General features: G+C 37.6%; 3 protein-coding genes and 1 pseudogene across 4 annotated transcripts in view; 2 read left to right on the top strand and 2 right to left on the bottom strand.

Moving 5' to 3' along the window:
- LOC306650460 (vomeronasal type-1 receptor 90-like) overlaps positions 1–2,009 on the bottom strand; it is a gene marked incomplete at both ends in the record, with an annotated part of 18,464 nt that extends 16,455 nt beyond the window's left edge. Inside the window, one exon of the mRNA XM_079122476.1 lies at positions 1,996–2,009. Within this exon, the coding sequence (XP_078978602.1) occupies positions 1,996–2,009 (14 nt within the window). The remainder of the gene's footprint in view (positions 1–1,995) is intronic.
- A 16,730-nt stretch (positions 2,010–18,739) lies between these two features.
- LOC306650415 (putative zinc finger protein 56) lies at positions 18,740–62,560 on the top strand. The gene is made up of 4 exons (XM_079122462.1): positions 18,740–18,772; positions 31,731–31,857; positions 45,389–45,465; positions 62,506–62,560. The coding sequence occupies exons 1-4, from the start codon at positions 18,770–18,772 to the stop codon at positions 62,533–62,535; spliced, it is 237 nt and encodes a 78-aa protein (XP_078978588.1). The 5' UTR covers positions 18,740–18,769; the 3' UTR covers positions 62,536–62,560.
- Positions 36,917–40,586, bottom strand: LOC306650459 (ankyrin repeat domain-containing protein 46-like; annotated as a pseudogene). Its single transcript has 2 exons — positions 40,579–40,586; positions 36,917–38,059 (listed from the first exon to the last, which is right to left on the bottom strand). The product of its transcript is annotated as an ankyrin repeat domain-containing protein 46-like (transcript).
- LOC306650409 (uncharacterized protein) lies at positions 39,862–45,332 on the top strand. Its single transcript, XM_079122449.1, has 2 exons — positions 39,862–40,057; positions 40,764–45,332. The coding sequence occupies exon 2, from the start codon at positions 40,957–40,959 to the stop codon at positions 42,199–42,201; it is 1,245 nt and encodes a 414-aa protein (XP_078978575.1). The 5' UTR covers positions 39,862–40,057; positions 40,764–40,956; the 3' UTR covers positions 42,202–45,332.
- Positions 62,561–72,089: the final 9,529 nt, after the last annotated feature.

Genomic DNA, 72,089 nt, shown 5'->3' with positions numbered 1-72,089 from the left:
TGAGATGAGTCTCTTGAAGGCAGCAAATTGTTGGATCTTTCTTTTTAATCCAATCTGCCCAGTCTATGTCTTTTGATAGATGAGTTCAGGCCATTAACATTCAGGGTTATTATTGAGATATGATTTGTATTTCTTGTCATCAGGCTCATTTTTTTATTTTGACATGACTTGGTTTCTCCTTCATTTGGTTGTTACTTTATGGGAGTTCCTCACTTTGCTGATTTACATCATTGTTTTTCATCTCTTCCTCATGGAATATTTTGCTGAGAATGTTCTGTAATGCCGGCTTTCTTTCTTTTTTTTTTTGTTTTAATTTTTTATTTATTTTTTTTATTTTTATTTTTTTTTATTGTAAACAAATGGGATACATGTTGTTTCTCTGTTTGTACATGGCATAAAGGCATATCATTTGTGTAATCATAAATTTACATAGAGTAATGTTGTTTGATTCATTCTGTTATTTTTTCCCTTCCCCCGGCTTTCTTTTTGTAAATTATTTTATCTTTTGTTTATCATGGAAGGATTTTATTTCATCATCAAATCTGAAGGTAAGTTTTGCTAGGTATAAGATTCTTGGTTGGCATCCATTTTTTTTTTTTCCAGGGCTTGAAAAATGTTTTTTCAGGCCCTTCTAGTTTTTAGGGTCTGGATTGAAAAATCTGCTGATATTCATATTGGTTTCCCCCTGAATGTAATTCAATTCTTTTTTCTCACAGCCTTTAAAATTCTGTCTTTATTTTGTGTGTTAGGTATTTTCATTATAATGTGCCTTTGTGTGGGTCTGTTGTAATTTTGTATATTTTGAGTCATACAAGCCTCTTGTACTTGATTTTCCATTTCATTCTTCAGATTTGGGAAATTTTCTGATATTATTTTATTGAATACATTGTTCATTTCTTTGGTTTGTTTCTCTAAGCCTTCCTCAATCCCAATAATTCTTAAATTTGGCTTTTTCATGATAACACATAGTTCTTGTAGATTCTGTTCATGATTTCTTACCATTTTCTTGGTTTGGTCAACTTTGTTTTCAAGATTATATATTTTGTCTTTGATATCTGAGGTTCTGTCTTCCAGGTGTTCTATCCTATTGGAAATGCTTTCTATGGAGTTTTTTATTTGGTTTATTGTTTTCTTCATTTTAAGGATTTCTATTTGTTTTTTTTCCAATATCTCTTACTCTTTAATGAAATGATCTTTTGCTTCCTGTATTTGCTCTTTTAACTGTTGATTGTTGTGATCATTCAGTGCCTGCATTTGCCCTTTGATCTCATCCTTTAATATCTGCATTTGCTCTCTCATCTCCTCATTTGCTTCCCTGATTGTTTTGATTATGTACATTCTAAACGCCCTTTTTGACATTTCTTCTGCCACGGTGTCATTGGATTTTATTGCCACACCATCTAGGTTTTCTTGAGACATTTTCTTCCCTTGTTTTCTCATATCATTTAGGTATCTACCTTCTAGTAAAAAAACTGTGTAATATTGAAGATTTCCTCTGTTGACTAATATTGTCTCTGTAGATTTCCAGCAACTCACTCTTAGCCTTCAGTAGCCTGAAGTCTTGGAGGAACTTGAAAATGTAGTGCCCCACTAGGAATCTGCCCTTCTAGGGGTGGTGGCCATCAGGTGGGGTGTATTCCCTGGTGGCTCTTAGTTGGTCCTGAGTCTCTCAATACCTCTTCTTCTTGGCTCCTGGGTCTTGTCAAAGGTACTCTAGCCTCCTGTAGGTGTCTCAGGAAGGGAGTTGCCCTTCGAATGATGATTGCCACACCCTCAAGAGTAATTAAAAAATTTCTGCACCAGCCTATAAAGGTGCCTCTGGCTAACTCTGTGATGGCGACAAACCTTGGCATGGTGGTCGGGTGGCATTGTTCAGTGATGGCATCTGTCTTTGGCCTGGTGGTTGGGTGGGTTGGCTACCTGCCACCCAGCTACGCAAGGCAGGCAGGTTGGGTGCCCCCCCTGCTACCTCCTCCATCAAACGGCCTGACTCACCTGTCAGCTCTCATCTGCGACTGTGATCAACCGGTGATGGAACCTGTTTTCATTCTTATAGAGGATCAAATGATCTTGAAACTGATCATTTGACTTTTTCCCTTTCTGTTGGTATCTCTTTTATTTTCTCCTCTTGCCTATACATTGTGACTAAAATTTCCTGTGCTTTATCAAATAGGAATGGAGGAAGTAGGCATTCTCTTTTTTTTTTTCCTTTATCTTTAACCAAATTTCTTTTTTATTATTTATTTATTTTTTTATTTTTTATTGTAAAAAAAGGGATACATGTTGTTTCTCTGTTTGTACATGGCACAAAGGCATTCCCATTTGTGTAATCATAAATTTACATAGAGTAATGTTGTTTGATTCATTCTGTTATTTTTTCCCTTCCCCCACCCCTCCCACCCCTCTTTACCCTCTATACAGTACTTCCTTCCTCCATATGTGCCCCCCTCCCTAACCCTAACTCTAACCCTAACACTAACCCTTTCCTCCCCCCCATTATGTGTCATCCTCCACTTATTAGCGATATCATTCGTCCTTTGGTTTTTTGAGATTGGCTTATCTCACTTAGCATGATATTCTCCAATTTCATCCATTTACCTGCAAATGCCATAATTTTATCATTCTTTATGGCTGAGTAATATTCCATTGTATATATATACCACAGTTTCTTTATCCACTCATCAATTGAAGGGCATCTAGGTTGGTTCCACAGTCTGGCTATTGTGAATTGAGCAGCTATGAACATTGATGTGGCTGTATCTCTGTAGTATGCTGATTTTAAGTCCTTTGGGTATAGGCCAAGGAGTGGAATACCTGGGTCAAATGGAGGGTCCATTCCAAGTTTTCTAAGGAATCTCCACACTGCTTTCCAGAGTGGCTGCACTAATTTGCAGCCCCACCAGCAATGTATGAGTGTACCTTTCTCCCCACATCCTCGCCAACACCTATTGTTGCTCATATTCTTGATAATCGCCATTCTAATTGGGGTGAGATGGAATCTTAGGGTGGTTTTGATTTGCATTTCTCTTATTACTAGAGATGTTGAACATTTTTCCATATGTTTGTTGATTGCTTGTAGATCTTCTTCTGTGAAGTATCTATTCATTTCCTTAGCCCTTTTGTCCACTGTATTATTTGAATTCTTGGAGTAGAGTTTTTTAAGTTCTTTATAGATTCTGGAGATTAGTGCTCTATCTGAAGTATGATTGGCAAAGATATTCTCCCACTCTGTAGGCTCTTTCTTCGCATTGCTGATAGTTTCCTTTGCTGAGAGAAAGCTTTTTAGTTTGAATCTATCCCAGTGGTTGATTCTAGCTTTTATTTCTTGTGCTATGGGAGTCCTGTTAAGGAAGTCTGATCTTAGACCAACAAGGTGAAGATTTGGACCTACTTTTTCTTCTATAATCTTCAGGGTTTCTGTTCTGATTCCAAGGTCCTTAATCCATTTTGAGTTTAGTTTCATGCATGGTGAGAGATATGGGTTTAGTTTCATTCTGTTGCATATGGATTTCCAATTCTCGCAGCACCATTTCTTGAAGAGGCTATCTTTTCTCCATTGCATATTTTTGGACCCTTTGTCTAGTATGAGAAAATTGTATTTATTTGGGTTTGTGTCCGTGTCCTCTATTCTATACCATTGATCTACCTTTCTATTTTGGTACCAATACCATGCCGTTTTGGTTAATATTGCTTTGTAGTAGAGTTGAAGATCTGGTATTGCAATACCCCCGGTTTCACTCTTCCTGCTAAGGATGGCTTTAGCTATTCTGGTTTTCTTATTCTTCTAGATGAATTTCATAATTGCTTGCTCTTTTTCTGTAAGGTACATCATTGGGATTTTAATTGGAATTGCATTGAATTTGTATAGCACTTTAGGTAGTATGGCCATTTTGACAATATTAATTCTTCCTATCCAAGAACATGGAAAATCTTTCCGTCTTCTAAGTTGTTCTTTAATTTCTTTCTTTAGTGTTGTATAGTTCTCATTGTAGAGGTCTTTCACCTCTTTTGTGAGATTGATTCCCAAGTATTTTATTTTTTTCGAGACTATTGTGAATGGGGTAGTTTTCCTAATTATTCTTTCCAACGATTCCTCACATATGTATAAAAATGCGTAGGATTTATGGGCATTGATCTTGTAACCTGCTACTTTATTGAATTCACTTATGAGTTCTAAGAGTTTTCTGGTGGAATTTCCAGGTTCCTCTAAATATATCAACATGTCATCAGCGAACAGGGATAGTTTGAGTTCTTCTTTTCCAATTTGTATCCCTTTAATTTCTTTGCTTTGTCTAATTGCTCTGGCTAGAGTCTCAAGAATGATGTTGAATAGAAGTGGTGAAAGAGGGCATCCCTGCCTTGTTCCAGTTTTTAGGGGGAATGCTTTCAGTTTTTCACCATTTAGAATGATATTAGCCATGGGCTTAGCATAAATGGCCTTTACAATGTTAAGGAATGTTCCCACTATCCCTATTTTTTCTAGTGTTTGAGCATGAAGGGGTGCTGTATTTTATCAAATGCTTTTTCTGCATCTATTGAAATAATTATGTGATTCTTGACTTTAAGTCTATTAATATGGTGAATTACGTTATTGATTTCCTGATGTTGAACCAACCTTGCATACCTGGGATGAAGCCAACTTGATCATGGTGCACTATCTTTTAATATGTTTTTGTATGCAATTTGCTAAAATTTTGTTGAGAATTTTTGCATCGATGTTCATTAAGGATATTGGTCTGAAATTTCTTTCCTGATGAGTCTCTGTCTGGTTTAGGTATCAGTGTGATATTGGCTTCATAGAATGAGTTTGGGAGGGTTCCCTCCTCTTCTATTTTATGGAATACTTTGAGAAGTATTGGAATGAGCTCTTCTTTAAAGGTTTTGTGGAACTCGGCTGAGAACCAATCTGGTCCCGGACTTTCTTTGTTGGTAGGCTTTTGATGACTTCTTCCATTTCAGTACTTGAAATTGGTCTATTTAAATTGTTTATGTCCCCCTCGTTCAGTTTAGGCAATTCATATGTCCCTAGAAAACTGTTGATGTCTTCGAAATTTTCTATTTTGTTGGAATATAGATTTTTAAAATAGCTTCTAATTATGTTTTGTATTTCAATCGTGTCTGTTGTGATATTTCCTTGTTCATTCCGAATTTTAGTGATTTGGGTTTTATCTTGTCTTCTCTTTGTTAGTGTGGCTAAGGTTTATCAATTTGTTAATTTTCTCGAGGAACCAACTATTTATTTTGTCAATTTTTTGTATTGTTTCTTTTGTTTCAATTTCGTTGATTTCAGCTCTGAGTTTAACTATTTCCTGTCTTCTACTACTTTTGGTGCTGTTCAGTTCTTCTTTTTCTAGGGCTTTGAGCTGTAGTGTTAGGTCATTTATTTGTTGAGTTTTACTTCTTTTATTAAATGTGCTCCATGAAATAAATTTCCCTCTAAGTACTGCTTTCATTGGGTCCCAGAGATTTTGATATGATGTTTCTTTGTTCTCATTTACCTCTAAGAATTTTTAAATTTCCTTCCTAATACCTTCTGTTATCCATTCATCATATAATAGCATATTGTTTAATCTCCAGATGTTGGAATAGTTTCTGTGTTTTACTCTTTCGTTTATTTCTAACTTCCATCCATTATGATCTGATAGAATACATGGTAGTGTCTCTATCTACTTGTATTTGCTAACATTAGCTTTGTGGCATAATATATGGTCAATTTTAGAGAAGGATCCATGTGCTGCTGAGAAGAAAGTGTATTCTCCCTTGGTTGGATGGTATATTCTATAAATGTAGGTTAAGTCTAAATTATTGATTGTGTTATTAAGATCTATGCTTTCTTTGTTCAATTTTTTTCTGGAAGATCTGTCCAGTGGTGAGAGAGGCGTGTTAAAATCACCTAGTATTGTTGTGTTATTGTCTATTTGGTTTCTGAAATTGAGAAGGATTTGTTTGACATACATGGATGAGCCACTGTTTGGGGCATAGATGTTTATGATTGTTATATCTTGCTGATTTATGCTTCCCTTAAGCAGTATGAAATGACCTTCTTTATCCCTTCGGACTAACTTTGGCTTGAAGTCCACATTATCTGAAATGAGGATGGATACTCCAGCTTTTTTGCTGAGTCCATGTGCATGGTATGTTTTTCCTCATCCTTTCACCTTTAGTCTATGGGTATCTTTTTCTATGAGGTGAGTCTCTTGCAGGCAACATATTGTTAGATCTTTCTTTTTAATCCAATCTGCCAGTCTATGTCTTTTGATTGATGAATTCAGGCCATTAACATTCAGGGTTATTACAGAGATATGATTTGGTTTCCCGGTCATTTGGTTCATTTTTTATATTTTATTTATTTATTTGTTTGACACAACTTGTTTCCTCCTTTATTTGACAATTCCTTTAGGGTAATTCCTCTCTTTGCTGATTTGCTTCTTTGTTTTTCATCTCTTCCTCATGGAATATTTTGCTGAGAATATTCTGTAATGCTGGCTTTCTTTTTGTAAATTCTTTTAGCTTTTGTTTATCATGGAAGGATTTATTTCATCGTCAAATTTGAAGGTAAGTTTTCCTGGGTATAGGATTCTTGGTTGGCATCCATTTTCTTTCAGAGCTTGAAAAATGTTGTTCCAGGCCCTTCTAGCTTTCAGTGCCTGGATTGAAAAGTCTGCTGATATCTGTATTGGTTTCCCCCTGAATGTAATTTCGTTCTTTTCTCTCACAGCCTTTAAAATTCTGTCTTTATTTTATATGTTAGGTATTTTCATTATAATGTGCCTTGGTGAGGGTCTGTTGTAATTTTGTGTATTTGGATTCCTATAAGCCTCTTGAACATGATTTTCTATTTCATTCGTCAGATTTGGAAAATTTTCTGATATTATTTCATTGAATAAATTGTTCATTCCTTTGGCTTGTTTCTCTAGGCCTTCCTCAATCCCAATAATTCTTAAATTTGGCCTTTTCATGATATCCCATAGTTCTTGTAGATTCTGTTCATGATTTCTTACCATCTTCTCTGTTTGTTCCACTTTGTTTTCAAGGTTAAATATTTTGTCTTCAATGTCTGAGATTCTGTCTTCCAGGTGTTCTATCCTATTGGATATGCTTTCTATGAGTTCTTATTTGGTTTATTGTTTCCTTCATGTCAAGGACTTCTATTTGATTTTTTTTCAATATCTCTAACTCTTTATTGAAATGATCTTTTGCTTCCTGTATTTGCTCTTTTAAACTGTCGATTGGTGCGGATCATTCAATGCTTGCATTTGCTCTTTCATCTCATCGTTTGCTTCTGTGATCATTTAACTATGTACATTCTGAACTCCTTTTCTGTCATTTCTTCTGCCATGCTGTCATTGGGTTTTATTGATGTAACATCTAGATTTGTTTGCAGTATTTTCTTTCCTTGTTTTCTCATATTGTTCAGGTATCAGTGGACCGCTGAGATATTGCAGATTTCCTCTATTGACTTACAATGTCCCTGAAGATTTCTATATATATCCCCCTTAGCCTTCAGTAGGCTGAAGTCTTGGAGGAAGTTGATAATGCGGTACTCCACTAGGAAGCTGCCTCTCTAGGAGTGGTGGCCTTCAGGTGGGGTATGATCCCTGCTAGTGGGCAGAGGTGCCTCCACTTGTTCACCAATGGTCATCCAAAGGTTACCTAGGCTGCGGGCTGAGGCAACGCCTGTTTGGGTCTGAGTCTCTAGTTTTACCGTCCTTGTGTGGAAACCTCACCCGGCAGGGAAGACTCACCCGGTGGGGAGGTCTCGCTGGTCAGTTCCCTCCTAGAGGTTCCCCTCAATTTACAGCTACCGCCTGGGCTGGGCTGCCTTCCTCTACAAAGTTCCCAGGGGCCCAGCCCTACCTCCTGGGCCTGGGAGCCTTACCCTTCACAGATGAATCTCCTTAGGCTGCCCTCCTCAGAGAATCTGCCCGCCGGCCCGGAAACTTCGCTCCGCCCTAAGCCTGTCTCTGTGTGGCATCTTTCCACCCCAGATGCCTCCTAGATCCTGGGACCTTCTCTGCACCTAATCACCTGGCTATGCGGCCCCTCCTCTGAGCAGCCACCTGGGGCCCCGTACACTCGCTCTGGAGACCCGAGACCCACCACACGCCTCTTCCTCCAGACAGCCGCCCATTATTCCGGTGCGGTCACTAGGAGTCCAAAAACTCACTGCGTGCCTCCACCTCCCAGCAACCACCACGTGCCCTGGCAATCAATCACTCTGAGTTGAAGTGACCCTCCCTGTTCTCACTCCTTCTCCAGAAACCCCCCAGGTGTTCAGGAGTGGTCGCTCTGAGTGGCTCTGAGTGGCTCGTGACCCGCTGCACAGGTCCTCTAGGCAACCGCCCAGGAGCTCTGGTGCAGCCACTCAAGACCAAGCGACCCACCCCGCTTCTCCTCCAGGCAGCCCCCCTGTGTTCAGAGCGCTGTCACTTTAAGTCCAAACAACTCACCTCTAGCCTTCTCCTCTGAGCAGCCGCCTGGTGCGCTAATGCAGTCACTGCGAGTCCAAACGACCGGCCGCGCTCCTCCTCCTCCTCCTCCTCCTCCTCCTCCTCCTCCTCCTCCTCCAGGCAGGCCCTGGTGTTCAGAAGTGGTCTGAGTCCAAACAGCTCGCCATGCAGCCCCTCCTCTGGAAACCGCCTGCAGCTCTGGTGTAGTCCCTCTGAATCCAAGCGGCCACGCTCCTCTTCCTCCTCCTCATCCTCAGGGCAGGCCCCGGGGTTCAGAAGCGTCGTTCTGAGTCCAAACAGCTCGCCGAGCAGCTTCTCCTCTGGGTACCGCCTGTAGCTCCGTTGCAGTCACTCCAAATCCAAGTGGCCACGCTCCTCCTCCTCCTCCCCAGGGCAGGCCCCGGTGTCCTGAGTCCACACAGCTCTCCTCCCCACTCCTCCTCTGGGCAGCCGCCGGAGCCCCAGTGGTTGCTCCGAGTCCCAGCGCTGTGCCGAGCGGCCTCCTTTACGGTGCTCCCAGTTGTCCCAGTTTCTTCTCTTGATCCTAATTTAGAAGAAATGCTTTCAGTTTTCTCCTGCTTGGTGTGATGTTGTCTTTTAGTTTGTCATATATAGTCTTCATCATGCTGAGGTAAGTTGCTATTGAGGCCTAATATCTTCAGGGTTTTTATTATGAAATGGACACTAAACTTTTGCAAGGTTTGTTCTGCATCTATTGAGATGATTATGTAATCTTTTTCTTAATTCTACTTATTCAGTGAATTATGTTTATTTATTTGCATATATTGAACCACCCTGGCATCCTGGTATGAAAACAAAATGGATCATGATGTACAATCTTCTTAACATGTTTGTTAATAAGATTAGCTAATATTTTATGAGGTATTTTTGCACTATATTCTCAGACAAATCGCCCTACAGTTTTCTTTGTGTGGTTTGTCCTTATGTGGTTTGAAATAGATGTTACACAAGCACCATTAATGAATTTCAAAGCATTTTCCCTTCACTTTCTGTTTCATGGAGCAATTGGAGAAGCAATAAAATTAGTTATTTTATAAATGTATGGTAGAATTCAGCTGAGGCTACATAAGGTCCTCTGCTTTTCATTTCAGATGATTTCAAAATACGTATTTTTTAGTTTAGTCCAGTGGTGCACACCTGTAATCCCAGGAGCTTTGGAAACTGAAGCAGGAGGATGGCGGGTTCAAAGCCATTCTTAAGAACTCAAAGAGGTCCTGTATCAAATAAAACATTTTTAAAAAGAGCTGGGAATGTAGTTCAATGTTTAAGAGCCCTTCAGTTCAATACCCAGTACAAAAAAAATTATTAGTGATTTATAATTATCTGCAGTGTGTTCATTATGACATATCCATGTATGTGCAAAACATCATTTGATGAGTCTCATTCCTCAGTGCCTCAGTTTTCCCTCTCATGCCCCCTCCCTGCAAGCCTCTATTGTGCTCTTCTTCTTTTTGTTTTTGTAATATCCACTCTCTTTCTTCATTCCAATTTTTGTTTCTACATTACACATAGGAGAGAAAAACACTTTGATCCTTGATTTTCTGAAGTTTGGCTTATTTTGCTTACCATGATATCCTCCAGTTCATTCATTTCCCACAATTGACATAATTCCGTTCTTCTTTATGGCTGAGTAGAATGAGTACACCTGTGAAAGATGTGTAGATGCCATTTCCTGGAAATATCACCTATCAGCACTCAGGACCTCCCATGTTCATTCCCAGGTGATGTCATGTGATCCAGAAAACAGAGACCCAGGGAAGAGAAAGACACATATCTGAAGCATATAATGGCCTCCTGTCTGTGGTTTTGACTGCTTGTATATCTATTGAGCAGCCTGGGCACATCCAGAGTGTCCTTCATTGTCTGCATTGACAACTAGTCTATGTCTGTGGCCCATGTTTCCATGATAGTTTTGTTCCTGAGAGGAAGGAGTTAGCCTGAAGTTGAAAACTCACCATCCTGTAGGTGTTCCCATGACCAGATTAAAGCAGTACACCATCTCTCTGCATCCTAAAATGGTAAGATGAGGATTCTCTTTGAGTTTTTTTTTTTTCTTCTTCTTTTTTTTCCTGGTCCTCAGAGCAGTTTATTAATAATACACAGTGGTCACACCAAGAGGCACCAGTCACTGCACCACGTGAACAGTAGAAAACTCTATTAGTAGTGCAAGAAATTCAAGGAAGCAGCTGGAAAATGGGGCAGATAGGCTAAAAACTAGAATGTTGAATCCAAGATTCTTTTCATAAATCTTTTTACTTTATGAAGTAAATACACTGTGAATCAGTGAAAATATATTTACAGTCATTTCACGTGGACACTACCAACACATTTAATTAAAAAAATGGTTTTTTGCCTGCATCTTTCAAAGAAAAACTTAAATTTTAGTTTTTAAAAAATACAAAAAATAAATAATTACATTTTTAGTAGGAAAACATCTTACAACTTATAGCCAGGGTCAATCAATTCTGAATATCTAGAATATAAAAATTAAAGTCAAAATGTAAAGTAAGTATTTCCTTTCTCATTAGTAAATCAGGTAGAAAGATGATCTTTTCAAGCAACTTTGGTTCCTGCAGATGACAGGGCAGCAGGGCCTGGGTCCCTGTGCTGGGTAGCCAGTGCCCTGGTGTCTGAGGTGCCCTTGTCAGCCACAGTCCAGCAGGGGCTGCTCACAGTGGTCCCTGGGCCTCCAGCGGTGCTTTTTTCTTCCTTCCAGCTTCACAGCATGAACTCAGCCAATGGGTCGATGAGAAGACAGTAAGAGCAGGACCAAATTGAGTTGTCTCTTTAAAACCAAGTCATGAGCTAAAAGTGTTGTACCCCATAAGCATCATTTTAGAAAAAGGAAAAACAAGTGGAGGAAGGTGGTAATTCATCCTCTCAAAGCTGCATGAACGTGTGAACTTCAGGGCATCCTGCCTGTGGTGGTTTTGGCAAAAGCTTGCTTGACATCTGTGTGACCAGCAAGACTACCTGGCTCTAGTGGGGGACCCTGGAGCATGCAAGAGGCAGATATTGGTGGCAGAGGAGGTCACTCCTCTCTCTGGAGGCGAGGCTGCTGGCCTGTTGCTTCTTCCCACCCTCAGGATATGCTGCTGGGGTGGGTGCAGAGCTGTGGGAGCCTCCTGTTCCCTAAAGGGGCTTCAGAGTTGTCCTCTGCAAAGGAGCTGTACTGGCAGGGCCTCTCAGGCCCCAGGGGACCACACTTGGGAACCTGTGCACCAGGTAACACCAGGTGGCACCAGGCAGCACCTCTGAAGCCCTCTGGTGCCCAAGGCTGGCACACGGGCTTTTGGTGTGATCACCAACCCACAGATCTGGCTATTTAAACAGCCAAAGAAATCTGGGGACAAGCAAACAAGTGGATACAGGGCTGGGCAACACCTAGGTACACACAGGAGGAATAGGACAAAGACATATGTGACTGGTGAACATCACTACAAGTAAAGAAAGGTTTCCTGAAGGTTCCATGCCTGCAGGACCACACTTACCTGGACTCACATCTGGGCCAGCCTGGCCAACCAGACCAATGGCCCACATGCCTGGCCAGCATGCTGCTTCTGTGTGAAAGGCCAGGAAGGGAACAAGACATCATTCAAACCTAACAGTGGGGTGCTGACTGGTGACATAATGCCAAGTTGTGGCCCAAGAAGAACTCCAGGAATGACAAGTGACCTCAGAATGAGGCCTGAACCCACAGAGGTGCTGCTGTGCCTCTGTTCTAGCCACCACTCCATGCTGACCGACCTCCTGCAATCTCATTGTGAACACAGCCACCTTCTGAACTGATAGCTGGCCATTGGAAGAGCCCTGACTTCCTCAGAGACTGCCCGGCCTTCTCCCACTGGGCATGAGGACAGAGACTATGGAGTTCTTGGGTGTTCCAGAGGCTGGCTGGCCTTGGCAGACATCTGGAAATATGAGGTAAAGTGACCAGTCACCTCTGACAGGATCCTGGAGTCACCAATGTGCCAGATATGTTACAACTCTATTCACTGAATATATATAAATAACTTATTTTGAAGCAAATACTTTAAACTAACTTTCTCATCACCTAGAAACATCATGAGGCACACAGGAAACTGCAGAGTCTCAGGCCAGAGCCCTGCCTTCCACAGGACCGATTTTAATGGCTCTGCAGGACTGACACAGTAGATTTTGGTTTGCATACTCCTCAGAAGACTCATAGCTGTGACAGAGGACTACAAATATAGGGTTTGAAACCTGAAATGCTCACTGGAGCCTGCAGACCCAGCTACAAACCCTGGCTCCAAAGAGCTGTGTCTGCAGATGAGACTCCTGAGGCCTCGGGTTTCCACCTGAGTCACAAAACTTGTCATGGTAGTGCCCAAGGCCACCTCCCATTCACACTGCTGATGTTCCACCCACCAGGTCATAGCTGTCCCCCATCTTAGCCAAGACCAGGACCTCAGTGGCCACAATCACAACTTGGCACAGTGCTTGTGGCAAAGGTGGTCCCAATCAGAAGGGCCTGGAGTTGAGAAAGTCCATCTGACCTGAAGGCAGCAGAAATGTATGGCAGGTCACACTTCTTCCCTTTATGGAAAATTAGTGTCACAGGATACAAAGAGGTCCCAGCTTCCTGTGATGAAAGGGAAACTCTCCCAAGAGCAAAGGGGCACCCCCATGACAGTCAGCTGCTGCCCCTCCCAGGTTTCCCTCTGTGGGTTCCAGCCTGAGCCCCTGTGGTTGATGCTGGTGTATGCTGTAGAGTTGGAATGTCATGCAGCTCATGAACCAGAGACACTCCTGGCAGATGGCTTCCCAACAAATTCATGTTTCAAGTGGACGTGAGTCAAGCCACTTCTAGTTCCTGCTACAAAGCTCTTACTCATTGGAGACTGCCTTCCAGCTGCACAGCAAGTGAATACAGCCCTGCAGGGCCAGAGGTAGTGGTAGCAAAGTTGATCCTACTGTGAAGGTCTGAGGATGCTGATGCTGGCTGGACCAGGATAGGGGAGAGTGTGGGGACACTGCTTCTGGCCACCTCTTCCTCTGGCTGACAAGAGTATGCTGGCTATGAGGAGGAAAATGTGTGCTGGTTTTGAGGACAGATCTTGTGTTGTTTACTATGCCTCCTAGAAATCCATGTGGACAGGTGTGCAGGCGAGAGCAGAGGGCTGGGAAGAAGATGGGCACTTGGGAGGCAGGGGAGGTGGAGAATGCTTCCTGCCATGAGACCGAGGTGACCTAGTGTGAGGTGAAGATGGAGAAGCACAGGAACCTCGCTCTGAGCTGGGCACATGCCTATATTTAGCAAAGTAGAAGACCATGGAGGAGACAGAGAGCAGGGGCCTCCAGTTAGGGGGATGAAAACCAGGGTAATGGAACAATATGGATTTCTGGGAAGAGAAAATTGTAAAAACTAAGGCAGGGCTCTTGTACTGAAGACCACTCAAAAGTGAACTAGAGAGCAACCAAGGAGGGACCATTAGATTTGGTGCCATAGATGTTTCTGATGCTCTCAGTGGCACCACTGTCCACAGGTGGAGGGAACTAAAGCCCCTGGATGACTTATGAAAGAATAGAAGGTGGCAAAGTGAAGGCACAGCTGGGTATCAAATAAGAGGTTTAACAGAGAAAGCCTATCTCCATGTGGTCATGTGATCCAGATAGAAGTTCTGCCAGGCCATACAGTACCACGTGTGCACTGGGTCATGTGAAGGGAACTTAGTCATCACAGCATAATTACACATTTCTGTCCTCCCCAACACAGATTTCAAAAGTTAGTGGTATGTTTTTCAGTACTGATAAAGACCAAAAGCTGATGGTGGCAAAGCCATTGGCCACAAACATCTAGGTACAATGATTAATTGACTCACTTTTCCAAATAATATGTACAAAATAATGCAGTCCACCAGGTGCCTGACAAACAATGAAACACATTAACAGCATGATGGTCCTGGGGCCCTCTCTTCTGGGGATGCTTTGGAGACAGGCTGGTGCTGTGACAGCTGCTGGTACTGCCTCTTATGCCTACACAGATTGGCCACCATGTACCCACTAGAGATAGCAGGACCCTATGAATGGGACACATTCTGGATTCAAACTCCATTCAAGAAAAATTCAAACCACACTTTGAGCAAAGAACTTTATCTTTTATGAGTAAGGTATTCTCAAAAACACAGTAGGAAATGCAAAAGACTTCAGGTGAAGTTGATCAAAGAAAATATAATTAAAGGGAAGTCAGCCAATGTCTCTATCCTGAGAAATTCATGAAGTAAGATGGTGGATGAAGTCAGCCAAGAGACTTACATCCCAGACCCAGGACACACTTATCAAAGAGAAAATAAAGTGTTGACACAACAGCTTGGAAAATCCCTAGAAAATCACACTAAAAATCCAAAAGCTGGCACACAGCTGAGTCCATTAAGGAACACTGGTGATCATGTCAGTTGCACCCAGGAAGAACAGCTCCAGCCTTCAGAGGTTAAGGATATGACAGGCCTGGGAGGGGCAGAGGTGACAGAGTGAGACAGGAGGGCCCTCAGCACTGGAGGCCTTCTGCATCCTGACTGTGCTGCTGTCATCACCCGATGAGGCCACAACACAGGTTTTCAAGACAAGGACACTCGGGAAGATTGGATACAGGGCACTGGGTCTCACTTCACCATGTCTGACTCAGGTCCATCTCAGTTACCTCAATACAAAACATTTAATTCTTTCATGTGCATCAGTCTCCGGGACAAAGTGAGATAACCCCACTCACTGGGTGATGATTCTTGAATGATGAAGATCTGAATGGTCCAAGCACAGAGCCAGGCACAGAGGTGAACTCCCACTTGTGCTCAGAGATGAGCAGTGCTCAGTCAGAAGGTGGTTGGTGAGAAGTAGAGCCAGGGCAGGCAGGGCTGGTGAGGGTCAGGTGGTGGTGAGCAATGGCCACACTCAGTCTCAAATGCATATTCAAGGCATTTATGTCTGGTGAGGGTCAGACATGGGATAGTGGGTGACAGGGGCACACAGATGATTCCCACATTTCTCCCAGGACCACTGGATTGCTGGTGCCACCAGTTTCTGAGCAGTTGTGGGGTGAAGGGCAGATGGATGGAGAAGGGGCTAGTTGTGGATGTGGTGAGTTCGTGTGAACTGGGAGACACTACAGGTGTCATCTCTCAGCCCTATGCACAGGGCTGGTTCATTACTCACCCCTGGGATAGAAATTTAATGGATGAAGCCTCTTGGTTGGGGAAGGCATAAGTCTCACCCGGACACTCAGAGGAGAAAAAACAGCAAGCATTTTGACTTTCCCAAGTCAAGAAAAGGCATTTTAAGGAAGAACATGTGGCCAACAGTGATCTCACAGCAGATAGACATCAACACCAATTAATCCAATCACTTAATTGGTGAGCTGGGTGTCACTGGTGACATGGGGAACACAACTCTGGTCAGAGAACAAACTAAGTTTCAGCCAGAGTCTGAGAAGACAGTGAACAGGACTCATGTGGATTCTGGAAGCAGAGAAGAAACAGAAGAACAGGAGGGGCTAAGGCTTAGCAGGACTGTGAAGATGAACAGGATCAGCAGGGAGGAGAGAGCACAAGATTCCTGGCCAGAGAGACAAGCAGGGTTAAGGACAGTGTGTTCCAACTACTAGGACCTATGTACAGTGAACAGCAACAGCTCCATAGCAAGCTGGCATCCGCCCACTCTGAGGGAGATGGGAAGAAGCCACAGGGATGTCTTTGAATTTGGAACTGCAGTGTGATGCATAAATCTGGCTGTTGTTTTGGGGTAGAACAGAATGGAAATGAGCAGTTTAAGAGTTGACAGGTTGTGTTTTGCAGCCTGACACAGGAGTGCTTCTTATGGCTATTGAGCATAGAGGCTTGCAGTGGATGCAGGTACATGTAGGAAGTGAATTACAGTAGAAGAAAGGAGCTAAATAGAAGGGACAGAGCCATCCCTCTTAGGCTCAGTGCAGTAAAAGTCCTGCTGTATATGAACTGAATTTTTAGTGTCACAACACTCTTCTGCCTGATAAGGAATATAAATTGTACCCTCCAACTGAACAGCACCATGTCCCTTGCCTTGGTGTGCCCCAAAATTGCTTATTTAACACTAAAAACCCTGCTGTGTATGGGGCTCATGCTGTGGGAATTACCTCTCTGAGCCCTGGCACCTAATAAACTTGCTTCCATCTTGGTGTTCTGACCTCATTTCTCATGGCATTTTCATACTTCAGTCTTCATTGTGAATGGGGAGGCAAAATGTCCTGCACAGGAAGCAGAGCAGGGTCCACTGGGACTAATTTCCCCTATACCACCACCTAACCACATGCCTGGGACACAGATAGCAAGTACATTCATTTGACTTTAGGGGTTACTGTGCCCTTAATGCAGTCATTCATTACAACCAACCAGCAACTTCTTATGTTAATTACCAGGGAATATACGACCTGTCCTACTCCCCAGAATTCCCTATGTCTTGTAGGTCTCTCTTTAGAGAGCAAGGTTTAAGACTCAATGTTAGTATTCTAGTCAATAAAATAAAATATGTAATTGAGTATTGTGATATCTAATGATTTTGTATTTATTGAATAGCCTTCAAAATGATATGCAGATAAATTCATTTTCACCTTTTCCATTACATCTGAAGTCCATACCTGTGAGTTAACCACCCTTATTCATCCAGTTAATATGCTTCAGATATTTTCCTCCATTTATATACATATATGTATTTCAGACTGCATCATGCATGAGGAAAGTCACATTTGAGGAAAGTTTTGAACACAGAATCTAAAATGTTACACGCAGTACTTGACTGAATAAAAACATCTGAAAGAGCTTCATTGTGACATAATTCAATTATTCTAAAACTCAGCAGGTAAAGTTGTACAGTTCAACTTGTATATTCACAGATTTTTGAAACCATCACATATCAATTTATTAATTAATTCTATTTCAAAAAACATGTCTTTGTTCATGTTTCTCTAACAGTATGCACCGTGGAAATCATTGCTCTCAGTTTCTATAGATTTTCCTGTTCTGGCATTACATATAATAAATTATGGGGTCAAATGTTCTCAGCAGCACTATCCCAATGTGTGAGAGATTTGAAGATGCAAGGGAGTCAGGGTCCTACTTCTCATACGGGGACACAAGGGAGCAAAAAAGTTCAATGGAAATTTAAAGTAATTTCAGAAAATTTTATTCATGAATACACACAATAAATTAATATGGCCTTATAATCAAAATTAAATGCAATTACCATCCTGGGTAGTCTAAATCCTACTACTGCAAGGAAACCCAACATTAAAATAGCTGCAGTCTGAAGCTCTGGGTTCAATTCTTAGCAACTCAAAAGTGAAACACACAAAAATAATAGCCAGGTGTGGTGGGGTGTGCCTGCTCTCTCAGTGACTGGAAAGATTGAGACAGGAGACTGCTCTGGTGATGCACTCCTGTAATTCCAGTCACTTGGTTACTGAGGTAGGAGAATTGCAAGTTCAAAGTCAGTCTCAGCAACTGAGCAAGGTCCTAGGCAACTTAGCTGACAGCTTGTCTCTAAATAAAATATAAAAAGAATTGGGGATGTGGCTTAGTGGTTTAGCATCCCTGACCACTCCCTGGGTGCCACACCGGCCCCCAAATAAACAACCGCAGCATTCCCATAAGACCAGATCAGAGACATTATTTGGAATTTAAACTAATTTCCATTATATCATTTCCATTCATGAAACACATGTACATATATAATTCATAATCATTATGACCATATACAATGATAAATACAAATTTCCACTACTGCAAGAAAACCCTGCCTTAAAGTCGCTGAAGCTGAAGCTCTGGGTTCAATCACAGCAAGTGAAACACAAAAATAAAGCCAGGTGGTGGTGTGTGCCTCTGATCTGAGCCAGCCAAGCAAATTCATGAGACCCTGTCTAAAACATTAGAAAGGAGTGGGAATTTGCTTCAGTTAAAGTGCTTGGGTTGAGTCCTAGTATTGCAAAACCAAAAGCAACAGCCCAAAGTCTGTGATCTGTTCTCATTAATTCTGGATTGGCCACATTGGACTATCCTCAGAGGTGGTTCAGCTAGGCTCAGAGTCAGGGGCAGGGCCTGAAACCTGTCCAATCAGAGGCTCCGGGGTGAGAACTGCCAATCCGCATGCAGCGAGGAGGAGGGCGGGCTTCTGAAACCTAGCGCTGGCCTTTGTCTCAGCCGCCATTCTCCGATCCACTTCTGGCTTTCCTCCTGTCAGGAGCCCCAGGTTTCTGTGCGACACAGGGAAGGAGAGACCCGAGGGAGAACACGGGGCAGAGTGAAGACCAGGAAATGGTGAGTGGCTTCAGGCAGCTGGAGACAGGGCGAAGCCCAAGCCCTTGGGACAGGTGGTGGCGGAGTGGAAATGGCGGCAGGGCTGCTCCTGGTCCTCTCAGTCTGCCGCCATCGTCTTCCTCTGTGGGGCTCAGCGCTCAGTCCCCATCTACATCTACTGCATATGGTAGCCGGACCCTGTGCATCTTGTCACATGAGTGCACGGTGTTCTCAGCCTCTGCCTGAGGCCCCATGAGGACATCAGGGTGCTGGCAGCCAGAGTTCCTGGGATTGAGCAGAACTTGTGGAGTATTATTGGAGGAGGACGAGGGTGTCCCTGTGCTGGCAGCCCAGCATCTTCACAGGCTGTGTGCTAAACTGAGAGGATGGTGAAAGGAGGACCCCGACTCCATGGGGTTCCTGCATGAAAGGAGCTGTGGTCTCTAGAGGCCTGTTCATCCTTCCTGCTGAGCTAGCTGAATATTCAGGAAGCAGCATCTCAATCCAGAACCATGGGCTCCATCCCTGCTAGTCCTTGGTCTATGCATGAATTACTAAATTTTCTTTTTGATTGGTTCTTTTCAGTTGCACATGACAATTCATTTTGGTTGATTATTGAAGCATGGAATATATCTCTAATGAGGTTCCATTTCTTGTAGATGTTCATGATTGTGAAAACTATGGTGTATTTGTGGTATATACAGGAAAATTTTCAGCTACAGTTACATTCCCAATGCCAATTTTCCCTCAACATTATCAATTTGTTTCCCAGGCTATATTTCAATTTGACAAATATATTGTTACTTCTTCAAATACTGAATGGCACATGTTGAAATTTTTGTTTCATGTTTGTGAACAATTTATGTGAGAAGGAAACAGGGAAGTATCACTTGAGCATTTGGACAAACTGTGTGTGCCCTCGTCCCTCTGTCTTCCAAGGCACAGACACTTATCACAATATTTGTGTTAAGATTCACCAGTGAAGAATTGACTGTGTGATCCTTGTTATCTCAACCTGTCAAGTCTTCCTAGTCCTGTCCTTCAGAAATGACTGATATAAGATGCCCACATCTGCTGGTCCATAACTCCATGGGGATGTAGTGAATCAGCCTCTGAGTCTTGTCCTCTTGGAGAGCAGTTTGAATTGTTGGGTGGAGTCTCTCAAGAGAGTAGCTGGATGCCCTAGAGCCTGGAGGAATCTCTTGACATTAAGTGACTCTAAATATTATTCCATTGTGGCCCAGGAGGCGAGGCAGGAGGAGGATACAATTTTAAAGCCAGCTGCAGCAACTTAACCAGGCACTGAGCAACTCAGCAAGACCCTGTCTCCAAATGAAACAGAAAAATGTGCTGGAGATGTGGCTCAGTGGTTAAATGTCCTTGGGGTTATTCCTCTGTATCAAGGAAAAAAATTTTCTAAAAGACTTTTTTTTTTTATTTTTGCTACCATGAATAGTGATGCAAATGAAAATGGAGTTCAGCTATTTCGTTGACAGAATGATTCCACAACTCTTTTAGATGTATACTCAGAATTATAACTGAATCACATATTCTGATTCAATTGTTTTTTAAAATGATTTTGTAAAACTATTTTTGAAAAAAAGTAACCAGATTTTATACTCTCATCACAGCTGTACCAAAGGTTTTATTTTGTCCATTTCCTTATAATCTAGAGCTTGTTTTATTTTTCATGTGTTTTTGTAATATCTATTCCTACAGCTCTGTTCAAGCTTGCAGGAAATCTGCTTCCCTGTTATCTTTATATCCCTGATGCAAGTTGTTAGATCCAGGCTTCCAAGATGCCACTGTTATGCTGTAAATAACAGAAATCTGTGATATTCAACCTTTTTTTTCTGTAACTGATGTTGGGGATTTCATCCACTTATGTGCTTGCAAGGCAAAGCCATTGATTTGATTGTAATCTCTGGAGATTTGAACATGTTCAGTCACATTTACTCCAGAGATTGGAGTTTAGGGTTGTATTCTTTTGAAGGAAAAGTATTAGTTAAAAACAGTCAGTTCCTGTAATAATTGCATTTGGCAACAATTCAGAAATCAGGATACATCCAAGTTTCTTTTGAAAATACCCCCAATGACTTAGTTAAAGCAAGGTCGATTTCTTGGTCACACTAATTATATTAAGTGTGTGTTGGGAGGAGGCTCTACTTATTGTGGTCACCCAGGCACCCAATGTGAGAGAACTCCACCTTAGTGTAGCTGTTTTCAACCTGAAGACAGGACATATACTGTATGGAATGATCTAGTCTATCTCGATATTATGGGCAGTGGCATGGAGCATCTGTTCATGGTTTGTTGGTCAAAGTAAGTCACAGATCACTGTCTTAACCTCTTTTATTTTCTATTTTCAAAACCCCTTTTTTGGATCTTTGGAGATTTTGAACATGCTCAGAGACCTTTGACCCAGAGCTTGGGAGTTCAGCATGTAGTCCACAGAATGAAAGATGTTAGAGATGAGCTATCCAGTGAATAGGAAACCCTCTTCCTGGGGGAATTGGCAGGTCTGCAGTTACCGTACATTAGAGCTTGGAGAGGTCAGCTCAGGAAGTGCCACCCACTAAGGCTGAAAGTGAGCCATGTATTTTCCCTTTGAACTCAGTGATGCAGGAGAGCATAGAGAGTGGCCCAATTGTCATCTGATGCCCAATTTGACCCTAGGTTTTCTTCCACATTTGATGGCAGATATTTTCTCTGTGGTCCTATGTACATAAGTCTATTGACTCATTTATTATTTTGCCAAGAGGGACTTGAAACAATATGATTATCCTGGAGGAGGAATGGTCAGCAGCACCATATGGTATTATATTTCCAATGTTATCTTCCTCTACTCTGAGCATAAGCCTTTTATTTTTGTGCTGGAGCTTAAGCCCAGGGCCTTGCACATTCTGTACACACACCTTTCAGTAACTGTGCCCCAAGCCACAAACATCTACCTTTAGATTGGTTGTATTCATGCCTCCACAATTAATGTTAGTCTCAGTGTCATGGGATTTACATAGTCCCTTCCTACTTTCTATTTAAAATACAAATAGTTTTATATACATATGGATTCATTTATGATTTCTTTGTTTTGTGATTGCTTGGTCTATATTATTGCAAATTTATATTTTAATAATACACATTGGTGTCAGGAAAGGATAATGACTTTTTTTTCTTTAGAATTCAAAATTTCTTGGATAAGCTTATTGCAGGCTCTTCCATCTATGGTTGTCATGGTGCCCCAGACCCCTGTGCAGTTTGAGGTTGTAACATATTGTGGTACTACTATGATCTTGTAAGTGTAGATTATGTATCTTCAAGTTTCATGGCTACATCATCACAAAGGGAAGAGAAGCATTATGAACATAAGTCAAGGAGTGCTAGTAGCACCAGAAGGTAGAACGAAGACTCTCTGAAGGCAGTGTGGGTCTGCTAACCCTTTGACACCTTGTCTATCGCACTGAAAACATACATTTGTGTAAAAGAATAAGCTTCTGTTACTTTAAGCTCTGATATTTTGGTGTTTCCTTTCAGCAAAAATAAGAATAAAGGTTTTTTTCTGCACCTTAGACTCTGTGACCAAATTGAATCATGTTAATGTGGTAAATGTCAAAGATAAGCCATAGTTGTCCAGATTGTGTAAACATTTGGTCGTCAAGATGGACAGGTGACTCCTTACTGTCAGAAATAGCAACACCCTGGCCAGGCAAATTCTTCATGTGAACTCTTAATAAATTGTGATCCTAAACTGCATTTTCCTCATAATGTCATCCATCACCGTGCATCTCTGTTTTACCAGATTTTGAGTAGAGTACCTAAAAAGGTCATGAGGCAAGACTCCAGATAGACATATGTGTTTCCTGGTGGGAGGATGTGTTTTCCCATAGGACCTCAGTTCGTTATTTCTCCTCAGGCATCACCTCTTCTGAGTCTTTCACAGTATAAGAAGGGTCTCAATCTAAGATACTCTTTCCCTCATTCTAGCTGCTCATGGGTGTAATAATTCTCACATTTTGAGTTCCCTCACCACATTTCCAATTGTCTGTTTTCCCCTCTCCAGTTAACAGGATTAGCAACTATTTTTCCCATGCAACACTGAATCAGACACAGCATATTCCCATTTATCTCCAAGTAATGAATGGTAGTTTAAAAAATATTAATATTCAAGTGATTAATACTCCACATGGAAGTTTAGCGGATAATAGTTCTGACTCTTCTGGCAAAAGATTTTGTTCCTCTCTGTGTTGGTAACCTAGTCACCAGTGCAGTGAGACTCAGAGATGGGACTTTTAGGCTAATATAGAATCAAAAGGTTATGCGTCTTCAGTGGATGAGTGTGTCAGTGTCTGCCTGTCGTCCTGGGAGCTAGAACCTACTTAGAGGAAATGGTCACTGGGAGGTGCACTGCACAGGTTTATCTTCTTCCAACCTCTTCCTGCCTCTCTCTGCTTCCTAGATTCCATGAGCACAGCAGATTTTCTCCATGTCTTTCTTCCATGATGTTGATGTCTTGGAGACAACCAAGCATGGATTGAATTCTTTGAAATTGCAATTCAAAATGAATAAATTCTCTTTTAAATTATTTTTGTCAGGTATTTTTGGTCACATAGATGACAAGTTAACAAATACTGAAAGGACATAAAGTAGTTTCCTCACCCACTGTCATTCTTTTTTGCAAGCAATATATATCACATCTGCCAGGGCATTAAACTTGATGCCCACAGGGGTGATTTCTCTTGGCTTTTGTAGAGCCTTATTGGTGTCTGGTCCTCTCTTCTTAGATGACAATCAGAGGAATGGGGAGATGATTATCAGGAGATAAACTGGTTGTCTGTGGCTTAGGAGCATTTCCTATTATCCCTTTGATCTACATAGGAAACCTTTTGGTAAATTAATATATAAAGATTTTTTCCACTTCTTCCTTTTTATGGAGATTTTTGGTAGCCTATAAATTGGACACTGGTATTAAAGGGAAAATACAGAATTTATTTTTCCCTCTGATATGTGAAAGAAGGGAAATTAGAAAAAACTCTAAGGAAAACTCATACATGTTCATGTGTTTCCAGAATACACAATGTCCCTCAGTAAGTAAAAATAGGTATTGGAGAATACCACAGGAGACACCATGAGTGGACTTGAAGAGTAGGTCTAACAATTAGTATGTTCATTTCTTGGTTTGTAATTCAAGATTTGTTCACTTATTTCAAGTTCCAATTTTAATAATTGCAAAATAATTTTACTAGTAGAGCTTCAAACACTAGAAAATGTATCCAAATAATAAGAATAGAGTTGGATTTCAGAAAAATTATTGTTCTTACTTTACATTAATCAAAATTTTTCTTCACCATTTTCTTTTCCCTGAATGCTGATAGTAAGTTTATCACATCTTTTCCAGTGTGGGAGGTGATTTTAAATCAAATTCTAGAGCTGAACTTTGTAAAATATATCAGAAAAATAAAAAGAAAGCAAAATTTTCCTCCATTGTGATTGCATAAAAATCAATACATTTCCTCAAGTTTGTGTGTCAGATAAGTTGGTGAATTATGGCTTTACCACATCAGATTTTCTCTCCTAAGGCATTGTGACTGTCAATCATATATCCTATTCTCTGGATATTGCAGTTTAATGCTAAATTTTTGTTATATTTTGTATGTAAGGTGACCCCCAAAAGCCCATTTTTGAGAAAATGCAAGAGGGTTAAGAGAAGAAGTGATTGGGTTGTGAGAGTCCTAACTCCTTCAGGTGTTTAATGCCCTGATTGGAATTAACTGCGGTAACTAAAGGGGTAGGTAGGGTGTGGCTGGAGGATATTGGAATTGGGGCATGACTTTGGGTTATGTATTTTTATCTGGAGAGTGGAGACTCTCTTTTTTTGCTCTCTGATTGCACTATGAGCTGTTTCCCTCTTCCACTGTGATGTTCGGGCTCACCTCAATCCCTGAGGAATGCAGCCAGCCTTGTATGGACTAAGACCTTTCAAACCATCAGCCCTTAAATAAACTGTTCTTCCTCTACAATTTTATGGTCAGCTCTTTAGTTACAGCAGCAAAATAGGTGACTAGAACAATCATATATGTCATAGTGCTTTGCAAATCCTGAACTGCTCACATAAGACTCATTGTCTACTAAGTAGTTATTACTCTGGAGATATGCCAGGCTTCAGCCCTAACCATTGGGGGTCCTAGGTGAATGGGAGGCTTCAGCAAGGTGGAGAAACAGCACACAGAGACACCAGACATTTGGAGGCTGAATCTGTCTTTATTTTTTCTGCCAGCCTTTTTATAGATATTTTTCTTTACTGATGATCATATAATTTTATGGTTAGTTTAAAATAAGAAAAACCTTCAAATGTACAATGTACACTTCTCAAAGTACACATTCTCTCTGTATGACAGCCTAGACCAAAATAACCTCATCTCCAAGCTATATTCAAACAACCTCGTCTCCCTGATAAACTGAGGGCACCATGATCTGCCAGCCTTCAAACTTCAGAACAAACACATCTCTAGATTTTCTAAGAAACTACCCCCATCATGAACTCCAGTGTTTAACAGTGAAAAACTTTTACTATTATTAAAGGTCAAAGAAATCAACGTATAGTTAATATTTAGCCTATTCTAATTTCATATAGTAGAAGACTACAATCTTATTCTGATTCTTAAAGAAGTACACTAAACACAGGAAAAGCACAAATTATATTTATGACTAACTTAAATGTTTTTATTATGTAAAGTATCTCTAGAATCAAGTATTGAAACTAAGAAAGCAACAAAGGCTAAACACCACATCCAAGCTCAGAGGAATTCCTCTTTATCCATCTATTATTATACTAAAGCAATCACAGCTTCCTTTTAACTTGAGCACAGCTACAATTGTTTATTTTCCTATATTTTATCTATGTACTACTGCCAATTTTTATTGTGCACTATTTGTGTCCAATACAGTAAAACCTTCCCAATGTTTTCCCAATATGTTTCTAAATAATATATTGAATATTAATATTAAAAAGCAAGTACACATGGAGACATGCCACACCTATGGTGTCCAAGAGGGAGGATGATAAACAGAACGGTGTCAAGTGTTGAGTCCTTTATTCCAACAGACCATGTCAAGTGTCAGAGTGGCAGGAAATAGACGCAGCCTATATGTAAGAAAGTTACATATATATTTTCTGAAAAATGTTGATGCTTGTGCTTTTCCTCTTGAGGAATATATTGTAAGCAACCTACACATATTTTTCCTCTGGTACACATAAGCATTGAGTTTGGTCAGGCATGGTCATGCACACTGTAATCCCAGCTACTCAGGAGACTGATGCAGGATATTTAAAGATTTAAAGTTCTTAGCTTTCACAATTTAGTGAGACCCAGTCTCAGAAAGAAAAACAAAAAAATAAGGAGAGGTATCAATGGGAAATCAGTCAATTTTCCCTGGGTTCAATACCTAGTACAAAGAAACATAAACAAAACCCACTGAACTTGAATATTTTTACTCACATCAGGGTGGGCAGTTTCTCATTCAAACTCTATCAATACAATTGGGTACAGGGAAGACCAGAGCTCCATGACTTCCAGTTAAAACTAGTCTTGACAACATTAATTCTGCATATCCAAGAACATGGGAGAGCTTTACATCTTATAAGATTTTCTTTAATTTCTTACTTTAGTGTTCTATAGTTCTCATTGTAGAGATCTTTCACTGCTTTTGTTAGATTGATTACCAAGTATTTTATTTTTTTCGAGGCTATTGTGAATGGGATAGTTTTTCTAACTTATCTTTGTGAAGATTTATCAATTATGTATAAAAAATCCATTGGATTTATGAGCATTGATCTGGTAAGCTACTACTTTACTGAATTCACTTATGAGTTCTAAAAGTTTTCTGATGGAATTTCTGGGTTCCTCTAAATATTTAATCATGTCATCAGCAAACTTGGGTAGGCAGAATTAATATTGTCAAAATGGCCATACTACCAAAAGTGCTATACAGATTCAGTGCAATTCCAATTAAAATCCCAATGTAGTACCTTACAGAAATAGAGCAAGAAATCATGAAATACATTGGAAGAATAAGAAATCCAGAATAGCTAAAGCAACCCTTAGCAGAGAGAGCGAAGCAGGGGTTATCACAATATCAGATCTTCAACTCTACTACAAAGCTATAGTAACAAAAATGGCATGGTATTGGTACCACAATAGACAGGTAGATCAATGATACAGAAGAGAGGACATGGACACAAAGCCAAAAAAATACAATTTTCTCATACTAGACAAAGGGGCCAAAAATATTCAATGGAGAAAATATAGCCCCTTCAACAAATATTGCTGGGAAAACTGGAAAACCATATGCAACAGAATGAAATTAAACCCCTATCTCACCCTGCACAAAACTCAACTCTAAATCAATCAAGAACCCTGGAATCAGACTAGAGACCCTTCATCTTACAGAAGAAAAACAGGTCCAAATATTCAACATGTCATCTTAGGATCAGACTTCCTCAACAGGACTGCCATAGCACAAGAAATAAAAGCAAGAACCAACAACTGGGATAGATTCAAACTAAAAAGCTTTCTCTCAGCAAAGGAAACTATCAGTAATGTGAAGAGAGAGCCTACAGAGTGGGAGAAAATCTTTGCCACTCATACTTCAGATAGAACACTAATTTCCAGAATATATAAAGAACTCAAAAACTCTACATGAAGAATACAAATAACCCAATCAACAAATGGGCTAAGGAAATGAACAGATACTTCACAGAAGAAGGTCTATAAGGAATCAACAGATATACAAAAAAAAAAAACTGTTTAACATCTCTAGTAATAAGAGAAATGCAAATCAAAACTATCGTAAGATTCCATCTCACCCCAATTAGAATGGCGATTATCAAGAAAACAAGCAACAGTAGGTGTTGGTGAGGGGGGGAAAAGGTACACTCATACATTGCTGGTGGGGTTGCAAATTAGTGCAACCACTCTGGAAAGCAGTGTGGAGATTCCTCAGAAAGCTTTGAATAGAACCACCATTTGACCTAGCTATCCCACTCCTCGGCCTATACCCAAAAGACTTAAATTCAGCATACTACAGAGATACAGCCACATCAATGTTCATAGCTGCTCAATTCACAATAGCCAGATTGTGGAACCAACCTAGATATCCTTCAATTGATGATGGATAAAAAACTGTGAGATACACACACACACACACACACACACACACACACACACACACAATGGAATATTACTTAGCCACAAAGAATGATAAAATGATGGCATTTGCAGGTAAATGGATAAAATTGGAGAATATCATGCTGAGTGACGTAAGCCAATCTCAAGAAGCCAAAGGATGAAAGATCTCGCTGATAAGTGGATGATGACACATAATGGGCAGTGTGAGGGGTTAGTGTTAGGGTTAGGGTTAAGGTTAGGGAGGGGGGCAAGAATGGAGGAAGGAAGGACTGTATAGAGCGGAGAGAGGGGTGGGAGGGGTGGGAGGAAGGGAAAAATAACAGAATGAATCAAACAATATTACCCTATATAAATTTATGATTACACAAATGGTATGCCTTTACTCCATGTACAGAGAAACAACATGTATCCCTTTTTGTTTACAATTAAAAGAAAAAAAACTTGTCTTGAACCTACAAAAGGTGTTCCATGAAGGTCCATGTGTTCTGATGCATGTAGAAGCCAATTTTTAAGAGATAGATTTGAATTGTAGGTTATCACTCCTGAGAAAGAAGTCTAGGGAAGGCGAAGAAAGCAGATGTAGCTGGTTTTCAGGTGTGTTCCAGGTCTGGGGCTGCATTTTTCTTCCAAAATATCATGTATTTTAAATTTGCAAACTTCCTTTCCTACTATTTATTTTTTTGGTAGCATGTCTTAAACTACTTTATTTCCTTTACAGATGTTAATTTGTAGCCCTTTATTATAGGAGCATCCCCTCAATTTGCACACTTAATTTTTATGGATGTGATAGATTCATGACCTGTAGTGTTGAACATATTTTCTTTTTGACATTTAAATGTGTTAGTATCATAGATTTGCATTTGCGATCATAGAGTCATTAGATATTGCTAAGGAAGTAAACCATGCTTATTATTTTTACATTCCATCTGGATGCTCCATCAATTTTAAGAATTAACAAAGTGCACATTAAAAGAGGATTCCATTCATTGCCTATGGTAATGAAGTTTTGAAAGAGAATAATTAGAAGAGAATCACTCCCCATTGTATTCAGGGAGCCCAAATCTGTCTTTTCTTGGTCACTTTTCATCCACATGAGTCTTGGCAAGGCCTGTTTTTTTGTCTTCCCTGCCTAGAGGAGTCAGGAAGGAACTTCCTCATTTGGCAAATCAGGCCAAATTTGGAGCATTGAATCATGGTTCCTATCAGACCAGGCTCTGAAGTCTCTGGAAATCCCCATCCATCCACTCCTCAGCTGTTTTCTCAAAGAAACCCCCTCCCCTACCCTACCACAACTGCCTAGTCTCACTAGAGGAAGATTTCTAAAGTTCTCAGCCAGCAAGATGTTCTGCAGCTTTGTGCATGTCTGAAGTCTTTGAGGGATGGAGAAACAAGATGGGTCCTGTCTGTCATGCTGTCCTGAACAAAACTGGGCTACTTTGTCCACCACTCTCCCAGACTGCCCACCATGTGCTTAATGGGGCTGCGTAAGTCCCACGTGGGAGACAGGTTAGGCATGTCCTTGTCTTTCTGCTTCCACTCACTCAGGCATGATGAGGTTTGGACTGCTGTCCCTTGTGTGGGCTTTGCAGACTGTCATGGCCATAGGAGTTTATTGCTCTCCAGGCTTGTCCAGCCACCTAGGCCTCTAGCTCCTCTGAACTTTCCAGCACCCTGTGCCATGCCCTCACTTGGTACCAGCAACTCTTTCCCTCTGTCCATCTTCCTTGGAGGAGCCCTGTCCAAGTGTGACATGGGAAGATTTCCAACACTGCCACTGGGTCAACCCATCACTTCCTTTACTATGACAAGCATGATGTGTACCATACTAAACTAGAGAATCAGCCTGAGAGGACTGGGAGAAAAAGTTGACATAGTGAGCAAGGAACAGTTTCCACCTGGAAACCCATGCTCTAAGAGTCCATCTTTCTTCATCTTTCCCATCAATGTCTGTAGACTTGACCCTTACATCTCCCATGGGGGCAAATTTGAGCCCAATTCAGTGATCTTTCCCTCAGTTTTAAATGCTCATAATGGATGATACTAATCTTGAATCTTTTGGCATCCCTTCCATTAAATCAGATTTTCTTTCTCATAGTTCATATTAGAAAGATGTTCATTATACTAAAGCAAACCAGGAAACGAAGACACACACTAGAATCTTAAAGTGTGTACTCAACTACCCTTTAGCACTTCTATAGCATGGAACATGTATCAAACATCAAGTAAAACTTTTATCAGAAGAAGATTGTCATTATGCTCTACTTTTAATTTCATTTTTCTTCATGGTGGCCACTCATATCGAAATCATGATGCTGTCCTTTTATGTGCATTGACACTTTATATAAAATCTATCTGCCAGATTTTTCCCAAGAATGATAATAAATTTAACTTTTTAAAGTATCTCCTTAGAATTGTTTTAAATGCTCTTTGTAAACCACCATGTTTTATACAGAAATTATTTTTTTTTAATTTTTCTTTACTTGTGACTTGCTTTGGAGAACAAAAACTCTCATGTTTGTTTACTACATGTTGGCTTTGTAACTGGAGGCTTTAAGGAAACCATAGCTTGGTCTGTTTTCATTTTATTCTACCTCAAGGTCAAAGGCATACACATTCAAATCTCCTTACACTTTCAGTAAAAGAAACAACTTAAAGAAGCCTATTTCTCAGTACATTAATATTCTAAAATATAGGTCATAGATGATAAGTGAAAACTATAAAAAAGAGACTCAGAAATTCTAACTTTTTATTCTTTTCTTCAACGTTATATCTCAGTAGTGTCTTAAACAAACAAAGCATCAATCCCAAGTTGAATTATAATTTTAAACAACTGAATATTTTTACCTTCATTTACATGAAAGCTTGTCTTGTTTTAGTGCATAAAATGTTGCTCTTTTCCCATGTGTACTAAAATGTAAAATTTAATCCATTTGATTTTATTGCCTCCTTAATATGTTTGCATTACTCTCCTCAGTTATAATAACTGTCAATAACTGCTCTGAAAATTCTTTTAATTTCAGACTTTATTTTGATATTTATGTTCCTTTTTATGAATTGTAGGCCAGGTCAACTTGCAAAAAACCCAGGAAAAGCATTAATTGGATGTATGACAATATGTCCTCAAAGATTACCAAAAAACAAAAAAACTATTACCACTGTCAATAGATTATTTTTTTGTGTATGCATTAAGATATGGCAAATTCTTGGAGTGAAAGGTGTATATTTGAAATGATATAAAAGGATTCTTGTTGCTATTTGATAATGTAGCAAAATATACAAACTGCTTAAAATATTTGAATTCAGATTCATGAATGAACTCTTCTTTAGTGTTCTACCTCATTGTTATTCTTGGACCAGTGCCAGTGGCATCAATAGAGAGCTTGCTACATACTCAGAAACCACATCCTTTCCCAGGACTAGTTACTCCATCTATGCATTAGCAACACATCCAATCCATGTTTGTGCTCATTTCAACTTGGGAAGCAATCATCTAACTCAGTATAACTTTCTCATCTTAGAAATACACAAAATATACAAATATATTCTTTTATTTTAATTTTACATTTTAGTTCACAAAAGTATAGGATATACACTTCTTTTGGACTTATGTCTTCCTCTTTCCTCTGAGTTACATAATACATTAGACAAGCAAGCTTTGTTAAAAAGTATCTTATTGAATCACTGAGGTTCCTCAACTTTTTCAGAACCAGTTCTCTTAACACTCATTGGGTTAAGTTAAAACCTCTGTGAATAATCATATGGTCAAAGTGTCATTTATATGCTTATTCTTATTTTAGAAACCATTGACATTCATGGATGTGGCTATTGATTTCTCTCAAGAGGAATGGGGATGCCTGGATGTGGCTCAGCAGAAATTATACAGAGATGTGATGTTGGAGAACTACAGAAACCTGGTCTTTCTGAGTGAGTTAGCTTCCCTTCAGAATCTTGATTCACTAACAGTATTGAAAGTCCTTCCTTTGTAGAGTATCTTTCTGTAGGTCCACATGCACAAATCAGTTTCAGATACATACTTTCATGAGAATATATTGGGAAATTGTTGATATGGACAGGAAAATATTAATTATATTACTTTTTATGTTTAACCTCATTCTTTCTTGATATGATATACACCCCTCACTTCAGATTTGTAAAAGAAATTTCACAGTATAATATATTGTGACATACCCCTTAAGTTCAATGTATTTTCTTATCTTTGATTCATTCCCTTTACTGTTGATAGTTAGAAATTGTGCTCTGGTTTTAAAGAGTGAAATGTTATATATATATATATTCTAATGAACATATATATATTATATATGTTCATATATATATGTTCTAATGAACATATATATATAATAACATATATATGTATATTATATATATATAATATATATATTCTAATGAGTCTGTCAAGATACAATATTTGGAGAAATAATTTTCCAGAATCTGGCCTTTCTCTAATGAACACAGTAGTAGGACATAAATTCAGTAACTACATGGAGGATTCCCATCAGTCATTCCATTTTCCTGTAAACAATCCTCACTGTCTCCAAGCCATTCCTAGTCACCTATATGGACCAAAGGAAAGATCCATGGAATCTAAAGAGACAAGAGACAGTAGCTGTTTTAAACAGGTTTTTATTTTTTTCTGCTGCAGTGACCAAAAGATCTGAAAAGATCATTTTAAGGAGAAAAAGATTACTTGTGGCTCATGGCTTCAAAGGTCCTTGTCCGTAAACAGCCAGCTCCATTTCTTGGGGCTTCACAGGAGGCTGAAGATCATGCTGAAAGGTTTTGGTGGAGGAACATAGTTCACATGATGATAGCAGGCTGAGAGGTACAGACTCCAGAGACAAGATACAGAGACAAAATTTATACACTAGAGATATGCCTCCAATGACCCACCTCCTCCAGCCAAACCTACCAGACCACAGATACCTAGAGCTCAGTTAATTTTATCCAAGGATCAATTCTCTGGTTGGGTTAATGCTCTCATAACCCAAACACTTAACCCCCAACCTTTTCACATCATCTCACACATGAGCATTTGGGGATACTTCACATCCAAAATATAAGAGCAGCCATATATACAGGTGAGTAGATATGAATAAAACCAAAGATTCCTGAAGATAGGTCCCAATGTGAAGGAGGAAATCACACTTAAATATGTTAATTGAGAAGCTCTAATCCAACAGAAATGAATTTCAGAAACCTAGTTTTATCTGTCTTGCAGTCATAAAAGGGCATGCCCCTCCCTATACTTATCATAATTTCAAATCCTTTTAGGGTTCTTCTTTCCCTTAGTGATCCCTGAGTATATTCAAATCAACAGCCAAAGTACCCCCCTTTGTCTATTAGGATCTGCATGGTCTGACATCTCTATTGATTTTGAAGGCCACTAGAATACCTGTTTACACTTGTGAATGTCTCTAGGTTAAATCATTGCAATATATTAATATCCTAAAACAGTTTCTGTAATATGATTTAAATATTTATTCACTTAAATTTTCATCTCAGGACTCTTTATCAATCTGGGTTTTCTGTTAATATTCTCTGCCATGTAATGAATGTTTTCTTCTCACAATTCCAGTTCTTTGTGAGTGCATAGTTATGACTGAAAATTAGTATTGTAAACAAGATTTTTAAAATAATATGGTTATTGAGATTTTATGGATTAAATTTTCTATTATTCTGGTGCCCATTTGTGTCCCATTGTTTAGGATAGGTTGAGATGTAGGTTTCCTCCCATCAATGAATAATGTGTTAATTTTTGTAATGTATACATTATGATTGAATGTAAATTGCCTACTTCACATTTTTGAACAATGTAAGTTGAAATATGCATGAAGCATGTGCCTGTTGTCTTAGAATTACATGTTTTACTTGATTTATAAATATTGTTCCTATTTTGTTTATGATTGCATACTATATGTTGTTTCTTTTCTCCATCTTGGTATTTGTATAGTTTATCTAATTAAAATATGTGGATATATGTACATATACTGAGGTTTGTACTCGGGGTACTCTAATCCTTAGTTACATTCATAGCCCCATTTTATTTTTATTTTGAAATAGATTCTTGCAAAGGTGTTCAAACTGATTTCATATTTGCAATTCTTCCTCAGGCTAGAATTACTAGTTTGCCTATCATCTATTTATTGATAAAACTCTTCTTTTGTCTAGGATAAAGATTTTAGCATTTTAAAGTAGGACTTTCAAATATTTTTACATTTCTGTTTATCTTTTATGTATTTTTAAAATTTAAATCAATCAAACCACATAAAACTAAACTGACTGTTTCAATATTTCAAGTACTGTGCAGTAGTTTTAATTCAGGTTGTTTTGCAACATCCTTCTTGGAAGTTTACATCTCCCACAATAAAGTTGGATTTTCACAAAAAACAAGGGCTCCTTTGTCACCCATCACAAACACCATTCTTTCTGTGCAAAGGGTTTGATTCCTTTAGATGTCTCATATCAGTAGAATCACACAAGATTTGGCTTTTGATGAATGGTTATTTCAGTAAGCATGATGTCTTTAAGATGAATATTTATGATAGATGGTATGCAGTTTCTCATCTTGTAAAGTTGAAAAACATTTTATAGTTTTTTTCCATATTGCCCTCATTCATGCATATGAAAGGACATTTATTTTTGCTACCCCTGTTGACCCTCTTAAATGATTTAATGATTGCAACTGTGTAACTATGTCTTAAATCACACATATAAGTGAGGATTTACTCTGTTGTGTTCCATTTGGCTACTTTTCTGAGTCCTTGTCCATATGAATCTATTGAATATTGTAACTTTTATTCCCTGTTAAATCAGAAAGCATTATTCAAATTTGTTTCTATTTTGAATAATTTTGATTTATTTATAAGCACTTGTAATTTCATGGGATGTGAAACAGTCTTTCTGTGTTTGAAAAAATAATGTTGGAATTTTGATAGCTTATACCAGGAGTCTCTAGATCATTTCAGTAGTACAGACAATATCTAATTTTATCTTTCATTTCTTAAATGAGCCCATGTTTAAGAGTGCACCATTTCCACACATTTTTGGAGTTTTAAATGTCACTTCCCCTTTTGATTTCTAATTTACTGTAGTTTGTTTATAACATCATTTAAATACTGTAATTTCTTAAGGTACTTTCTGCTTTTAAGCTGTTCAATCCAGAATATTTCATGAGCTAATGAGAAGGTTGGGTCTGAAAGTCTAGTTGATTTATACTAGTTCCTGAAGTCTTCTTGTCCCTGTTTACCATTCTGCCTGCTTTTATTCTCTGTTTTAGTCATTGGAGATTGGTTTCTCCAAATATTACTGTGTCACTATTTCTATCAATTGTCTCAAGGTGGCCTCTCTATATTTGGAAGTACAATGCAAGTTAAACATGTATTTACTATTATTTTAAGTTTTTAGAGAGTGATGTTTTCTATCTTTATATAATATTCTAGTTTTCTCTTTTTTCATAATATTTGCACTTAGAAAGCCTTTTATCTCACATAACTTCTTGCTTAATTGTTTGACATAATTATGGCCATCTCTGATTTCTTTTTTTCCACTTTGCATGCAATATCCTTTTCATCATTTCCCTTTTACTAAAATTGATCATAAATTTAAATAAAATCCCATGTAGAGACCAAACAGGAATTTTGAGATTTAATCCCATTTGTCATGTTTTGTGTTCTGATTGGTGTTTAATAATAATCCATTTATATTTAGATAAATTACTGAAAATAATGAACTTATTACTGTTACTTTGTAAGTTGTTTTCTCTGTTGCTTATAAAATTTTTTCCTACTTTTTTATTTGTGTTAATTTTTGGTACATAGATTATTATAGTGACATTCTTTGAAGTCTCACCATATTCTCTCTATATATTTTATGGTTATTTTGCCATTAAATTGGGATTATATAACTACATTATGTATTGATACTTAATTTACTAAAATTCCATATAAAAATCAACATCTTTGCATGTCCTCTTAATGTTGTTATTGATTTCACAGCTATTTTCATATTGTACACTAATTAACAGGTTTATGATAGCCTTCCTTTTGTCTTTGAAATTCTATAGCAAAGTTGTATTTTGTATCATCATTAGAGTGTAATAGAATTCATATTTTTGTGTATTTGTTCTTTTTCCAGTAAATTTTCAGGTTTTTAAATGATGTGCTTTGTGAAGATTTATTTTACTTTCAATTGAAAGGATTCTCTATAGAATTTCTTGTAGCACAGGTCTAGAAGTCAGAAACTTTTTCAGCATTTGTGTATCTTGATATGCTTTCTTTTTCTTTACTATTGAAAAATAGTAATTTTGGATATACTATTTATGGATGTTAGTTTTTTTCTTTTTCTTTTTTTTCTCGTTCATTGAATTATATGTTCCAATTCTCTTCAGGAAGGCTTCCAGTAAAAAAATATCAACTAATAATTATTTAGATGTCCTTGTAAGTGATACATCTCTTATCTTTTGATCCTTTCAAAATTTGTATGTGAATTTTGAAACTTTGATAATATGTGCTTTATTTTGAATTTTTTGTGTTTATTCTTGTTGGAAATCATTGTGCTTCTTAATGTTTGATATCCTTTTTTCCCTTACATTTCAATTTCCCTCTGATAGGACTCTAAACAGGACTGCACAGTAAATAATTATGATACAACTGTGATGCACAGCTAGCTTATTGAAATGATGTTTCCACTGCAATAGCACTAGAGAATTCTAGTGACATTAAATATTAGAATTTATTCTCCCTGCTAACTATTCAGCAGAAAAAGATGTTTCTGACTGCATTTTAGAGGAAAAGACACCTCTAAAATATACACAAGGGGAAAGTAGAAAGTGAACAAAATGAACTCCTGAAGCTGATATTTCACAGACACTTACAAGCAAAACAGTTTGCAATAAATCAAAATCACCCTAAAGCAAAGATTAAGTTGATCAGTTCCGAAGAAACTATAGCTCATTTTGAAAGTTTTGTCCTCTCCCCAGAGAAATTAAATAAAAAGAGAAAAGGAGCTCTTGCAAAAATAAACAAAACTAAACCCACCACCCAAATATTCATAAATGGAAGGCTTTTTCCTTTTGAATACTTCAATTGGTCCAACATTAGTGTAAGGATTCCATTCTAAGAACTTCTACTCTCTTCCTTTAGCTTCTATTCTCTAGTCATTTCCATGTTTTTATGAAACAAGGCTATGGGCAGATTTTCTTAAGAAGTCAGGTTGAGTCAGAGGTAGCATTAGGATGCACTATAGTTGACTACAGTATGAAGTTCAAATGAACACATTATTCTTCTAAAAGGATTACAATAAGTAAAAGTGCATAAAGAAAAATGTTCAGCCCTCAGTGCCTTGCACTAAGAAAAGTTCTGAGAAATTGGGAATCAATATTGGGAGTCAAGAAATAGGCATTGGCCTCACCTCTTTGAGCTCCTTTAATGCACCAGTTCAGGCTGGTTTTCCATGAAGGGCAGCACTCCACTCACATAGTAGGCAATGCCAAGTGACAGCAAAGCAATGGCAAAGATCAGGAGTAGGACCCTCCAGAAGCCCTACAAATTCCTTCCAAGTGGTTCAAAAGCTTGGAAAGGACCCCTTCACCTGGCTGTAGGATGGGATTGAGGAGAGAATGGCTTTCCATGGTACTTTCACTCTAAGCCATCTGCATGGTCTCCAGTTTGAGTGGATTCCTCTATGAAATCCTTTTATCTCCTGTTCTTCCAAAGATTCCAGCAATCAGATGACATCTTTATTCACTCCCCTGCAGAACTAAAGGAGAGTGCCAGAACTAAAGGAGTCACACCTTGATCATTGTATATATCAATTTTGAGTCCATTGAAAGCTAAGAATGGAATGGAATCCACATGGCCACAGAGGTAAAGAGCTGTGTTTCCTTGATAATCTGTAGATCAGCACCAAATTTATGCAACAGCTGGCTGATGGCTACATTTCCTTGGGCTGTTGTAAGGTGAAGGCCTGTCCTGCCTCTGCTGTCACAGATATTTGAGTCATAGCCACTTTCCTGAAGCCTCATAGAGTAGTTAAAGTCTCCATCAATAGAGGCTTGTAGCAAGGGCACATTAGTTTGAGAAGAATATTTACAAAAATGTATGACCTTGTTCTAATGTGGATGGAATATGCATCAGCTGTCAGATTAGACCTTTCCTCCAGTGGTTACTTAGCAGTTTTTCTGAATTCTTAAGCAGGTTCAACAAAAATACTCAGTAAAATGACGGGAAGGATCTGCAAGGCAAGCAGCAGTGATAGCAACAGCACCTGTCTGCAGGTTGCAGAGGGAGAAGGGCCCAGCCACTCCTATATTGCTTCTAATGAGTGCTACTAGAATGTATGTAAAGTTTACTAAAAATAAATCTAATTACATAGAATAATGCATGTATTAATTAGCTATATTTTGCCATTTGTGTGCCATAAAACATCATGCACATAAAAGTTATGTGTAATCAGTTACTAAATAACAAAAAGTATGAACATTAAAAAGTCAGTCCTTTTTGGTGATCTGTATGGTTGGACTTCATTCCGGTCATGCTGACATCAGTTGTGATAGGCTTCTGTTGCCCCTCAAGCCAGTTTTTATGCGGTATCTTCTCTAGATGTGTGTGTGCATTTCTCCCACTGTAAATGCCCATATTTCTTCTTAAGAAACAATACTTTTTTAAACCCATGATCAGTGTCTTTGGCACTGTTGTTCAAAACCTACCCATTATCTCCAGGTCCCTGTGCAGACAAAAACTAGTTTGCATCAAGTTGTCAGGAAAGTCATAGCTGTTTGTTTTTTTCACACTTCCCTTTTGCTCTTGGGAGAATAAAGGGGTTGATAGTTTTTTCTTATTACACAATGACCTACTGTGGTTTAGGAAGCACTGTGTTGATCAAAGTAATACATTTTCCTTTTCTCTACTATGTGACTCACTCTAGTGTGCTCATCTGAGGTTCTGTAAAATCTAAGATGGTTTTGAAGTTCTCACAAGTCAATTTTTTCGGTACATTTTTATGAAGTTTATTTTATGTTTTTATTTGTTCTTAGTAATATATGACATTCAAATCCATTTTGATAAAATTATAGAACTATGGAATATATCTTATTATAATTAGGGCCAATTCTTGTGGGTGGTCATGCTGGTGGAATTCACTTAGGGATTTTCATATGTGTACACAGGAAAATTATGTTAGATTTACTCTACTGTCTTTTCCATTCCTACACTCCCTATACCATGATTTATTTATTCATATATTTGTTGATGTGCTTCTAGCTTTGTTCGATACCTAAGCTATTGTGAATTGTGCTGTTGTAAACATTAAAGAAATTGTGTCATTGCACCATGCTCATTTTAAATAATTTGGATATGTTGAAGTGGCATAACTGGATCAAATGGTGGTTCCATTCCTAGTTTGTTTTTCATTGGGAATTGAACCCGGAGGTGCTTAACCACTGAGTCACCCCTCCAGCCCTTTTATGATTTTCTTTTTAATTTAGGGGCAGGATATCACTGAGTTGCTAAGGGCCTCACTATGTTGCTGAGATTGGTTTTGAACTCATAAATCTCCTGCCTCAGCCTCCAATGCTCATTCCTAATTTTTGAGGAATCTCCATACAGCTTGCTCCAATTTTCAGTTTGACAATATAAGTGCATCCCCTTTTCCCCTCATCCATGCCAACATTTGTTGTTACATATGTTCTTGGTAACTGCCATTCAGACTGGAATGTGGGGGAATCTCAGTATAGTTGTATTTTGCATTTCTCTAATTGATAGAGATATTGGCCTTATTTTTATAAACTTGATGATCCTTCCTATTTCTTTTTTGAGAAGGACATGTTAAGATTTCTTGCCCATTTATTGATACATTTTTTGGGGTTTTTTAATCTATGGATTATGGGGATTTTAATCTATGGATTTAATCTTAGATTTGCTTTGCTGTTCCCTTTTTGATGTACTCACATTGATAATAACTTCATTTTTTGCAAAGAATATTCACAAGAGTGCAGCAAGTAAAATAATTTATTTCTTTGATTTCTTTCAGTTTTGTATTCTCATCAAACCCAAGAATTTTCATCAGAGCTGGGAATAAAATGTTCATTCCATCAGGTGATAAAGGGAAGGTATGGAAACTATGGCATTGAAAATGTATGCTTAAGGAAAGAATGGAAATGTGTGGAAGAGAGTAATGTTTGGGACAATTGTCATGATGAATATAATAAATGTGAGATAACTGTAGAATAAAAATTTTTATCATAAATCGATATCAAGAATATATGAAGTCTCAGAAAACACCTTAATTTTGCTAGTCAGTTTTGAGGAAGGTATTGAGTGTCTTGAAAATTTATCTCCACTGAATTTTTGATAACATAACCTTGTTGTGAAATAAAATTGGAAAATATGAAATAAAATCTATTGCATGCTTCAGTTCATAAAAACAAATATTTGAAATGTAGAATTTGGTTAAATTCTTACTCAAATATATTTGTAGACAAGAGATTTAATAATATAAAATAAATTACTAACTATGATCAGTTTTTTTTTTTTTTTTTAACTTAATGGAGAATCTGTTGTTCTCTGTTGAACAAACACCCCTTCCTTGGGTCCAAATGTAACATTTTAAGGAATGTAAGAGAATCTGTACTTATCCATTGTTACTTAATCAAAAATCAGGTATAGATATTTGGTGAGAATTCTACATTTATCATAAAACTTTCAAGATCTTTTGTCCAGGTCTGTACCCTAAACAAATGAGTGCATTTTTATTGGTGAAAAATTTAAGAAATGCAGTAAAACTCACAAATACTTACTATTTTTTTCAAATCCTAGAAAATATCATTGTGATCATTTTACAAAGAAGCTTTACAAAGGCAACAAATTCGAACAAGTATTTCATCATTGCTCAAAATTTATCATTCCGAGCATCCTTATTAAAGAAAAGAATAGCAACTATAAACAATGTGGAAGAATTTTAAATAAAATCAAAAGAATTATTCAGTGCAAGAAAACTCATGTGGGAAGAATGCAAAACAGATTTACAAAATGTATTAAAGCATTTAAGGATTTCTCAACCCTTTTTCATAGTAATGATACACCCTACGGACATGAAGATTGTGGTAAAGATTTTAATCAAAAGTCAGTCCTTACTAAACATAAGAAGAATCATACTGGAGAGAAGCCCTATATATGTAAACAATGTGGAGAAGCATTAACTTACATCGCAAAACTTACTGAGCACCAGAGCATTCATACTGAAGAGAGACCATACAAATGTATAGAATGTGAAAAAGATTTTAAATATACCTCAAGCCTTACTCAACACCAGAGGACTCATACTGGAGAGAAGCCCTACAAATGTACAGAATGTGGGAAAGCATTTACACGAATTTCAAATTTCACTGAACACCAGAAGATTCATAGTGATGAGAGACCATATGAATGTAAGGAATGTGGCAAAGGCTTTAAGTGTAGTAGAGTCCTTATTCAACACCAGAAGATTCATAGTGATGAGAGACCATACAAATGTAAGGAATGTTACAAAGGCTTTAAGGATAGTGCCACCCTTTTTAGACACCAGAGTGTTCATAGTGATGAGAGACCATATGAATGTAAGGAATGTAGCAAAGGCTTTAAGTATAGTAGAGCCCTTATTCAACACCAGAAGATTCATAGGGAGGAGAGACCATATGAATGTAAGGAATGTGGCAAAGGCTTTAAGTATAATGCAGCTCTTATTCAACACCAGAGGATTCATAGTGATGTGAGACCATATGAATGTAACAAATGTGGCAAAGGCTTTAAGTGTAATGCAGCTCTTAGTCAACACCAGAGGATTCATAGTGATGAGAGACCATATGAATGTAAGGAATGTGGCAAAGGCTTTAAGTGTAATAGAGCCCTTATTCAACACCAGAAGATTCATAGTGATGAGAGACCATATGAATGTAAGGAATGTGGCAGAAGCTTTAAGGATAGGACCATTCTTTTTAGACACCAGAAGATTCATAGTGATGAGAGACTATATGAATGTAAGGAATGTGGCAAAGGCTTTAAGTATAATACAGCCCTTATTCAACACCAGAAGATTCATAGGGATGAGAGACCATATGAATGTAACAAATGTGGCAAAGGCTTTAAGTATAGTAGAGCCCTTATTCAACACCAGAGGATTCATAGGGATGAGAGACCATATGAATGTAACAAATGTGGCAAAGGCTTTAAGTGTAGTGGAGCTCTTATTCAACACCAAAAGATTCATAGGGATTAGAGACCATATGAATGTAAGAAATGTAGCAAAGGTTTTAAGTATACTGCAGTTCTTATTAGACACCAGCGGATTCATAGGGACGAGAGACCATACAAGTGTAAAGAATGAGGCAAACATTTTAAACTCATCTCAACTCTTTCTCAACACCAGACTAATCATACTAGAGGGAAGACATATAAATGCAAATATGTGTAAAAGCATTTATTCAAGGCTCACATCTTATTCAACACCACAGGATTCTTAATGGTGAATGTAAACAATGTTGCAAATGCTGTAAGGATTGTCCAACCCTTATTAAACATCACAATAGTGATGAAAGATCATACCAATGTGTACATTATGGCAACAATTTTCAAGAGAACCCTTTCTCACTGCCAGAGAATTCATATTAAAGAAAATTCATATGAATATAAAGAAGGAGACAAAGCTCTTAATAAGAGTTCATTTTTGGTTTTTAACTTGACCTAGTTTCCTCTTTGATTGACTTTTTCTCTAGTGTAGTTTCTCTGTTGACTTTCATTTTTTTTTATTTCCTCCTCATGGAATATTTTTCTTGGAATGTTTGGTAGTCCATGCTGGCTTTTTTAAAAATTTTTTGCATGTCACTTATTTTAATGTTATTTTAATTCATTTTTGTAGTAAACAAATGGGATACGTCTTGTTTCTCTGTTTGTACTTGAAGTAGAAGCATACCATTTGTGTAATCATACATTTACCTAGGGTAATAGTTTTTGATTCATTGTTATTTTTTCTTCCCCCCAACCCCTCTTATCCCTCTATAGAGTCCATCCTTCCTCCATTCTTGCCCCCTCCCACCCCCATTATGTGTCATCATCCACTTGTCAGTGAGATTATTTATCCTTTAGTTTTTTGAGATTGGCTTATCTCCCTTAGCATGATATTCTCCAATTTTATCCATTTGCCTGCAAATACCAAAATTTTATTATTTTTATGGCCAAGTAATATTATATATATATACACCATAGACTCTTTATGTATTCATCAATCGAAGGGCATCTAGGTTGGCTCCACAATCTGGCTATTGTGAATTGAGCAGCTATGAACATTTTTGTGGTTGAATCTCTGTAGTATGCTGATTTTAAGTCCTTTGGGTATAGACCAAGAAGTGGGATAGTTGGGTCAAATGGTGGTTCCATTCCTAGTTTTCTAAGGAATCTCCATACTGCTTTCCAGAGTGGCTGCACTAATTTGCAGCCCCACTAGCAATGTATGAGTGTACCTTTTTCCCCACATCCTCACCAACACCTTTTGTTGCTAGTCATGCTTTCAATTTGTAAATTCTTTTAACTTTTGTTTATCATGGAAGAATTTTATTTCATCATCAAATCTGAATGTTAGTTTAGCTGGGTATAAGACTCTTGGTTGGCTTCCATGTTATTTTAGAGTTTGAAATATGTTGTTCCAGAACCTTCTAGTCTTTAGTGTCAGGACTGAGAAATCGGCTGATGTTCATAGTGGATGCCCCCTATATGTAATCTGATGGTTTTCTCTGACAGCCTTTGAAAATTATGTCTTTATTTTGTATGTTAGACATTTTCATTATAATGTGCCTTAGCATGGATCTGTTGTGATTTTATACATTTGGTGTCCTGTAAGCCTCTTGTAATTGATTTTCCATTTCATTCTTAAGGTTTGGAAAATTTTCTGACATTGTTTCATTGAACAGATTTTTCATTCATTTGGTTTGTATGTCTGTGTCTTCTCATTTCATATCTTAAATTTGGTCTTTTCATGTTATCTCATAATTATTGGAGGTTCTGGTCATGATTTCTTCCAAACTTCTCTTTGTAATGAACATTATTTTCAAGAAGAGATATTTTGTCTTCATTGTCTGAGGTTCTGTCTTCCAAGTGATCTAGTGTGTTGTGAGGCTTTCCATTGAGATTTTCATTTGGTTTGTTGTTTCCTTTATTTCAAGTATTTCTGCTTCATTTTTTTTAAGAATCTCCATCTCTGTATTGAAATAATGTTTTCTTTCTTGAATTGGTCTTTTAACTGTTTATTAAAGTGATGGCTCATTGCTTGAATATGCTCTCTTACATTCTCCTTTATTTCACAGATCACTTTAATTAGTACATTCTGAACTCCATTTCTCACATTTCTTCTACAGTTCTGTCAATGTATTCTATTAATATAGCATCTTGATTTGTTTGGGGTGTATTCTTCCCTTTTTTTCTCATGTTGTTCATGTGTCTTCCCCTCTTGCGGTGCATATCTGAGGTATTATATTTCCATCCTAGAGATTTAAATTGTCCCTGCAGGTTTCCAATACTTGACCTTTAAGGGAGAGATCAATAGTGACATTACCCAATGGGAATAGTAGGAATCTTAAACAAAATATCCCTTCTTAAAATGTTTAGAGTTTTATCACAATAAGCAGAGATGATGTGTTCATTTATCATCGAGAACATAAATATGAGGTTTGGAATAAGGTCTACCATTTCTAATGGTGGGTAGAGATCAGGTGAGGGGTGTAGGATGTGATATTAATGAGGTAGGAGGTGAGATTATAGTGGTGTTTGCTCATAGAAAGTGTGAAGGAGGAATCAGAAGAAGTTGGTTGTTAGTAGGAGAAAAGAGAAAGAGTCTCCAAGGAAACATAAATAAGTGGAAAGTAGAGTGAGTAAAGAAAAAAAAAAGAAAAGAAAAATGTGAAAAAAGTAGAAGAATATACAACCAAATTATAATAAACTATTCCAATCACCCAGTCCCCATGCATGAAAAGTACTTGATTTCATAAATGTTGGGGATGTGAGAGCAGGCAATGAAAAATAAATTAGGGGTAATAAAGGAGCCTTGAAGGAAGATTGAACAGTTATTTCCATTGGAAATCAATACCTTCTCTGTTTTCCTTGTCATCTGATAAGTGTGGTTCTGTGGAGTTTGTTGGTAAGTCCACCCTCAGGATGGTAAGATTTACTACAGTGGGAGGACTAGACTTGGAGGTTGGACTCCTGGAGGTGGGGTATAGCAATTGCCTGTCCCACTGGAAGACTTCACCCAAGGACTCTCCTTTGGGGTCCACTCATGTGATGCAGGACCCTGGTCTTAGCCCTTTACCTCACTTGTGGGACCCACACAGTTCCTGGTCTCTATTTCAGTCTCTAAATTGTATCTCTCCTGCCTCCACCCTTTGGACTTACTAACCAGAAACTTCTCTCCCTAGACATCCTGGGGCCTGACTGCTGGGATCTGGGTGCCTGTACAGGAAATTTTTTTATGTCTTGGGCAGATCAAGACCAGGTATTGAGAGCTGTGGACCAGCCATAGCTGTAAGTGCTGCGCCAATTTAGTGTCTAGGGGGTGGTTGGGAGCCTGGGGGTTGAGAAGCTGGGGGGTCCTTTTGATAGGCAAACCAGTGGGATCAGGAAATCAGTGGATACTCTACTAGGGAAGAAGTTGTGGAGCAGGTTCATGTCAGGTCCCAGCAAGTGCTCCCATGTTGTCTGGAAGCCCAGTAGGTGCTGGGCAGGTTGGATGGGTGAGCTGGATTCAAGATGCCCTCACACCCTCTTCCAACCTACTGACCCCTTGCAAGGTTCTCTCCTGCCTCTGCAACTAGATAGTGGTTATTGGCACACCTAGCAGAGATATCTCAGATGTAACAAGAATTTCAGGGACCTTGGTGATATTATATCAGACCCTGTTATCCCCAGGTGGAAGCAGCCACATCCTCTGAAGTCACAGGGATTACAGGTATACACCAACACACCTATTTTGTTTCTTTTAAAATTTTTCCTCAGATTTAATTTTTTTTTTGGGGGGGGATATGTAGGTCAGTGTTAGAGGCATTGCCTCGCATGTGCATAGCCCTCAGTTTCAGCCCCAGCATCACAAATCAAATCAATAAATGCAATATAAGATTAAAAATAATCATTGATGTGATTGCATCATTGTAGTATTCTGATTTTTAGTCCTTTTGATATAAACTGAGGAGTTGAACAATTGAGTCAATTGGTGGTTCCATTCCAAGTTTTCTGAGGTATCTCCAAATTGTTTTCCATAGTAGTTACACCAATTTGCATTCCTACCAGCAGATGTATGAGTGTAGCTTTTACCCCTCATTTTCACCAATGTTTATTGTTACTTGTATTCTTGATAATTGCCATTGTGATTGAAGTGAGATGAAATCTTAGAGTAATTTTGATTTGTATTTCTCTACTTCCTAAGATGTTGAACATTTTTTCTTATACATGTTGATCAATTGTATTTCTTTTTTCTTTTTCTGTGAATTGTCTTCAGTTCCTTAGCCCTTATATTATTTGGGTCTTTTTTTTTTTTAATGTTAAGTTCTTTTAGTGATGCAGCCCCATCAATGGTTATAGCAACTCAACTCACAATAGCTGTACTATATAGCTATACTTGGTGTCATTCAACACATGAATAAAGAAAATGTGTGTATATATATATGTGTGTGTGTGTGTGTGTGTGTGTGAGTGTGATGGAATATTACTCGGCATTAAGGAACAATGAAATTATGGCATTTTGTGGCAAATAGATGGGATTGAAAAATATCAGGCTAAGCATAATGAGTCAAACCCAAATACCAAAGGTTGAGTGTTTGCTTGAATATGTGAATGGTAATTCACAATAAGGGGGTGTGCTAGGGAAAAACAGTTTCTTTAGATTAGGTACAGGTGACTGTAAGAGGGGAAGGGGTATGGGGGTAAAAACAATAGTAGAATGAAACAGACATTACCTCTGAGAAAATGAGAAATTATACTCCATTTCTTATGATTTATCAAAATACATAAATGTGTGCTGCTCTCATGCATAACTAATTAGAATAAAAATTGAAAACATATTTTGGATTGACCCATAATAGCAGCACCTATTTATAGTATGCAATATGATATTTTGATACATTTATACATTGTGTAATTATAAAACCAGAGTAAGTAGTACATCTAACACCTTAGGTGTGAGAAGATGGTTTGAGATTGATAAATGTATCCCACATATTATTATAGGAGTATTGTAGATTCAGGTAGCACATGTCAATCTTTAATTTGTTTTGATTTCTTGTTTAGTATGATGTAAGATAAAGTTTTAATTTCTTCTGTATGTGGATATGAAGTTTCACAAGCAACATTTGTTGAGTAGATCATAAAAGGTGTAAAAGGCTCACCATTCCCATTACAGAGTTTTGTCATCTATAATGAAAGGGTGATGGTGTATGTATGGATGTATTTTTGGGTAAAATAAAAGAGTGAAAGAGTGATTGTGTATGTATGGACTTCTTTCTGGGTTTTCCTTTCTGTTTCATTTGTCTGTTTACTCTTATTCCAGAATCACAATGGTCTAATTACTACATGTATGTAATACCGAGGGAATTTGATGCCTTCTTTTTTGTCCTATAGAAGTCCTCATGGCCTCCTTCAGTTTATTGCTTTGAATAGTATGGACATTTTAACAATATTGTTTCTCTCAATCCATAAACATAGGATGTCTTTCCAACTATTTTGAACTGATTTAATTTCTCTCAACTTTGTAAGATTTTCAGTGTTAATGTCTCCCACTTCCCTTGTTAAGTTTATTCCCAAGCATTTGATTATGTATCATGCTTAAGTTCTTTTTCACATTTAAAAGATTCACTACTGGGAAGCTTTACCACTGAGGTACATCCAATGTCATTTTTTTATTCGTATGTTTATTACAGAAAGTATACATGATGTAAGAGTAATCATTTTAAATTTTAGTGAAATTAACTGCATTCTTATTATTGTACAAGTACAACTACCAGCCATCCCCAGTACTTTTTTCTTTCAAAATCTATATCATTCAAACCAGAATTTTCCATTGCTCTTCTTTCTGAGTCTCTAAAACATGCCACTGTTTTCTGAACCTATAAATTAAAAGAATCTAACTCTACTTTCTACATGTGAAATATTACAATATTTTTGCTTTTGTAATACATTTAACTTGACACAGGGTCTTGAAGTTTCATCTGTGATAAACCATATGCCATAATTTCCTCCCTATTGAAAGCCAAATAATTCCAGGCCAGACTTTGATTATAGATTTATCTACTCGGGACACTGTGTTGTTTTTAACACCAGCTACTCTAAATGATGCAACTATAAGAATAGGAATACAAATAGTTGTTTCAATCCCTGAATTCAATTTTTTTTTCTATTGAGCACATAGAAGTACAGTTAATGGACCATATATTAACTTATAGTGATGAATGTTAACATATTTAATTAGGTAAAAAAGAGACTAATGAGACTATTAACTTATGAAAGGTGCTGTACATTTTTAGAAGTCTATCTATTCATTTTAGTTGTTCCTACCCACATTGAGTTCTTTTTTTCTTTTTCTCTCTTTTTTAATTTTTTAATTTAGCTTTTAATTTTTCATAGACTGCATTTTGATTCATTGTACACAATTGTGGTACATAATTTCAGTTCTATAGTTGTACACTATGTAGATTCATACCATTCATGTAATCTACATGTACATAGGGTAATGATGTTAGCCTCATTCCACCATTTTTATACCCCCTCCTTCTCATTTTTTCCACATATTCTAAAGTTTCCCCATTATTCACTCATTTCTCACCCCCACTCCCATTATATATCATCCTTCACTTATGAGGGAAAACATTTAACCTCTTATTTTTGGGCTTGGCCTATTTCACTTAGTATGATATTCTCCAATTCCATCCATTTGTTTGCAAATGCCATAATATTATTCTTCTTTATGGCTCAATAGTGTTCCAATGTGTTTATATACCAGAGTTTCTTTATCCATTCATCTGTTGAAGGGCATCTAGGTTGGTTCCAAAATCTAGCTATTGTGAACTCAGCTGTTATAAACATTGATGTGGCTGTTTTAGTGTAGTTTGCTGATTTTAGGTCCTTTGGGTATGAACTGAGGAGTGGGATGACACAGTAAAAAGGTGGGTTCATTCCAAGTTTTCTTTGGATTCTCCATACTGCTTCCCAGAGTGGCTGCACCAATTTGCAACTCCACCAGCAATGTAAAAGTGTGCCTTTTTTCCCACATCCAGGCCAACATCTGTTATTTGTGTTCTTCATAAAATCCATTCTAATTGGAATAAGATGAAATCTTAGAGTTGTTTTAATTTGCATTTCTCTAATTACTAGAGATGTTGAGCACATTTCCATATGTTTATTAATTGCCTGTGTGTCTTCTTTAACGTATCTGTCCAGTTCCTTGGCCCATTTATTGATTGGGTTCTTTGTATTTTTGTTGCAAAGTTTTCTAAGTTCTTTATAAATTTTGGAGATAAGTGCTCTATCTAAAGTGCATGTGGAAAAGATTTTCTCCCACTCTGTAGGCTCTCTCTTTACATTTTTCATTGTATCCTTTGCTGAGAAAAAGCTTTTTAGTTTGAGTGCTTCCCATTTATTGATTCTTGCTTTGATTTCTTGTGCTTTGGGAGTCCTATTGAGGAAGTCTGATCCTAAGCCAACATGATAAAGATTTGGTCCAACTTTGTCTTCTATTAGGTGTAGGGTCTCTGGTCTAATTCCTATGTCTTTGATCCATTTTGAGTTGAATTTTGTGCAGGATGAGAAGTAGAGGTTTAATTTCATTTTACTGCATATGGATTTCCAGATTTTCCAGCACCATTTGTTGAACAGGCTATCTTTTCTCCATTGTGTGTTTTTGGCATTTTATTATATATATCATTATGGGCTAAATTTAGTCATGAAATTTAGACCCACCTCCCATTTATCCTTTCCTAATATCAAGCAGAAAATTAGAATTTTGTGTCAACTCAGAGGTAAGTGATGCAATTATCTATTATATCTTTACAATCCACATGGGCAAAGTAAACAATTTATCTAAAAATTATAAAACCATGTATTCATTTAACCTAGAATATATGCAGACTATGTCATGATTACAAAACTGTTCAGTGGCTTATTAACAGAACTCATACATCTTTAACTTTAATAATAAAACATTTAGTATACTCTTTCAGAAGGAAGTATATGCTATAAGGATTTCAAAAAATTATAAATCACTTCTCAGTAGTGATTAACAACAAAGAACCAATCCAATTGTGGAAAGCTGCTAACCACCATGATGGGGCTAGAAGGATGGGCTGGATCATTGTTTTGCATAGTATTGAAGAAGAGATGATGCAGTCCAAACTGTAGAAGAACATAAAGAAACCCAAGAACAACAGAATGGACTGTGTGGCTCTTTGTTTTGGGGATGAAGTTAAAAAACAGGATGGAACTGTGAAGGTGCTGGGACTACCTCTCACATTTGCAAAAGAGAGTCACTGTGTACCCACTCGAGAGGCCCATGAGCCCCACAAAAGACACATCACTGAATATTCCCAATGTAGAAAATAAATGCTGAAGAAAATAACTTATGGGTAAAATTGTGCATATTCAGTAATAAATATAAGACCATGCATATTGACCATGGAGTTTTTAACAGCAGAGATTAAGAATTGAGCACTGACTGACATGTAGAAGACCCACAAGAAAAGAAGGTACTTGTTCTCTGATGTGGACTTATGTTTGAGGTTTGTCAAGAAGGAGCTTCTGGGGCTGAGGTCGATCATCTGGGGTACAATTGCTGACAGGTGGCAAAAAATGGAGAATCCCCTCAACAACCTGTGCAAGTAGATTAGTGATTTACATTTGATGTCATCCCCAAAATCCTGAGACAAAAGAACATCTCTAGCTATGAGTTTTATAATGAGCAGCATCTCTATGTGAAATGTAGCCATGAGGCCAATGGTCATATCTGTGTGTAGACTTGAGCCTGTGCTATAGAAGGAATGTGAAGGTGTGGAAGAGAAGAAGAATGGTGTTGCCTGAGATCTGAAGGAGAACATCAGAGAAAAATGCATATCTTAATAATGGTATCTTATTGGTCAAGGAATCAAATGGTAAGTGAGGAGAAAAGCAAGAAAACATTCTTTATCACAGCTCTGGACACATCCATCAGTCTCAGCATTCACAAAGAATTGAGGATGCATGTGGATCACTCTTGGTTCATTTCTTCTGACACCCTCCAAAAGGCATCGCCTCTTTTTACTCAATAATGAATGGATTTTTTTCTCCATTTCTGGTCTGCCATATTGCATCAGGTTTCATGTACCTTAAAAATTATATGTAGACTGAGACAGGAATATCACAAATTCAAGTCCAGCATTAGCAACTTAGTGAGGGACCCAAGAAACTTACTGAGACCCTGTCTCAAAATGAAATATAAATAGGGCTGGAAATGTGACTCAGAAGTTAAGCATCACTAGGTTTACTCCCTGGCACACAAAATTTACCATGTATCATAGAAAATATTTTCAGAGGCTGAATCTTATTTGATTTTAATTTTTATCATCTTTGAAGGGTCAGATACATATTCAATGCTCTACAATTTTTGGTAAATTCAAATGGGAGGATTGCATAACTGTAAACAATTCCAGCCTTTCTGAAATGGTTAATTTGAATTGTCAACTTGATTAGATTAAAAGATGCAGATGATTAAGAGGATTTGGGTGTGTCCATGAGGGCATTTTTAAGAATGATTGGAATGTGGGATAGTTAACTGAAGTGGAGATGCTCTTGTAGCATGGGCAGAACCACCCAATAGGATGGCAGTTTCAATGAAATAAAAGTTGGAAGTAAAAGGAAGTAGATACAGATGCAAGTATGACTCTTCTTAAATGAGTTGTGGATTGCTGCTTCAGTTATCTGAGCATACTGGACACTTGATTATTCACTCTTCCAAAGTGGACTCTGTCAGTGGTTCTCCAGGTAGTTTCTAGAAGCCGTGGTCTCGGGCTAGGTAGCACTGTTTCTCCCTCATGTTCTGTGACTTCCACTACTTGGACTGCACAGCTACAGGTTCTTCCAGCTCTCCAACAAGCAGACAGCCATTGTGGACCATTCAGCATGTAAGCCAATCCCTTTCTACACTCATACTTTCTGTTGATTCTGTTTCTGCAGAGATCCCTGACTAATACTCTTCCCAATCAATGAGTGTGAATGAAGTAGACAAACCATAGATGTGTGACTTCAGAGCTGTCTTCATTCATCTTTATTACCAGAGCAAGTATCTTTATATAGTAACTGAGCAAATGTTGATAAATGCGCATTCTAACGACACTTGTTTGAATTTACAGGTATGATCTTTCATTTAGTACAAGTGTGAATGTGAACAGTCTCTGATGGTAAACTGGTTGACTTATGTATAGAATAGAGACAATCATTATCTATATCCTAGAGGCATTATATATGACAGAAAATAAAGTATACATACCAAATATATGTACTTTAGTATTCTAAATGTAGAACAATTGAAAGCATTCACTCAAAACACTGGGGAGAAAAACACTTTATTCTTTAACTACTTGTATTCAACATCACCTTTGAAACTCTGCAAAGAAATTAAAGTTATATGAATAGGAAAAGAAGAACTCAAACAATTACTGTTTGCCAATGACAAAATTCTATATCTAGAGATCCAAAAAATTCCATCACAAAACTTCTAGAACTCATAAATGAATTCAGAAAAGTAGCAGAATATAAAATAAAAAATCATAAGTTTATTCATTTCTATTCATAAGCCATGAATCTACTGAAGGAGAAATTAGAAAAACTACCCCATTCATAATAGCCACAAAAAAAAAAAAAAAAACTACATGGGATTCAATCTAACAAAAGAGATGAAGGATATTTACAATGAGAACTATGAAACTCTAAAGAAAGAAATTAAAGGAAACATTTGAAGATGGTAAGATCTACCATGTTCTTGGATAGGCAGAATTTATATTGTCAAAATGGCTATGCTGCCAAAAGTTCTATGCAGATTCAAAGCAATTTCTATTAAAATTCCAAGAGTAATAAAAATTACATGGTTTGGGCACCAAAATAAGCAGGTAGACCATGGTACAGAAGAGAGAACACAGAGACAAACTCACATAAATACAGTTATCTCATACTAGACAAAAGCGCCAAAAACATGCAGTGGAGAATAGGTAGACTTTTCAACAATTTGTGCTGGGAAAGATGTAAACTAATATGCAGCAACTTAAAATTCAACTACTCTCACCCTGCACAAAACTCAAAGTGGATGAAGGACTGAGGAATTAGACCAGAAACCCTGCACCAAATGGAAGAAAAAGTAGGCTCCAATCTTCATCATGTTAGTTTAGCACCAGTACTCCTTAACAATGCTCCCAAAGTGCAACAAACAAAAACCAGAGTCAATGTGATGGATTCAAAACTAAAAATTGTTTTCTCAGCAAAGGAAACAATGGTGTGAAGAGAGAGCCTACACAGTGGGAGAAAATCTTCACCACACACACTTCAGATAGAGCACTAATCTCCAGATCTATAAAGAACTCAAAAATCTTAACACCAAAATTATACATAACCCAATCAATAAATGGGTAAGGAACTGAGCAAAAACTTAACAGAAGAAGATATACAAGTGATCAATGAACATGAAATAAATATTCAACTTATCCAGTAATTAGAGAAATGCAAATCAAAACTACCTACCCTTGGGAATTTATCTCTCTCTAATTAGAATGGCTATTATCAAGAATACAAGCAAAAATAAGTGTTGGTGGGGAGGTGGGGAAAAAGGTATACTCATACATTTCTGGTGGGATTGCAAATTAGTGCAACCACTCTGGAAAGCAGTATGGAGGTTCCTCAGAAAATGTGGAAGGAAAGCACAATTTTACCCTTGTTTCCCACTTCTTGGCCTATACCCAATGGACTTAAAATCAGCACACTTCAGAGATGCAGCCACATTAGTGTTTATACCAGTTCAATTTCCAATTGGTAAGCTATGGAACCAACTGAGATGAATGGAAAAAGAAACAACATGTATCCCATTTGTTTACAATAAAAAAAATGAAAAAAAAAAAAAAAGAAACTGTGGTATATATATACACAATGGAATATTAATCAGCCATAAAGAAGAATAAAATTCTGGCATTTATTTGTAATTGGATGGAGTTGGAGAATATCATGCTAAGTGAAATAGGCCAATCCCAGAAAGCAAAGCCCAATTTTTTTCTCTAATAAGTGACTGCTGATGCATAATGGGGTAGGTCAAGGGAAGAATGAAGGAATACTGGATTGTGTACGGGGACATGGGGGGAGAAGAGGGGCAGTGGAAAGGAAAGATGTTGGAATGAGACAACATTACCCTACGTACATGTATGATTACATAAATGGTATGACTCTACATCATATACAACCAGAGAAATGAATATTTGTACTCCATTTGTGTCAAATGTATCAAAATTCATTCTTCTACCATGTATAACTAAATAGAGGATACTATAAAAAGATACTCTAAAGAGGCAAAAAACAAAAGTATTTCAGAGAAGGGTGTGATGGTACATGCCTCTAATCCCAGTGGCTTTTGAGGCTGAGGCAGGAGGATTGTGAGTCCAAGCCAGTCTCAGCAACTTAGAGAGGTCCTAAGCAACTTAACCAAACCCTATCCCTGAATACATTTTAAAAACTGGCTGAAAGATATTAAGCATCCCTGGGTTAAATTCCGGATACACACATACACACACAGAAAATATCCATCTCAATTATACCATGTGAACAATAAAATAAAAATAATGTAGATATCTCACAAAATTTGTGGTAATTCAGCAGGACAATTTATGTAACTGAGGAACACATTAAAAGAAATAATTGCGTCTGATACTATAAACATTTGTTGATATTAAGTGTTACTAGTATTTGGCTTTTGGGGTAGTCCCACCTTTTTTCTCTATTTTTCTAAAAATATGACCCTTCTCCCTGTCTTTTATCCATTTCTGAATTTTGGTGGTGACTGACACTATCAACCAGAGACAGGAATCAGTGCCTGTGAATCAGTTCTGGCCAGCTCAGCTCCTGTGGGTCTTTAACATAGGTGGACACAACCAGGGCTACTCAAAGTTAACAGCAAAGATGTTCCATTTTTCAGGTAGTAAAGTGGAAATGAGAGTCCTGGGGGGGATGGCATCCATGGTTCTTACAGCACCTACTCATGGCTAAGCTACAATCTACAGAAACTGCAGAAAATACTTCCATGAAGAGTTATGGCCCATAAAACATCCTTGGTGGATTTGTGTTCAATAATGAAAACAGATCTGCAAATTCAAGGTTGACTTGCATGAGAGAAGTGGAGGAATGAACTAAAATAGAGATTAACTGAGGACCCCCAATTTTTGTTTTGTTTTGTTTTGTATTGTTTTGTTTTGTTTGTGGTACTGGGGATGGTATTCAGGGCCTTGTGCTTGTGAGGTAAGCACTCTACCAGCTGAACTATCTCCCCAGCCCTGGACCCAAAGTTTTTGAGGAAAGTTGCAATCATCTAAATGCACAGAAATCTGTCTCACTCATGAAGGAAGCCTCTTTAACATGTCTCATGCCCAGTTATAGAAATCCTATTAGTCATGAATAATTTCTTTTTTTCCTGATTTCCTTTCCCCCTTCTGTCTTTTTCCCCCTCTCTTTTCACTCCCTACCTTTCATTCTGGAACTAGATTTTCCAGTTCAATCTCCATATTTTGTTCTGTCGACCAATGTATTTAGAACTAAAATTTTACTGAGAGCTACATGAGTTGTTTATGGGTGCCATTACTCTGATATTTTTTCAGTAGATACACCTCACAAGTATATCATCTAAATGTATTTACAATCAAAAATCATTAAAGAATGTTCTTAGTACACTTTATGATAGGTCCTACGCAGTTGGATACATGTGAGGCCATCAATTCATTTGTTTTCATGGGTACCCAATTAAAACCCCAGGGTCATTACCTTGGAAAATGAGAGGTGTGATCAAAAAGTTGGTTTTTTTTGTTTTAACCAGATGATGCTTATTTATTATAGTGTGAAAATGGAAAAATTTCCTCTTTTCCAGTGGGGAATTCCTTTCTGCCTACGGCAAGACAGGTACTGTCAAACATTAGAGGCAATAAGAAGATTACAAGTCTACTGAAACACGTTATCATTATAAAGTGTAAGATAATTGACATAGCACTAGGGTAAAATTGTCAAAGCAATTCTAGCTTCTGTCATAAAAAAAAAAAAAAAAAAAAAAAAAACCTCTATCTGATTACCAAGGGGTATAGAAATGTATTTGAGATATTACTAAGTAACACTCCAGGTGCATGCAATTGCTGTTACAAATAAAATCACCCATGATTATTCACAATTATCTGCCATTATCTACAAGTCACCATCAAGCAGTCCCCAAGATGCCATATGTTCATTGATAAGGCCATAAATTTCACAAATGCAGCTTTCCCACTGCTGTGGAGGATACGACAAGCCTAAATGGATTCTGACAGTTTATTACCATTACAAGCAGCAAACAAAAGCATGAAGTCAGTTCCACAGACACCTAGTCCCACAGGATGACACCACCCAGTGGCCACAGGTGGTGGTTTATTCTGCCACCTAGAAGCTGATTCTGCACTACAGCCAAATAGTGAACTTACATAAAATTTCATGAACTTACATAAAAGCTGAAAAGATGTTTATCACAAATGTTTTTTCTTGTTGAAAAAATACTTCAGAATTTATTTTTAAATTTTTAATGCAAACTGTAAATGGTAATAGTTCATATTCATTGTATATTTGAAGTAATCTGTGCTTTCCTTTTCACATGATTTTGTTGCATATACTTTGTACTGAAAACTATCAAATATGCTCCTACAGTTTGGAGGTATTACTCAATTTATATCCTGTAACTTCTCAATATACATAGAGCTTTTTTGGCTCACCCATGGAAGTGGTCTAGAGTTTGGGTGTTTTTTCCCCTCTTTGTTGTCCTTGGCTAAAGGTATAAAGAAGTCATTGATAGTTTGGATCTACATCAGCCCCATACATCCATATGGTCAAGGTTTGCTTTCTAAAATGGAGCTTTTGGGACGTGGGGGAGCTTGTAAGTGGTGAGACCTAGGGCCTGAGGATGTGACTCAGTGGTAGAGTGCTTGCCTAGCATGTTCAAGGACCTGGATTCTATCTTGATTACCATAGAAAGAAAAACAGAGAGAAGGGGACAGATGAAGTCCAGTACATCATTGGGAGCATACTCTAGTAGGATCATTAGAGTCCCACACTTTTATCTCTGTTACTCTCTGAAATTTTGTTCCATCGTGCACTCCCATCACCCCAAAACAACATGATCAACCATTGATAAACTGAAACCTCCAAAGCTGCCAACCAAAAGAAACCTTTGCTTATCTGTAACTTGTTTATCTCTGTTATTTGTTATACAGACACAAAATTGCTAAAAGGACTTATTTAGTATTGAGTCACTTGTTAAACGTGGCTCTGGTTAGTCAGGCATAATGGCACACACCTATACATTTAGTTTCTCAGGAGGCTATGGTGAGAGAATCACTTGAATCCCAGAAAATGTACCAAACGCTATCTAAAACACACACACCCAACTTTGATTGAAAATCTTGGTTCATATATAATAAAAGTCATTAATTTGTGTTAAGCTAAAATGACCTCTGATCCCTGTCTGCTTCCTTTCTTGGTGACATCACTTGTTGAGGATAATGTAAAATTTCACCTCAAGTCCTTGAGTTCAATGAGTGGGGAAAAAAAAAAACTATGAGGAAACATCAGAGAGTTCTAGCAATTACAGGAAGAGACTGAAGAAAAACTTCTAGCAACACTGGACATCCTGGAGGAACATAAGAAGGCACTAATACCCCCTTTTGATGTGTCCTTTGTATTTTTTTTTATTATTAACAAATGGGATACATGTTGTTTCTCTGTACATGTCATGAAGGCATACCATTTGTGTAATCATAAATTTACATAGAGTAGTGTTGTTTGATTCATTCTGCTATTTTTTCATTCTCCCCACCCCTCCCACCCCTCTTTCTTTGTATTCTTTGCAGAACCCTGGAGTCTTGGGTGGATTCACCTCAGGTATGATGCTTTACTCTTTTACTTTGAGCTCCCTGATCTCTGTTGCTTTTGAGGTACCATGGGTTATTTATGCTATGAGGAGAAAGTTCACCTCTGGACTTGTTGACTTTGTCAAGTCACTAGGAAGAGTAGCACTTTTTAAAGTAACTAATGAGGGTAGGGAGATATAAGTTCATTGGATTAGACAAAGGAAAATGAAGGGAAAGGAGGGGAGTGGAAAACAAAAAGACAATAGAATGAATGGGAAACAACTTCCTATATTTTATATGAATACATGCCCAGTGAAACTTCAAAACATGTACAACCACAAGAATGGAGAGTTATAGTCCATGTATGTATGATATGTCAAAATATATCCTACTGTCATGTATATCTAAAGGGAACAAATGAAAATTAAAATGGAAAATAACAGCAATTATGATAAATGGTCATTTTTACAGAGGGAAAATTCTAAATTCCTGTTCTGTTTATTGTCATGGCTTGGTAAGAAAAATCTCAAGGTGTCTGTTCAGATCAAATAGGCAGTGCATGGCAGTTTGTTGTTAAAATTGTTGGCTAGGTTGCTCAGGGGATTCTGGGATACACGGTCGTGTCTTGGTGGCTTGGGCATTAGAGAACTATTGGAGTTCCAATCACCGAGAGAGATCTCATGGGATGTAGGTAGGAACCAGAATCTGCTGGTTAGCAATGAGGTGTCCACCAATCTGTGAATAGATATATTCACAATGAAGTACAGCATAGGAATAGTGGGCAGCCCATCACCATGGCATTGCCTTTTTGGGTTCTGGCCTCAGCTCTCGGGGAAGAGGGACAGGATGAAGTTCAGCAATAAAAGGAAAGTGACTAATAAACATGTAAGCACACAAACATTTTGCTAGGGATCTAAAATGCCACATCTCTGAATACAGGAAAAAATGTGAATTAATAAGCCATGAAAACATTAAAAGTTGCTGGAGATTCAGGGAAAATGGGAAGACTGAACATCTGAAGACGGGGAATCTTGGTGTGGTGAATGTAAACTGTAAGTCACTATGAAGATGGCTACTCAGTATGACTTTGGCAATATTTATAGAATTACAAATTAATAATGATATATCAATAATTGTAATAAATGTTACAGACATGCAAGATGTAAACAATAGAGAAAACTGGTGAATAGGCTCTTGGAAACACTGTATTATATCCTCATTTTCTGTCCATGTGACTCTGATCTAAAAAAAATGTATCTGAAACAAGCAGAATATTCTCAAGAATTTTCACAGCCTCAGCCTTTCCCTCTGCAGAATGAGTACTCACCCAAAGAACACAGATGCCTTCGTACTGATAGTGATGCAGAACCAATCAACCTAATTTTTACTGAATTTTCCTTTGAGCTTTTGGTGGCCCTTTTCTTCCAGTAGGTCAAATACATTATTTTTTTTATATTTTAACACTTTTTAGTAGAGAAACATGAAGAACAGTTCTTAGGAAGGAAACAAGTTCCTTATGTCCACAAAGATGTTCATCCATCTTTTCATCACACAAGAGTGATTATTCATCTCCCAGTATTATGATTATTAATTCCTTCAACACTGAGGAAAATGTGTCCCAAAGTGATTTCACTACACTCAGGCTTGAGGAGAAATTGAACTGAAGTGGTCCTAAAATATAGTCCAGTTAATGGGCAAGCATGCTGGCACATGTATTTAATGCCAGAAGCTCAGGAAGCTGAGACAGGAGGATTCTGAGTTTGAGACCACACTCAGCAACTTGGTGAGGCCCTAAGAAACTTAGAGAGATCCTGTTGATGAATAAAAAATAAAAGTACTTCAGATGTGTCTCAGTGTTTAAACACCTTTAGGTTCAATCCCTGGTACCAAACAAGGTAAAAGGTGCAGCTTCTCTTCTGCCAGAGTGGCTCATAGGCAGGGTAAGCAGCACAGAGTCAAGAACCACACTCCAGGACTTGGATGGAAGTAAGCTTGTGGTGAGCAACTTGTAAACTTGTTTATTGCAGGAACAGCTATACATTTCATAGATTTCTTTCCCAATCACAATGTGCCATGGGGTGTTACCAGGTTCCTATACAGGTTCCTTTGGTAACACTGAGTCAATTTGGGGAAGTTGTGTACTTTCATAGGTGGCTGAAGCAGATTGCTCCTCCCTTCAAGTTTACACACTTGAGACATTCACTGCTGCTGGACAAGAACTAGGATTTCTCCCAAAAAAATGGGATGAAAGATGGTGGGTGAAAAGTGAAGCAGTATTTCTTATAGCTCAGCTACTCGGTGGGAATACTGTTTCTCCCTGAAGTGGATAAAAATGGTATTGCAATTAATATTCAATATTGGGCAAAGATTCTGAGAAAAATACATTGAGTACATTAAATGAGGAAATGGGACAAAAATTAGAGAAAGCTGCTTTGCAGAAAGAGTGGAATTTCCACACAGGAAAGAAAATGCTGAGAAATTCTAGAAACAGGTTTAGCAAAAATATCCTGAGGCTAAATGGTCACACACCCTAGCCAACACAGAGGATGTTTGACTCCTGAAGTCCACAGAAGATACAATGAACTCAGCAATCATCTGTGGGAAGCTGGGCCAGGTGTCAGGCCACATCTTAGGATTAACATGCACCTGTTATAGCCATGCCGTATTTTTATCTATGATTCTTTTTAATTTGTATATACTCTTTCACACATACACACACACACAAATACATTCATATATAATGATTTTAATCTGGCACACCTAGGTTAATATATTTTTTGATCAGAACTATTTTATCCAAGTGTAAAGGTGTTTTTTAACACTCTACTTTGTTCAGAGGCCAATTTTCAAAAGTTCTCTGATAGATTTTAAAAGACAATAAGGCCTTTGTCTGTACAGGTTCAGGGCAGTCAAAGAACAGAAGAATGGGCAAAGTTCTCAGCAAAATAAAGATCTTCTTTTAAATAGCTTAGAAATGCTCTTCAACTTCTCTGTCCTTGAGGGCTGGAGACATTATCTTATTAGAAAAACTTTTGGTACTAGTGAACTATGAGTAGCAAGCACATTATCAGATGTGCACATGCAGAAAGTTAACTGCACTAATGTAACCTAATGAACGTGTATATAACCCTGGAATATTCTTCATATTATCAAACTGTCTTAACTGACATTTTTACCTCCTATTGCTTTCCATGCAACCCTGGATGAATGCCTTTTCTTACTGTGTCAAGTCTTTCATTCTCCTTCTTCTATAAGCTCCATTCCACTTTCCAATGGAATTTTTGTCTATACTGATGGAGGAAAACATTGGAGTGTGATATCTATATTCACTGATAAATAATTGACTGGTTATTACACATTGCCTCAATCTTCTCCTCAGTGAGCAGAATTAGCTGCAATTATTTTGGCTCTTTGTATATTTCCCAACACCTTAAACATCATTGCAGACTCTCAGTATGTAGCCAAACTGATTCCACGTATTTCCTCTGTAATTTTGTCACCTCATTGGGATCCCTGATAATAACTCCTTAATCTCTTTGATAGGATCATATGGCTCCAATATTTCTTGCTCACATATATAGTCACACTAAAATTCCTGGACTGCTTACTGAAGGAAAAACTCATGCTGATACTGCTATCAAATCACTATATGCTCTTTTCAGATGCCATGGAATCACACAATTTTTTTCATCAAAACGCTCACTTTTTAATGAAGACCTTTCTATTTCCTCTCAGCAGGTCTGTTTCATCATTAATAATTGCTCTCTTTGTCCATCCTTTCCTTCCTCTACTCGGGAAAACAGGTTTTCCCTCAAGGTTTACATTCTAATGCCCTTTGGAAGATGGATGGAACTCATCTTCCTTCCTTAAACACCTAGTCTTTCTTCCATATTACCATAGATATATCCTTAGGCCTTGTATGGGCCCATGTACATTATTCAGAGATGATCTCAGCCTGTATCTCTCACTTGTTTCTTTGCATTCCCACTATGGGCAAACCTCATCATTGAAAAACTGACAATGCCCCTGCTTATATGTCTAGTGCTTTTTGTCAGTTCTATAATCAATGGGATATAATTCTAATCCATGGAATTCTCCAAAATCTTACTCGACAGGCTTTAGTTGAACATGCATATCACACGTTTAAAATGTGCATTAGAAAGTGGGGACCAGATTAGCTCTTTTTAATAATGCTTTCAATATTGCCTTGTTCACAATAAATGATCTTAATATACAATATGAAGGTCATACTCATTGCTGGTCCTCTTCCTTGGATAGACACTTTACCCCTAAGGTACCACTATGAAAGATTTATATAAAATATTGAGTTCCTCCAGATCTGATATGGCAGGATCCTATACACTTCAATACATGGGTGAGGGGACACCCTGCTGTTTTTATTTGTACAGGTTCTGTCTGGATTCCTGACACGTGTGTGAGACCCATCAATCATCATGAGTTGGCATCAGGACTTCAGAATTTGATTCCCAAATTCCATTTCATCCTAGATGAAGAGGACCTGATTGAAAGAAGGAACTTCTGACAAGAACAAGAGACACAAGATATCCCTGATCTTTGAATCATCTAGTGGCTTGGGAGGATATAAAGAGTTTAACAACATCTGCTCAATTATTGCTAACACAGGTAGGTTTAGAATGTACCCCAGAAAATTTGATTACATCTCTGTTTGGAAAGTTTACCCAAAATTGCACAACTATGCTGGTTACTATTGTGTTGTATCCTTGTTGGAGGTGACCCTGTACAAAAACTATTCCATCTTTGGCTTCCTGCACTCAATATAATACATGGGCCTGCTCAATGGAAATTGTTAATTCTTCTGAAAATTTGTATTCATCAAAATATTCTTGATAATAGGGCTGCTGTTGATTATTTCCTATTGTCATATAATATGGGATGCCATGAAATTAATAATATGTATTGTTTTAATTTAACTGATAATAGAAATCCCATTCAAAAGAAATTGTATCATATAAAGACACTATAAAAAAGATGGAACAAAATGATGGAGTTTGGGATTTATTAGATTGATTAACCTCATGGTTACCAATTTTTTTATGGATAAAACAGCTGTTCATTGAAGAATGTTTAATTGATACTTGCCTTATTGCATTGTGCATGTTTTTGCCAATATCTATCTTGCTTTCTCCCTCCAACTTCCTTAAACAAAAGAGAATTAATGTCTATTCAAAAGGTCATACAAAACAAAAAAGGGGAGTTGTAGAGGTTCAGGCCAGTCAATGTACAGAGGAGCCTAAGTACTTCCAGTGATCAAACTCCTCAGGACAATAAGGACTTTCTGTTTCAATAGCTTCCAAACACTGCAACTGCTCTGTCCTTGAGGCCTGGAGATTTTGGCCAGAGGGGCAAGCAGGGTTAAGGAAGAGCAGTCCACTGATCATACTAGGATCTATGCACAGGGAGTGGCAACAGCTTGAGAGCAAGTTCATTTTCACCTTGTTCCATTGTCATCTGAGTCCATAACTGTAAATTAACCACCCTTATTCATCCAGTAAATATGCTTCAGATATTTTCCTCCATTTATATCCACTTATGCATATTTAGATTGCATCATGCATGAGGAAAGTCATATTTTACGTAGTTGAGTTTGGAACACAGAATCTAAAATATTACACACAGAACTTGACTGAATAGCAACATCTTAAACAGCTTCATTGTGACATAATTCAATTACTTTAAAATTCAATAGTTAAAGCTGTACAGTTCAACTTGTAAATTCACAGATTTTTGAAACCATCACTTATTAATTTATGAATTTTTTCATTATTTGAAAAAACATGTGCTTTGTTCATGTTCCCCTAATAGTATATATCATGGAAATCAGTTGCTCTCACTTTCTATAGATTTTCCTCTTCTGGCATTACATATAATAAATTATGCGGTGAAAATGTTTTCAGCAGCACTATCCCAATGCGTGACAAACTCTAAGATGAAAGGGTCTCAGGGTCCTACCTCTCATATACATGGACACAGAAGAGAGCAAAAAAAGTTCAGTGGAAATTGAAAGTAATTTTTTAACTTTTATTCATGAATAACACATAATAAGTTAATGTGGCCTTATAATCAAAATTAAATACAAGTATCATGCTGGTTAGACTAGATTCTACTACTGCAAGGAAACCCAACATTAAAATAGCTGCAGCCTGAAGTTCTGGGTTCAATTCTTAGCAACTCAAAAGTAAAACAAACAAAAAAATAATAGCCAGGTGTGGGGGGTATGCCTGCTCTCTCAGTGAGTGAAAAGATTGAGACAGGAGACCACTGGGGTGATACACTCTCTTAGAATTCAAATTTCTTGGATAAGCTTATTGCAGGATCTTCCATCTCTGGTTTTATGGTGCCCAGACCTTGTGCAGTTTGAGGGTTGTAACATGTTGTGGTACTACTATGATCTATGAAAGGGTAGATTATGTATCTTCAAGTTTTCATGGCTACATCAACACAAAGGGAAAAGTAGCATTTATGAGCATAAGTCAAGGAGTGCTAGTAGCAACAAGAAGGTTGAATGATTCTCCCCTGACTCTGTGAAGGCAGTGTGGGTGTGCTAACACTTTGACATTAGTCTACAGCACTGAAAACATAAATTTTCATAAAAGAATATGCTTCTGTTACTTTAAGCTCTGATATTTTTGTGTTTTCTTTCAGCAAAAATAATAATACAGGATTTTCTGCACCTTAGACTCTGTGACCAAATTGAATAATATTAATGTGGTAAATGTCAAAAAAAAGCCATAGTTGTCCACATTGTGCAAACATTTGGTCTTCATGATGGACAGGTGAGTCCTTACTGTCAGAAATAGCAACACATTGGCCAGGCAAATTCTTCAATGTGAACTCTTAATAAATTGTGATCCTAATCTGCAGTTTCCTCATAATGCCATCCATAACTGGGCATCAATATATCTCCAGAAGTTTTGTAGAGTGACTAAAGAAGTCATGAGGCAAGACTCCAGATAGACATGTGTTTCCTGTGTAGGAGAAGCTGTGTTCCCACAGGACCTCACTTTTTTCTCCCCAGGTGTTATCACTTCTGTGAGTCTTTCACAATATAAGAAGGGTCTCCAATCTAAGATACTCTTTCCTCATTCTATTTGCTTATGGGTGTAATAAATTCTCACATTTTGAATTCCCTTACCACATTTGCCATTGTCCATTTCCCTCTCTAGTTCCCAGGATTATCAAGTATTTTTCTTATGAACTCTGAAACAGACACGACATATTTCCATTTTTCTCCAAGTAATGAATGGTAGTTTAAAAAATATTTATATTCAGGTGATTACAATATCACATGGGAGTTTAGTAGATAATCATTTCCTGACTCTGCTGCAAAAAGATTTTGTACTTCTCTTCCTCTTCCTTTGATCTTCTGTAGGCACAGTCATCTTATCAGAATGTATTTGGAAACTGTTCTTATATAAAACTGGACTGGCCCCAATATGTGTTGGTAGCCTAGTCACCAGTGCAGCAAGACTCAGAGATGGGACTTTTAGACTAATATAGAATTAAAAAGGTTCTTCATCTTCATTGGATAAATGTGTCAGTATCTGCTTGTCATCCTGGGACACAGAATGTACATAGAGAAAAAGGGTCAGTGGCAGGTGTACTGCACAGGTTTATCTTTTTCCAACATCTTCCTGCTCTCTCTGCTTCCTAGATTCCATGAGCAGATTTTCTCCATGTCTTTCTTCCATGTTTATGCCTTGGAGACAGCCTATCATGGACTGAATTCTTTGAAAGTGTAATTCAAAATGAAAAAATTCTCTTAAGTTATTCTTCTCAGGTATTTTGGTCACATAGATGAAAAGTTAACGAATACTGAAAGAATACAAAGTAGTGTCCTCATCCACCATCATTTTTTTTCCAAGCAATAAATATAACAGCTGCCAGGGCATTAAACTGATGCCCACAAGGGTGATTTCTCTTGGTTTTGTAGAGCCTTATTGGTGTCTGGTCATCTCTTCTTAGATGACAGTCAGAGGAAAGGGGAGATAATTATCAGGAGAGTAGCCTGTTATCTATGGCTTACAAGGATTTCCTATTATCCCTTTGGTCTACATAGGTAACCTTTTGGGAAATGAATATATAAAGATTTTTTTCACTACCTCCTTTTTGTGGAGATTTTTGGTAGTCTATAAATTGGACACTGGTATTGAAGGGAAAATAGAGAATTTATTTTTTTCCTTTGATATATGAAAGAAGGGAAATTTTAAAAAGTATAAGGAAAACTCATACATGTTCATGTGCTTTAAAATAAACAATGTCCCTCAGTAAGTAAAAATAGGTATTGCATAATAGCACAGGTGTCACAATGAGTGGACTTGAAGAGTAGGTCTAACAATACTGTTCATTTCTTTCTTTGTAACTTCAAGATTTGTTCACTTATTTCAAGTTCCATTTTTAATAATTGCAAAATGGATTTTGTTATTAGTGCTTAAAATACTACAAGATGTATGCAAAGAAGAGGGATAGAGTTGGATTTCAGAAAAAATTATTGTCCTTACATTACATGAATCAAATTTTTCTTCACCATTTTCTTTTTCCTGAATGCTGATAGCAAGTTTATCACATGTTTTCCAGTTTGGAAGGGAATTTTAAGTCAGATTCCAGAGCTTAACTTTGTAAGATCTATCAGAAAATTTTTTAAAAAAATTTTCTCCATTTTGACTGCATAAATATCAATACATTTCCTCAAGTTTGTGTGTCTGGGAAGTTGGTGAGTTATGGCTTTACCACATCAGATTTTCTCTCCTAAGGTATTGTGACTGTCAATCATATATCCTATTCTGGATATTGCAGTTTAATGTAAATTATTATTATGTTTTGTATGTAAGGTGACCCCAAAAGCCCACTTTTGAGACAGTGCAAAAAGGTTCAGAGAAGTGATTGGGTTGTGAGAGCCCTAACTCCTTCAGGTATTTAATGTTCTGATAGGAATTAACTGTGGTAATTGAAGGGATATGATGTGGCTGGAGGAGATTGGAATTGGAACATGACTTTGGGGTATATATTTTTATCTGGAGAGTGGAGATTCTCTTTTTTTGCTTTCTGATTGCACTGTGAGCTGTTTCCCTCTGCCACACTCTTCCACTGTGATGTTCAGGCTCACCTCAATTCCTGAGGAGTGGAGCCATCCTTCTATGGACTAAGACCTCTGAAACCATCAGCCCTTAAATAAACTATTCTTTCTCTACAATTTTATTGTCAGCTCCTTAGTCACAGCAGCAAGTGACTAAAGCAATCATATATAACATAGTGCTTTGCAAATCCTGAATTGCTCACATAAAATTCATAGTCTACTAAGTAATTATTACTATGGAGATAGCAACAAAATTATATATACATTTTCTGAAAAATGTTAATACTTGTGCTTTTCCTCTTGAGGAATATATTGTAAGCAACCTACACATATTTCTCCTCTTGTACAGATAAACATTTAGTTTGGGCAGGCATGGTCGTGCACACCTGTAATCCCACCTACTCAGGAGACTAATGCAGGAGAATTAAAGTTTGATATTAGCCTTCACAATTTAGTGAGACCCAGTGTCAGAATAAAAAAACAACAAAATAATGAGAGCTGTCAGTGGTTGAATTTTCCCAGAGTTCAATACCTAGTACAAAAGTACATAAGCAAAATCCCACTGAATTTGAATGTTTTTACTCACATCACAGTGGGCAGTTTCTCATTCAAACTGTATCAATATGGTGGGGTACAGGGGTGACCTGAGCTCCATGACTTCCTGCTACAACTAGTCTTGAGACTACAAAAGGAATTCTAGAAAGGTCCATGTGTTCTGATGCATGTAGAGGCAGATTATTAAGAGATAGATTTGAATTGTAGGTAATCACTCCTGAGAAAGAAGACCAGGGAAGGACAAGAAAGCAGAAGTAGCTGGCTTTCAAATGTGTTCCATGTTTGGGGCTGCATTTGCCTTCCAAAATATCATGTATTTTAAATTTGCAAACTTCCTTCCCTACTATTTATTTATTTATATTTTTGGTAACATGTCTTAAACCAGTTTATTTCCTTTACAGAAGTTAATTTGTAGCCCTTTATAATAGGAGCATCTCTGCAATGTGAACACTTCAGTATTATTCATGTATGGATACATGACCTGTAGTGTTGAACATATTTCTTTTAGATATTTAAAAGTATTAGTACAATAGATTTGCATTTCCTATTGTAGAGCCATTAGATATTGCTAAGGAAATAAACCATACTTAGTTTTTTTACATTACATCTGGATGTTCCATCAACTTCAAGAATTAACAAAATGTACATTAAAAGAGGATTCCATTCATTGCCTATGGTAACAAAGTTTTGAAAGAGACTAATTAGAAGAGAACCACTCTCCATTGCATTCAAGAGCCCAAATCTGTCTTTCCTTGGCCCCCTTTCATCCACATGAGTCTTAGCAAGGCCTATTTTTTGTATTCCCTGCCTAGAGGAGTCAGGAATGAACTACCTCATTTGGAAAATTAGCCCAAATTTGGAGCATTGAATCATGATTCCTATCAGACCAGGCATGGGTTCTGAAGTCCTGAAAATCCCCATCCATGATTCCTGAACTTCCTTGTCAAGGAAGTCACCTCACGCTGCCATAAGTGCCCAGTCTCAGATGAAGATTTCCAAAGATTTCCAAAAGATTCCAATGATTTCCAAAGATTCCTGAACCAGAAAGATGACCTGCAGCTCTGTGCATGTCTGAAGGCTTTGAGGGATGGAGATGAACCAGTTCACCTGAGAAACAAGATGGGTCCTCTCTGTCATGCTGTCCTGAACAAAACTGGGCTACCTGTCCACCACTCTCCCAAAATGCCCACAATGTGCTTAATGGGGCGGTGTCAGTCCCACGTGGGTAACGGGTTAGGCATGTCCTTGTCTTTGTGCTTGCACTAGCTTAGGCATGATGAAATTTGGATTGCTGTCCCTTGTGTCATTGCAGACTGTCATCACCATAGGAGTTTCTTGCCCTCCAGACATGTCCTGTCGCCTGGGCCTCTAGCTCCTCTGAACTTCCCAGCACCCTGTTCCAAGCCCTCACTTGGTGCCAGCAGCTCTTTCCTCTGTCCATCTGTCTTGGACGAGCTCTGGCCAAGTGTGACATGGGAAGATTTCCAGCACTGCCACTGGGTTCAACCCACCACTTCCTTTACTATGACAAGCATAATGTGCACCATATTAACCTAGAGAATCAGCCTGAGAGGACTGGGAGAAAAAGTTGACATAGGGAGCAAGGAACAGATTCCAGCTGGAAACCCATGTTCTGAAAGTCCATCTTTTTTCATCTTTCCCATCAATGTCTGTAGACTTGACCCTTATATCTCCCATGGGGGCAAAATTCTTTGAGCCCAATTCAGTGATCTTTCCCTCAGTTTTACATGCTCATAATGGATGACATTAATCTTGAATCTTTTGGCATCTCTTCCATTAAACCAGAATTGCTTTCTCATAGTTCATAATAGAAAGATGGTCATTATACTAAAGAAAACCAGGAAAAGAAGAGACTTATGGTCTAGAATATTAAAGTGTCTATTCAACTACCCTTTAGCACTTCTATAGCATGGAACACGTGCACAGATAAAATGTCAAGTAAAACTTTTATCAGAAGATTGACATTTTGCTCTACTTTTTATTTCATGTTTTTTCATTGTGGCCACTCATATCAAAATCATGATACTGTCCTTTTACATGCATTGATAATTTATACAAAATCTATCTGCCAGATTCTTCCCAATAATGATAATGGATTTCTCTTTATTAAGTATCTCCTTAGAATGTTTTAAAATATTCTATGTAAACCACCTTGTTTTATACAGAAATCTTTTTTTTTAATTTCTCCATATTTGTGACTTGCTTTGGAGAACAAATACTCTCATGTTTGTTTATTAGACATTGGCTTTGTAATTGGAGCCTTGAAGGAAACCATAGCTTTGTATGTCTTCATTTTATTCCACCTCAAGTTCAAAGGCACACACATTCTAATCTCCTTGCATTTTCAATTGAAGAAACAGTTTTAAAAAAGCCTATTTCTCAGTACATTAATATTAAAAAATGTAGTTCATAGATGATAAGTGAAAAATATCAAAGAAAATAAAAGACTCACAAATTTTAACTCTTTATATTCTGTTCTTCAATGTTATATCTCAGTAATGTCATAAAAAAAAAAACAAAGCATCAATCCCAAGTTGAATTATAATTTTAAACAAGTGAATGTTTTGACTTTCATTTATATGAAGGTTTTCTGTAGTTTTAGTGCATTAAAAAGTTGCTCTTTTTGTATATGACCTAAAATGAAAATTTAATCAATTTGTTTTTATTGCACTCTTAATATGTTTGCATTACTCTTCTCAGTTATAATAACTATCAATAACTGTTCTGAAAATTCTTTAATTTCAGACTTTATTTTGGCATTTTTGTTCCTTTTTATGAATTGTAGGCCAGGTAGACTTGCAAAAACCCAGGAAAGCATTCATTGGATGTTTGACAACATGTCCTCAAAGATTACAAAAAATAAATAAAAGGAAAGAAAAGTATTACCACTGTCAATAGATTATTTTGGGTGTATGCATTAAGATATGAGAAACTCTTGGAGTTATACGTGTATGTTTGAAATGATCAAAAAGGATTGTTGTTGCTATTTGCTATTATAGCAAAATGCACAAACTGCTGAAAATATTTGAATTCAGATTCATGAATGAACTCTTGTTTAGTGTTCTACCTCACTGTTTTTCTTAGACCAGTGCCACTGGCATTAACAGAGAGCTTGCTACATACTCAGAAACCCAGATCCTGTCCCAGACTACTGACTCCATGTATGCATTAGCAACACATCCAATCCATGTTTGTGCTCATTACAATTTGGGAAGCAATCATCTAACTCAGTATAAGTGTCTCATCTGAGAAATATACAAAATTTATTTAATAAAATAAAAATGTAGTCCTCAAACATAATCTAATTTTTTTTAATTTTACATTTTATTTCACAAATGTGTAGAATATACACATCTTTTGAACTTAAGTTTTCCTTTTTCCTCAGAGTTACATAATACATTAGACGAGCTTGCTGTGTTATAAAGTATCATATTGAATCATTGAGGTTCCTCACCTTTGTCAGATCCAGTTCTCTTAACTCATTGGGACAACTTAAAATCTCTGTGAATGATCATGTGGTCAAAGTGTTATTTATATGCTTATTTTTATTTTAGAAACCATTGACATTCATGGATGTGGCCATTGATTTCTCTCAAGAGGAATGGGAATGCCTGGACCCAGCTCAGCAGAAATTATAGAGATGTGATGTTGGACAACTACAGAAACCTGGTCTTTCTGGGTGAGTGAGCTTCCCTTCAGAATCTTGATCACTATCAGTATTGAATGTCCTTCCTTTGTAGAGTATCTCTTGGTAGCTTCCACTGTGCATGAATCAGTTTCAGATACTTACTTTCATGGGAATATATTGGGAAATTGTTGATATAGACAGGTAAATATGAATTATATTTCTTTTTATGTTTAACCTCATTCTTTCTTGATATGATGTACACCCCTCACTTCAGACTTGTCAAAGAAATTCAACAGGATCATATACTGTTACCTACCCCTTAAATGTATTTCCTTATCTTTGATTCATTCTCTTTACTGTTCATATTTGGAAATTGTGTTCAGTATTAGAAGAGTGAAATGTTTTTTATGTATTCTAATGGGTCTGTCAAGAAACAATACTTGGGGAAATAATTTTCCAGAATCTGGTCTTACTCTAATGAACACAGTAGTAGGACATAAACATCAGTAATTACAAGAGGATTCCCGTCAGTCATTCCACTTTCCAGTAAACAATCCTCACTGTCTCCAAGCCATTCCTAGTCACATTTATGGACCAAAGGAAAGATCCATAGAATCTAAAGAGACAAGAGACACTAGTTGTTTTCATGAGTTTTTTTTTTTTTTTTCTGCTGT

Source organism: Sciurus vulgaris (assembly GCF_902686455.1).
Source record: "Sciurus vulgaris genome assembly, chromosome: 19".
NCBI lineage: Eukaryota > Metazoa > Chordata > Mammalia > Rodentia > Sciuridae > Sciurus > Sciurus vulgaris.
The sequence above is the reverse complement of the archived record's forward strand: the minus strand, read 5'-3'. Positions and strand labels throughout refer to the sequence as shown.

Coding starts and splice junctions, on each gene's coding strand:
- LOC306650409 (XM_079122449.1), top strand. CDS start 40,957: ATGCAAAACAGATTTACAAAATGTATTAAAGCATTTAAGGATTTCTCA.
- LOC306650415 (XM_079122462.1), top strand. Junction 31,858..45,388: donor CAGAAACCTGGTCTTTCTGA/GTGAGTTAGCTT, acceptor TTCTCTCCCTAG/ACATCCTGGGGCCTGACTGC. Junction 45,466..62,505: donor CTTGGGCAGATCAAGACCAG/GTATTGAGAGCT, acceptor TTATTTGTACAG/GTTCTGTCTGGATTCCTGAC.